This window comes from Poromitra crassiceps, assembly GCF_964638095.1.
Source record: "Poromitra crassiceps genome assembly, chromosome: 2".
Taxonomy (NCBI): Eukaryota; Metazoa; Chordata; class Actinopteri; order Beryciformes; family Melamphaidae; genus Poromitra; species Poromitra crassiceps.
The window spans coordinates 4,800,179-4,872,267 of NC_139624.1; the positions used below are offsets into that span (position 1 = coordinate 4,800,179).

The 72,089-nt window shown below is 44.5% G+C and overlaps 2 protein-coding genes across 4 annotated transcripts; one reads left to right on the forward strand and one right to left on the reverse strand.

Moving 5' to 3' along the window:
* Positions 1-10,290: 10,290 nt before the first annotated feature.
* On the reverse strand, positions 10,291-22,517 carry atp23 (ATP23 metallopeptidase and ATP synthase assembly factor homolog). Its single transcript, XM_083660149.1, has 6 exons — positions 22,327-22,517; positions 21,185-21,230; positions 16,165-16,246; positions 14,608-14,745; positions 12,367-12,450; positions 10,291-11,249 (listed from the first exon to the last, which is right to left on the reverse strand). The coding sequence occupies exons 1-6, from the start codon at positions 22,472-22,474 to the stop codon at positions 11,046-11,048; spliced, it is 702 nt and encodes a 233-aa protein (XP_083516275.1). The 5' UTR covers positions 22,475-22,517; the 3' UTR covers positions 10,291-11,045.
* Positions 22,518-23,045: 528 nt separating this feature from the next.
* On the forward strand, positions 23,046-56,591 carry rpap3 (RNA polymerase II associated protein 3). 3 transcript variants are annotated; one of them, XM_083660111.1, is made up of 17 exons: positions 23,046-23,165; positions 24,125-24,355; positions 24,474-24,611; positions 25,193-25,303; positions 25,751-25,878; positions 29,324-29,445; positions 30,381-30,451; positions 32,393-32,548; positions 33,696-33,823; positions 34,368-34,489; positions 37,319-37,389; positions 37,919-38,008; positions 45,767-45,927; positions 46,492-46,699; positions 47,893-47,990; positions 50,505-50,605; positions 54,409-56,591. In XM_083660111.1, the coding sequence occupies exons 2-17, from the start codon at positions 24,131-24,133 to the stop codon at positions 54,492-54,494; spliced, it is 2,016 nt and encodes a 671-aa protein (XP_083516237.1). In that variant the 5' UTR covers positions 23,046-23,165; positions 24,125-24,130; the 3' UTR covers positions 54,495-56,591. The 3 variants fall into 3 exon arrangements, with proteins under 3 accessions (XP_083516237.1, XP_083516238.1, XP_083516239.1); XM_083660112.1 differs by having other exon boundaries at positions 23,046-23,159; XM_083660113.1 differs by lacking the exon at positions 23,046-23,165 and having other exon boundaries at positions 24,278-24,298.
* Positions 56,592-72,089: the final 15,498 nt, after the last annotated feature.

Below are 72,089 nucleotides of genomic sequence, written 5' to 3' on the forward strand. Positions count from 1 at the left end.
TGTGTTATGCTGCCTTCAAATGGAAGTCATGTATGTGGTTACGACAGGATTACGATCTGGGAAGTCATGTACACACAATATTGGGAACTCTGATCTCTCAGAAAATGTCCACTTCTGAAGTCTCATTTATATTTTTGTTCAATACTATGGACCCTTTTCACAGCAACTGTTTTGAGGTGGTAAAGCAGGAGGTAAAGCAGGTTTAACCAACACCATGATGGTTCCAGTTCATTTAGGTGTTCCAGTGCCAGGGCCCCCGTTGATGTTAGTGGTTACACCTGCTTTACTTCCTGCTCTACCACCTCAAAAGGCTTGCTGTGAAAAGGCCTATAACTATTGCTATTAGGCCTCCCTCTGCTCCTACTGTTATTTAGATGTATTTCACTGTTGTCTGTGTGTTTGGGGCTCTTCATCTTATATCAGATATATGGGCTCTCCTGTCTGTCAACTGATAGAGCAGGTTGAGGTCGGCCATCTTTAGATGTGCTCTCCTGTCCTCCACCAGCTGAATGTGACTGTTCTCCTCAGGCTAAAGCACAGGCTGCTGTCTGGACTCAATATATTTCCTTTGTTCGAGCGTTTCCCCAGAGAGGAGCGCCACGGACGGGACAGAGGAGATGCAGAGGGGACCGAGGAGCGGGCAGCTTCTGGTCGCTTCATCAGAAATTCATGCCCAATACCTTGAGAAGAAGACTGAAGAAGATGAACTTTGTGGTGAAAAAAAGATCTTTGACACACACAAAACCGTGTTAAGTTCATCACACATTTTTGTGAAAAGAATACAATACATTTAAAGGAACAGTTTCACCCAAACGTGAAAATTATCATCTCCTCAACCTCATGCAAGCGCAGATGAAGTTAAGGTAGGGCTCAGACTTACAGGATTTTGAAAATCCTAGCCGATTTTGAAATCTGGCTGTGACACACAGCATAAGGAGAATCTTCCCTATAATGTCTCAAACATGCACACACTACAAGATTTGTAAAACCACACAGTACAGGATATTATTAAGATTATCCTGGAGCAATGGACAGAAACAAACAGAACTGCCTTGACCCCGGCCATACTCCGAACCTGTTTCGATTTTGGAGCGTCAAATGGGGTTCCAGCAGCGACTCCAAAGCAGCTAGTCCGCCCCCATCCCTCTCTCTCTCTTTCCTCTTCCATGCCCGCCTGTCTCGCATATCCTCCCCAAACAGAATCTCACGGCAGTTTAAATATAGCCAAGCGATGTAAACAACGCGACTCTATAGCAAGATTGTCTGGACAAGTGAGAACACAAACACATGGGCTACCAAAATATATTTCCTGCTGCCTGTCATGATGAGATCAGATTGGCAAAAGTTTGGATAGACTGGATTGCTTCCCGCAGCAGCAATGCCTTTTCCCCACACTGCCTGATAGACAGGTAGGAGATTAACAGCCTCTGACTGGCAGGGGCTCAAAACTACGGTATAACAACTTTTTATTCATTGGTCATTCATTGTGATATAAATGCGTGACATTTCCCCCAAATGCTCATGGTTCTGTGCTGTTGGTATTTGGTAGCCTATCTGATGCCTGCAGTGCGCTATAGGAGCAGAAATTGACGCGCATCAAATGAGCCGCGTCAATGAACTACAATGACGGGAGTCTTGCGCAGCAGCAGGATGATGTATTCGTGCAGATTTTCAGTCCTAAATATCAAACATGTTTGAATATGATCGGGACGGCCCCGATGAGGCTGTGAGCAGATCGGGAGGGTTAAGATTGGATCTGCAAACCGCTCACATTACAAGCTAATGTATGCTGAACATCGGGCCCGACCAAGCTTGGCAAGCTGCCAGGCCAGATTTCTCCTCCGATTCTCGGGAGGGGTAAATCGGGCATAAATCGGACCAAAAATCCTGTAGTCTGAGCCAGCCTTTAAATGGTAAATGGCCTGCATTTATATAGCGCTTTTATCCAAAGCGCTTTACAATCAGTAGATAGTCTACATTCACCCATTCATACACCGATGGCGGCCACGCAGGTGCCTACACACCATCGGGAGCAAGGAGGGTTAAGTGTCTTGCCCAAGGACACAACGACAGCAGCTGGGAGGGAGCGGGGATCGAACCGCCAACCCTTGCGTCATTGGCCGACCCGCTCTACCTCCTGAGCTAAAGCCGCCCCCTTTAGTCCATATAACACACAGGGAGGTTGCCAGTGTAAACACAGGTGAAGTTAGTCCATATAACACACAGGGAGGTTGCCAGTGTAAACACAGGTGAAGTTAGTCCATATAACACACAGGGAGGTTGCCAGTGTAAACACAGGTGAAGTTAGTCCATATAACACACAGGGAAGTTGCTGGCATGACTCCATATTAGCCTTCTCCAAACAGCTGACATCAGTGGACCAGTTCTTCACAGTTCCAAACAGACCTATGTTTACACCATAATTTAGTGATAATCTGAAGTACAGCTGACTGATTTGCAATACATAATGGTGTGTCTATCTGTATCTGTGTATCTGTATGGTGTTTCTATTCACACTGTGATTGTCCGTTTTTGTTTTGGAATGTGGAAAGAACTTTAGAGAACGCTGCTGTAGGAGTTGTGCCGGCAACCTCCCTGTGTGTTATATGGACTAACACATTTCACCTGTGTTTCATTTGGCATGAGGGGGAGGAGAAGATGACAGAATGTTCATTTTTGGGTGGACTATTCCTTTAGTGCGTGAAATACTTTGTGGTCTTTATATCAGCCCATGAACACCAATATCTGACTCCGGTTCAAACCCACAGTTAAATAACTCAGCACCCTCCACAGCGCAGGAACCTTAAAGCGATAGTTGTGATTTTTGGAAACCTAGTAGCTATTTGCTACTTACCAATTATGATGATGATTGATAGATTCCTTTCTCAGTACAATCCATCCATGCTGTTCCTCATACTAGATTCAAGATTCAAGATTTTTATTGTCACTCCGTAGTACAAGTATCACGTGTGAAATTCTTGTGCTGTGGACTCCGTTTACAACATAGTGCAAAATAACAGGTGCAGGAAAACAAGAGAAGCAACAAGCAATAAGGCAGTAAGGTGATAAGACAAGCCAAAGACAGTGACATATTCACTGCACATAGGTGCAAATGGCATGGACATACTTTAAACATAATTAAACATAATTAACATTCTGTTTGCACAGGTGCAAATAGCATATACCTAATTAAACATACAATTAAACATTAGACATATGTAATGGTAGCAGCTACAGTACAGTACAGCTACTACACTATTTGTATATGTTAAGGAGTCTCGTGGCCTGCGGTAAGAAACTGTCCCTCAAGCGATTTGTGTGTGCTTTTGGGACCCTGTATCTCCTCCCTGAGGGTAACAGGGAGAACAGGCTGTTGTGGGGGTGGTTTGTGTCTTTGATGATCTTCAGGGACCTCCTGAGGCACCGCTGGTTGTACAGTTCCAGCAGTTCTGGCAGCTCACATCCTGCTGGGCCGCGTGCCTCACTCTTCTTAGCACCCTGCGGTCCATGGTGGTACAGTTCCCGTACCAGGTGGTGAAGCAGCCAGTCAGCAGGCTTTCAATGGTGCCTCTGTAGAAGTCCCTGAGGATTTTTGGCCTTAGCCCAAATTTCTTCAGGCGTCTGAGTCCGTGTAGTCGCTGTTGGGCCTTTTTGATAACAGTGGCGGTGTGGCTGGCCCATGTCAGGTCCTGGTGGATGTTGACTCCCAGGTACTTGAAGCTGTCCACCCTTTCCACCACTGTGCCGTTGATGGTGATTGGGGGGTGTGCGCACCCCCCCTCCCCCCTCCTGTAGTCCACAATGATCTCCTTGGTCTTGGAGACATTCAGAGAGAGGTGGTTGTCCTGGCACCATTGTTCCAGGGCCTCCACCTCCATTCTGTAGGCCGTCTCGTCACTCCTGGAGATCAGCCCCACGACTTCTGTGTCGTCTGCAAACTTCACGATCGTGTTCGAAGTTTGAGTCGCCACGCAGTCGTGGGTCTAGAGGTCATACCAGAAGGGGCTGGAGACGCACCCCTGGAGCGCTCCTATGCTGATGGTCAGTGGGGAGGTGAGGTTGCCCACTCTCACCACCTGGCGACGGTCTGTCAGAAAGTCCAGGATCCAGTCACACATTGCTGTGTTTAGTCCCAGATCCTTGAGCTTGCTTACCAGCCTGGAGGGTACTATGGTGTTGAATGCTGAGCTGTAGTCCACAAACAGCATTCTCACATAGGTGTCCTTCCCCTCCAGGTGGGAGAGGGTCCAGATAGGCTCCAGATAATTAGCCACAAACCAATACAAGGTCACTGGGGTCACGCTCCTGTCTGTGCAAGATGACTACAAAAGAGTGAGCCTCAGTCAGCTTGCACAGACAGGAGCGTGACCCCATTGATCTTGTGTTGGTTTGTGGTTAACTATCTGGAGCTAGTAAAAGCAACAGCACAGATTGTGCTGAGAAAGGAATCTGCCAACATCATCATTGGTAAGTAGCAAATAGGGCTAGGGTTCCAAAAATGTGAACTATCCCTTTAAAACTTCACAAAGATGTACTTGCTACAACTAAATGTAATTAATGAGAGGAGTTGATTAGCACTCTCAGGTTAATTAGTGGAGCATCGTAATGACATCACAGCGGGCGCTGTCTGATTCGTAGAGTGAGTAATGGAAGGCAGTGCTCTCCGTTCAGCGGCGGATCGATTACAGTGCTGTATCTTAGGCCGTAAAACAGCCAACCTGGACACCATGAGGCCAACATTCACCTGGACACCATGAGGCCAACGTTCACCTGGACACCACGAGGCCAACGTTCACCTGGACACCACGAGGCCAACGTTCACCTGGACACCACAAGGCCAACGTTCACCTGGACACCATGAGGCCAACGTTCACCTGGACACCACGAGGCCAACGTTCACCTGGACACCACGAGGCCAACGTTCACCTGGACACCACAAGGCCAACGTTCACCTGGACACCACAAGGCCAACGTTCACCTGGACACCACAAGGCCAACGTTCACCTAGACACCACAAGGCCAACGTTCACCTGGACACCACGAGGCCAACGTTCACCTGGACACCACGAGGCCAACGTTCACCTGGACACCACAAGGCCAACGTTCACCTAGACACCACAAGGCCAACGTTCACCTAGACACCACAAGGCCAACGTTCACCTGGACACCACAAGGCCAACGTTCACCTGGACACCACGAGGCCAACGTTCACCTGGACACGATGAGGCCAACGTTCACCTGGACACCACAAGGCCAATGTTCACCTAGACACCACAAGGCCAACGTTCACCTGGACACCACGAGGCCAACGTTCACCTGGACACCACGAGGCCAACGTTCACCTGGACACCACAAGGCCAACGTTCACCTAGACACCACAAGGCCAACGTTCACCTGGACACCACGAGGCCAACGTTCACCTGGACACCACGAGGCCAACGTTCACCTGGACACCACAAGGCCAACGTTCACCTAGACACCACAAGGCCAACGTTCACCTGGACACCACAAGGCCAACGTTCACCTGGACACCACGAGGCCAACGTTCACCTGGACACGATGAGGCCAACGTTCACCTGGACACCACAAGGCCAACGTTCACCTAGACACCACAAGGCCAACGTTCACCTGGACACCACGAGGCCAACGTTCACCTGGACACCACGAGGCCAACGTTCACCTAGACACCACAAGGCCAACGTTCACCTAGACACCACAAGGCCAACGTTCACCTAGACACCACAAGGCCAACGTTCACCTGGACACCACGAGGCCAACGTTCACCTGGACACCACGAGGCCAACGTTCACCTGGACACCACGAGGCTAACGTTCACCTGGACACCACAAGGCCAACGTTCACCTAGACACCACAAGGCCAACGTTCACCTGGACACCACAAGGCCAACGTTCACCTGGACACCACGAGGCCAACGTTCACCTGGACACCACAAGGCCAACGTTCACCTGGACACCACGAGGCCAACGTTCACCTGGACACCACGAGGCCAACGTTCACCTGGACACCACAAGGTGAAATTACTTCAATTACATTGAGCAATAAAAGTGAACACACTTGGGACACCAGACCTCAGGGCAGGCTACTGGGACAACACTGCCATCTAAAGGCCAGAGGCGGTACGTCATTTACACAGATTTAAAGGTGAAAGAAGAATGATTTTTTGGTCCCATATCACAAAATGACGAAGTTATATAAATTAAACTGATCTTGCATATCTTTGTTTTGACTTGATTCCATTATTTTAATGCAAAGCATGTTCCTTGCTCTTTTATATTTACTGGCAATATTTTTTATTGATGTCCCTATATTGATATATATCACATTGAGCTGCATGCTGTGTATGAAATGTGCTATACAAATAAACTACAACTCTTGATACATAGTTTCTACTATCGCTACATTAGCCAAGGTACTGTAGAGTTCATGTTTAACATTTTTGGATCACCTTTAGAGGACAACACACTGATTTCATGAGACTCTAAAATCAGAACAGTATACCAGTGTACTATAGCAAAATGAAAGTATACTTGCAATTTTGTTGTTGAAAATAAAGAATGCACTGAAGAAAACTGATTATTTCTATGGACAATCCTTTTATTATAAAAGGGAGCATGTAGGCAATGTTTCTCTGTTCTCCGTTTACATTTTTGTCCCACTGATGATGTCATCAGTGATGTCATAAATCACTGTTGATGTCATAAGTGATGTCACTTGAGCAATTGGCAACTGTTGATGTCAAAGTGACATCACTGATGTCGTCATCAGTGAGACACACACACAAGAGAGACTGAGGGAGAGAGGGGGAGAGAGACTGAGGGAGGGGGAGAGAGAGGAGAGGGAGAGACTGAGGGAGAGGGAGGGATATCAGAGGGAGAGAGACTGAGGGTGAGAGAGGAGAGGGAGACTGAGGGAGAGAGACTGAGGGAGAGAGGGAGACATTGCGCATGGCCAGGGCCAGCTCGACGAGCTGCAGGGTGGGCAAGGCTGTGCAGTGGGTGAGCCTAGCAAGCATATAGCATCTAGAGTAGCGTGCGAGATGACTAGTATAAGTAAAATTAAACTTGCTATTTTTTGGGGGGTGGTGGGCATAAAATAAGTATAATGAAAGTTCACTGGAGTAAACTTTCTTTCTCCCATAAATATGTCCTCATACTAAGGAAAAAATTCAGTATATGAGAGCATGCAACAACAGAAATCTTTGTTAAAGTACTACTACACAGTTTTCTTCCTCTGTCGTAATGCTCATCTATTTATTATGATTAGGCTATCATCATTTACTGATCACTTTTGTATCATTTGCATATATATTTAAAATTGTATTCTATGTATGTATGTATGTATGTATGTATAAATGTGTGTATGTATGTATGTATGTACAGTATGTATGTACTGTATGTATGTATGTATGTACAGTATGTAACTATGTATACATGTATGTATGTACTGTATGTATGTATGTATATATCTATGAGGCCATTTACACCTGGCGTTAACATGCATTTTCTGCCATCAGATTGCAATCTGATGGCAGAAATGGGTGTCCTCTCAATCCGCATAAAGTTGCTGTATCCAGATTGAGAGGACACATTGCATTTACACTTGTGTTCAATGTGTACACAATGCATCCCTGACGCCCTCACCACCTCCGGAGGTGATTTGGCCGATCAGATTGCAATCCTTCTTCACTGCGTTTTGGGGGTGTTTACACCTGTACTTCCAAGGGATGAAGCACAATCTGATGACAGAAAACACATGTTAATGCCAGGTGTAAATGGCTTCTCTCTATCCCTTCACTGTATTCGCGGCTTTACAATTCACAAAGCACAAGCTTGTTTTGTTTTGCGTGTACAATTTTATCAAACACATGTAATAGTTGGCACTTGATTCGTACACAATAACACAAGTAATTATATGTTTCACATTGTTTCTTATTTCCTTGTGTGTGACATTGCACAAATCCAAACATCCTTCATTTTCTGATGCGTTTAATTCTCATTAATCCCAGATCCACTGCCTAGAAGCCGTTTTCTTCCCAGCCAATTTTTCTATAAGCTTCTTCTCAAATGAACTTAATCTTCTTAGCTTGTCTTATTGCGCCCACTCGCCTTGTGGTCTGAGCCCACATGAATCTGCCTTTCTCCACCGTTTCCTAGACTTGTGGTGTAAAGAGATAAGTGGCATGTTACACCTCCAACACCACACTACACAGTCCGACCGAGAAATCGATGTGCCGATATCATCGAGCAATATGAGATATTATTGCAGATAAATTGGTATTGGCCGATAAAGTACAAGTAGAAAAGAAACAGAGATGGAATATGGATCTTTCAACCATGTTATGAGTGTTGTCGTTGCATAGTTTGTAGGCTACTACTACTATAGAGTAATCTATAGTCTAACCATAATGGATCTGATATTCTTTTAAAACCTTTTTGTAGTTTTAAGAATTGGACTTTTATTTTATTTATCAAAACTTTTTTGCTATGTTTTTGTTCAAAGTACTATTTATGATGATAAAACAGATAACAAACGTGGGAAACTCTTTGTTTATGTTATGAGTTTCTTGGGGGGGGGGGGGGGGGGGGGTCAGACCATTTATAATTATGAGATTTTTAAATACTCAAATATCAAAATCGGTATCGGTCTTAAAAATCCTATATCGGTTGGGCTCTACATCATACACACCCTTCCTGATTAGGATGCACAGTGACTGGTGTCTGTTGTGGTGCAACTTTCCTCAGTTCACTCGTCTCATGTTAATTTGACTTAGAAATGTCTTAAATCCATGTTATTTACTTGCTTCGCTTTGGTACTCTGTGTGTTTAAGTATTTTGTGTCAAGGTTAAACATGCAAGACGGCCTTCTCGTCTTTAACAACTTTGTCAAAAGTAGATGATTCAAATTGTATGCTTCATTTCGCCTTTAATTTCCCAGGAAGTCCCATTGACATTCAAAACCTCTTTTCAAAAGGTAGAAATACTATATATAGAGGTTTAAAACAAATCAAGAACATGAGAAATGTTGAGATTAAAAATCACATAAAAAAAATCTACTTCCAATTTTGGAGGCAGAGATTTGTCAGACGTATATCTGTATCGGTCGATATTCGCCTCGGTGACTCTGGCATATCAGCAAATACGATGATATTCACTAATGTTTATCTGTTGTGAGTAGGTAGATGTACAGCAGGATGAGGCTAAAAAATGCTTCGAACAAAACAAGCCGCGTGTGTCAGTGTCGTGAGAGAGAAATAAGATTGATGGACATAAAACAAAGTTTGCGAGGGGAGTTAAACAGTCCCCACTGCAGTAGAGAAAGCTCATTTCAACCTGTTGAAAACAAACCCATCTACCATACATTGTGAGGACACTAATGTGACGTTATTCAATGCAGCTATAAACGGTAAGTCTGCTGTTCTAATTTCGATATGCTTGAAGCGCGGCAGCATGCACAGAGAGGGAGAGAGATATATGTGTCGTCATATCGTGATATTGATGTCGGGCCTCGCAACGGGCTCGGGCCAATTAATTTCATAACTCATCTGGGCCGGGTCGGGCACGGGCCGAGATTTCAGGCCCACGCAGCTCTCTACTTCCTGGTCCTCATGGGAAAACCTCATGCCTTGCCCACTGGTTGAGATTCAAAATCTCCGTACACGATTAAACACGATTTCAGACGGAAGCCCGTCTTTTTATTGTCACACGAACACTACAACACATGTATGCGGCCACAACACACTCATGCCGCCGGTGACCGGTGAAATATGTCCTCTGCATTTGACCCATCCAGGCTTGTCCTTTCCTCCAGGGGGCAGGCCAGGAGCAGTGGTCGCTTTTTATTTCCAGCGCCCGGGGACCATCATTGGACCAACTTCAGATGTTGTCGTCACTGGTCGGATGACGATCTTCTGCATGTTTTTAGTGGGGGGTTATGTACGGAGGAACCCCCTGGGGGGTACGGGGAGAACATGCAAACTCCACACAGAAAGGCCCTTTCGACGAGATAGCCCACCTGGGCAGTAGGCACTGAAGATATGGGGGGGTCACAACTCCAGCGCCCACAGCGTCCCAGGCGAGAATCGAACTCAGGAACTTCTAGCTGTGAGGCGACAGCGCTACCGACTGCGCCACCGTACCCCCTTCTGGTACGAGATACCAGAAGTAAAAAAAAAAGCAAGGAGATAAATATTGGGATTAAAAACAGCAAAAAGCACAGCTTGTCATATGAATCGACTTTTAATTCACAATTAGATTCTATTCAAGTGAGGCATAATCCGCTCTATTTACAAAACCTTTTTGTTTTCAGTCACTGAGCACAGACATGAATAATCAAACAACAAACACTGTGTGGTGGATTTCATTCAAAGTCACTGATCCCTTATAAAATAAAACAAGACAAAGACAAAGACAAACCCGCTGGGGCTTCATATCATCGTTTTCAGAGCGAAAATCACTCTCCGCTCCCTTGAAACAGAATTACTGTCCGAAAGGTAGAAGATAAAACGCAGCTTCCATCGGCTCTAGGGCTCTAGGGCTCTAGGGCTGGGTATCGCTACTCTGTACCTTTTAAGGTCAATAAGCCAGTACCAAGGAGTATTGAAACTTCTCCAGTCAAACGATACCTGCTACCGTATATTATTTCTATGGTTTTGCTTACAGCCAATCACCGCACGCGTTCTTGGATTTAATGCAATGCGTCATTGGCTCAGTGGCTACAACCCATACAGTGTATGGTGGTGAAGTCGAGCGCGATGTATGTGACTAAAAAAAGTATTGCATGTAGTACTCTAATCTGTATCACTTTAAGGGTACTGGTATTTGTACTGGTATTGCAGTTCTTTGAAACGATACCCAGCCTTAGGCAGCTCCTTCCTTCAGCTTTTCACCGGTCGAAGCTTCCATCTGAAGCTGTTTCACTGGCGTAAAGGACACAGACAGTCATTCTGCGAAGAAGATGTCAAACTCTTCGCCAAAAGCACCTTGTTTGTTGGGTGGGGGGGATCAATCGATCGGAGTGCGTTGAGGCTACAGGTTGGCGTAATAGCGATCTCTGTTCTCGTAGTCTCTGTAGGCGAACTTGGCGTCCTTCTTGTCGTGCGGGATGCGTCCGAACGGCGCGTGGTCATTGAAGCACGGCTCGAACACCTCGTCCACGATCTTCTCCGCCTCCTCGCGGCTGATCTTCCTCACAGCCAGGATGGAGCGCAGCGCCCGGCCGCGCACGCACGCCTGGAGAGAGAGAGAGAGAGCACCGCGGGAGAGAGAGAGAGGGCGGGTAGAGAGAGAGAGAGAGAGCACCGTGGGAGAGAGAGAGAGGGCGGGTAGAGAGAGAGAGAGAGCACACCAGGGGAGAGAGAGAGAGTGCCGGGGGAGAGAGAGAGAGAGCAACAGGGGAGAGAGAGAGAGAGCACCGCGGGAGAGAGAGAGAGCGCGGGTAGAGAGAGAGAGAGAGCACACCAGGGGAGAGAGAGAGAGTGCCGGGGGAGAGAGAGAGAGCGCGGGTAGAGAGAGAGAGAGAGCACCGCGGGAGAGAGAGAGAGAGAGAGCAACAGGGGAGAGAGAGAGAGTGCCGGGGGAGAGAGAGAGAGAGCAACAGGGGAGAGAGAGAGAGAGCACCGCGGGAGAGAGAGAGCACCGCGGGAGAGAGAGAGCGCGGGTAGAGAGAGAGAGAGAGCACACCAGGGGAGAGGGAGAGAGAGAGAGTGCCGGGGGAGAGAGAGAGAGCAACAGGGGAGAGAGAGAGAGTGCCGGGGGAGAGAGAGAGGGCAACAGGGGAGAGAGAGAGAGCACCACGGGAGAGAGAGCGCGGGTAGAGAGAGAGAGCTCCCGGGGAGAGAGAGAGAGAGAGCGTTGGAGGAGAGAGAGAGCAGTTAGCTGCGCGGTCTGAGAAAGAGAGAAACTGCTACAAGAACGTTTTGTCCTGGCTGCATCTGTCAGTTTCCCAACCCAGTTTAGATGAAACCACGCCCACTTCTGTATTACGTATTCCTCGGATTTCAATCTGGAAAAACATGGCGGCTCGTTTGGAAACTTTCTATTATATTAGGAAAATGGTTCACCAAAATGTGTTTGTGAAAAAATCTGGAAAACGGGTAGTTTGGTGTGTCATTGTTGACTATTGTCCAATCACAATGTTTCTTCCATAGAAAATGTAGTTGTCAGACATTGCAGAGAGAGAGAGAGAAAGAGAGAGAGAGAGAGAGAAAGAAGAGAGAGAGAGAGAGAGAGAGAGAGAGAGAGAGAGAGAGAGAGAGAGAGAGAGAGAGAGAAGAGATAGATAGAGAGGGAAGTTTCATCTAAACTGGGTTGGGAAAACGATAGTGACACATCCTGGCTAAAACCTTACCTGATGATGCTCCTTCAGGCCGAAGTTGAATCTGGCGAGTTCGTTGCTGAAGGCGCAGTCTCCGCTGAGGTTAGCCGCTCGGATCTGAAAATATGAAGGCAAACAATAAACACTGTGCATGATCAGTAAGAAAAGTTTCATACAACTGATCAAGATATTCAACGTTTTTTGTGACTCCGATAAGAAAGTACTGTAGACACAACCTTTTTCTGAATTGAATTACAAAACGTTTTTAAAATGCAATTGAAGGAGAAATTGAGGAGATATTATCGTCGCTCAGTCTTGATCAAATGAAACATGTACCAAACCACTTTATTTGTAGGCCGGGGATTGTAAAATAACCAGGGAAGAGCTTTATGAGGAAAGATTCTCAAAACGCTTTTCGGTTTGGAGGAAAAAATGGCAGTCTTTTGAGAAATACAGGATACGGAACTGTCCATCTGTAATTGACTGATCTTTGGTGCCAGGTGATGTGTCACCTGTCGGACTCCGGGCCGGATCTGGACCCAGTGACGGTTCTGTGTGGGCCACGACCCATTTCACTAAGATTCACAAAGTGTTTTTTTCCACGGGCGCAGCTGTAGACCATAGGCTAGCTTATACGGTAATCGCTCAGTGGAGCTAGGAGGTCACAGACCAATCACATGCGTCTACTAAATTGAACTCGCCCGGTCAAAGTGATTGTTTACGGCGCATGGAGAGGTCGCTAGGGAAACACAGAGTGAGAGAGATGAAAGCTACAGAGAGATGACAGCATGTCTTGCTCCAAGATAAGTGTGTTCAATTCTCTGCAGTGAAGCACTGCGACACGGATAAATGACCTAATTGCACTCAGCAGGGAGATATGAGCATTAAGCTCGTCTCATATCTGAGGCTTTGACCAGAAAATACTAGACTGCATCTGAGATCTCATATATTTATCTTTGTAAGTTTTTTTGCTTTTGTTTTTTATAGCGTTGATGTTCCAAAAAGAGTCCAACGGACGTACGTAAATCTATCCGTTAGTAATTCTGTTTTCTATTCCTACAAATCAGAAACTATGTTCGATCCAGCATTCAGGCCTTTGAAGCGCTCCCAAATGAACATGCTCTTTTTGATGTTTTGCTGAGCCCTCCTCACTCCAGGCACCTCATCTCTAGATTTGTGTGTCTATTTGATGACTGTACCATGGCCTCTACTGAGAGGATCAGAGAGGCATGGCAGGAAGAACTTGGTACTGAATTATCTGACATTATATGGGAAAGGAGCCTGTCGGTTGTACAACTCTGCTCAGTTAATAGCAGACATCAGCTGATCCAGTTTAAAGTCACTCACCGTCTCCATTACTCCAAGCATAGGCTACATAAGATATATCCCTCTGTCTCACCGCTATGTGATAGGTGTCAGGTGTCGGAGGGCACATTGTCACATGCTTTTTGGTTCTGCGCTTCACTGTCCGGATTCTGGGCTAAGATATTTGACTGGTACTCGAAGGCTTATAAAATAACCCTTCAGCCCGAAGCAGAACTTGCCATCTTCGGCTGCTCGGAACTTTCTCTGGACTTCCCCACAACTGTGCAGCACTCTCTGACGCAAGGGACAATTGTTGCCAAAAAACTAATCTTGAAAGAATGGAAGTCTTCTACTTCGCCTTCTTTTCAATTGTGGCTGACGGAAATTACCTCTGTTATAGGGATGGAGAGGATTAGGTTCCTGAGGACCGACTCACTAAAGAAATTCTTTGCCATTTGGAGCCCGTTTCTAGCCTACCTTGTTGAGGTTGCGGGAGACGGATGAGCACAATAATGTACCTCTCGTAAAAATATAAGCACCTTACACGACTGGTAGCACTGAATGTTGAAAATGTGTATTTATTTTTATTTTTTGTTTGTTTGTTTTTGTTTTTTCCGTTCTGTGTCTGAGCCTGTTTGTCTTGTTCATATGTTGTTCTGAAAAACTGAAAATAAAATATATAAAAAAAAAAAAAAGTAATTCTGTTTTCTGATGGATCACTGTGGCTGCAGCATTCAAATGTTGATTTAAAATCCAGATGTCAAAGTTATAAATTAAGCTTTGAACTATTTGGTACAGCCCTAAAAATGACCACCATGATCACTACAATTGATGATGATTTTTTTTTTTTTTTTTACGATCCTACCAGGACAATATTATCATTAGCAGCAGAAGCCTCGAAAACGAGATGATACATCTCAAGGGGTTCATCCTAATACAAATGTGATGATATTTGTGTGACAGGCTCACCTCAGAGCAGGCCAGGTGTCTGTAGTTGTTGAACCAGTCGACGTGCGCGCGGCAGTGGTCGAAGGCGTGGATCAGCTCGTGCGTCACAACCCGGTTCATATGGGCCTGCTGGTGGATGTTGTTCTGACACAGAACGATCTGGAAGCAACGCGCGCACACACACACACACACACACACACACACACACACACACACACACACACACACACACACACACACACACACACACACACGATGGTAATCCACATTCTGACTGAACGGGTTTGTTTTGTTGAACTTTTATCTGATTCAGAATGTTTTGATTTATAATGTTGAGTGGAGACAGACTTTCTTATGGGCCAATTTCTTTCTGCAATTCATTCTTGATGGTAAGGAGGCGCTAGGAGCGCTCCTCTTCCCAGCATGCACCTGGTGTTTAGCGCTCTCGGCGGCTAGTGTTTTTGGGCGGAGCTCTGGGCTCCTCAAGCAGAGAGAAGTTAAACTTTTGGAGAAGAGCGCTGCTCATCAATGTCACTTTTTTCCACAGCAAAAAATAAGCGCTCCGCGTGCGATAGAGCTTTAATTGCCCCTCAATTTGTTCGAATATATCATAAGATATCATAAGTTAATTGGTTAATTCCGCCCCCCCCTCCCCCATGTTACATAAGAGATAGTCATCTTTTCTCTTTGATGTCTTAACGAGCAGCTGTTGAGAGCTGCTGCATGTAGGCTACATGGCGATGTTTTGGTTGGTTTGGTTGGTGACCAGCATCATTTTAATTTGTCGGACTTTGATTAATTATAATAATGAAACTCAGGGCCCATCGTTCACCCTCGTTTCAATCCGGGAGGGGTGGATGCCATAACGTTGTATATGCGTGCAGCCATTTGAGCCGCCCACCCAGACGAAGAAGGAAGAATTACTGATGAGTCGCGTTGAGGCTAGTGTTGTGATTGTCCGCTCCTGGCTTTGTTGTTGTCTGCATCAGTCTGCATTGCCCGCCTCCATTTTGTCTTGTGTCTCTCATCAAAACAACAACTTGTGTAAAGACATGTCAGGTGGTCAGGATAGGTCAAGCTGTTAGAGCGGAGCGCCCTCTGCTGCATCATCAATGAATTACATAAAATTTAAAAAACGCTGCCAAAAAACAATATTATTATTATTATTTTAATTCGGATGGGTCAATTACATATCGAACGTCCCCCCCTCTCCCACATTCAAAGTTACTGCTGTCGTTCACCTTCAGTTCACATTGTACTTCCTCACACAACTGGAAGACTTACACTCACACTGCAGGAGCTGAGCTGCAGTTCAAAGAGCATGGTGTAGGCTGACATGTTTGTATGAATTTACATTTTGGGCTCATGATTAGTATGAAAATAACCCCCCCCCCCCCCCACACACAATAAAAAATAAAAAATACAGACTGCCAGGGCAGAAATATGGAGATAAGGTGGCATTCTAAGGCGCGCGAACTCCTGGGCATGTTCCATTTCAGGAACAGTGGCCAGCTGCTTTACAAAAGCCAGTCTAGATGCAGCTATGTGTGATTTGCTATATTATAAGATGTTCCTCACCTGAGACGATGTGGCGTCGAAGCCTCCGCTCACCGTGCCGTCACAGTCCTCACAGGAGAAGTGTCGCTCTTTCAACACGGCGCTGTGTGGAGAGAGAGACACCACACGGCTGCTCGTAAACACACTGCCCCGGGAGAGACCACACGGCTGCTCATAAAGACACTGCCCGGGGAGAGGGGTGAACATTTTCAAGCACCAAATCCCTACATTGGGAGGCCAGAGTACATCTTTGGTGGTCCAAATGTAAATGTATGTAAAGACAATACAGAAAAGGCAATTTAACAGAACTTAACACAGCCTTCCTTAACTGTGACACTTCAAGTTAAGTTATCCTTTATTTATTCCCGTGGGGAAATTCATCCTCTGCATTTGACCCATCCTCTACTAGGAACCTTCCTAGAACTAGGAGCAGTGGGCAGCCGCAGTGCAGCGCCCGGGGACCAACTCCAGTTCTTTTGCCAGTACCTTGGTCAGGGGCACTGACAGGAGTCTTAACCCTAACATACATGTCTTTGACAGGAGTATTAACCCTCACATACATGTATTTGATGGTGGGAGGAAACCGGAGCACCCAGAGGAAACCCACACAAACACAGGGAGAACATGCAAACTCCACACAGAAAGGACCTGGGATGGACCGAGGTTCGAACCCAGGACCTTCTTGCTGTGAGGCAACAGTGCTAACCACTGAGCCACCGTGCCATTAGTCTGACTGGCTTGAAGCATCATGGTGGACTTAGCTCTCTCATTGGTGCTGGATGGAAATCCCATTCCGCTCCCTGCAAGCTCTGCTTTGGCTCCGACCCGCTCTGACTGCGGCTGCGACCATATATGGATTTCCTTTCCACTCCGCCCATGTCAAATCTGTATGCCTCTGCTGCTGTACGTTTCCAATCTGCCGATCTCAAATGCCTGCGCTGCTGCCTTTGAAACAATAACAAGAGTAGCGCTAGCCGCTAGCTCGTTGCTACACGGTGAAAACAATTGCATGGTACTTTTTTCGGTGGATGCTGTTTATTTTATTTTTTTATTTTATTTAACCTTTATTTATCCAGGGAGGACCATTGAGAGCATGCTCTCTTTTTCAAGGACGCCCTGTTTACAACAAATATCACAAGTTCAACAATACAAATCAGGAATAAGAATAGACTGTGGCATTATAAAATAACACAATCACACTCAAACAGATGAAAACAATACAGACATATAAAATCACAGGTACAGACAGTTAAGAGGGCAATGTAAAACAGGTGCAAGTCCTGTGCGATCCATCCTCAAGTAGCGTTTTGAATGACTCTATAGAGACCAGTTGGTCCAGTTTGAGAGAGTCCTGAAGTTTATTCCATCTATGAGGTGCGTAAAAGATAAAAGCATTTTTACCTGCTTCACTATTCATACGTGGAATAACCAGTCTAATGTGTGTCTGTGAACGAGTCTGATAACTTAAAGTACTAAAATTTAAAAGCGAGGACAGATATAGTGGGAGCTTACCGCGCACAGGGCCTTATAAATGAACAAAAGACAATGCTGATCTCTACGGACGGTCAGAGAAGGCCAACCTACTTTTTCATAGAGAGTACAATGATGAGTGAGAAACCCATCACCAGTGATGAATCTCAAAGCACTAGGGATGTTCATCAATTATCGAAAATCGATAATCGATCGTTAAGGATTGGAATCGATCCTGTGGCATTTGGATCGATTTTTTAATTATTAAAAAAAAAAAAAAAAAAAAAAAAAAATTTTTTTTTTTTTTTTTTTTGGACTAGGTTTGGGTGGAATTCGTTACTCCTCGCCCCACTCCATTGCACAGCCGACTAACGTGAGGTGGAGCTTCATATAGTCTCTAGTTTTCTGGCTGGGCACGGGCCTTTGTGCCAACAAAACTGTTTTAAACATGGGAAATTCACACCGGCATGCGCCGGGGACAGCAGTGTTGGAGAGGAGACACATTGAAATAAAGAGTTCATTGAGGAGAACACGTTGTCTTTCGTATTTTCTGCCATAGGCATTCATTTTGTAAAAAAAAAAAAAAAAAAAAAAAAAAAAAAATTGAAAATTTTCTAAGTACGGTATTAATAAAATCGATAATCGATAATTGATCGTTAATTCTCACCGATTATCGATTTTGGAAATTTTTCAAAATGAACATCCCTACAAAGCACTATGAAATACTGCATCAAGAGGCTTCAGTGTGGAAGGTGAAGCGTGCATGTATAGTACATCACCATAATCAAAGACAGACATTACAAGATATTGCACAATGGTTTTTCTGCTAGATAAAGAGAAACAAGACCTGTTTCTGTAAAGGAAACCAATCTTTCCCCTTAGCTTTTTGGTTAGATGTCCTACATGGATTTGAAATGAGAGCTTAGAATCTAGCCAAATGCCCAAGTATTTATAAGAGTTGACAATTTCAATTTGTTCACCTTTAAGAGTATGAATACCTACATTTGGATCAGACCCAGGTGATCTTGAGAATAGCATGCATTTGGTCTTGTCAGAGTTCAGAACCAGCTTGTGACTAATTAGAGCCAACTGAAATGCGTCAAAAGCAGTCTGCAGGCTTGCAGTGGCTGCTGCAAGACTGGCACCAACACTATACAAAATTGTGTCATCAGCATAATAATGGACATCACAATGCTGTGAGGGGAGTACAATATTATTAACACATTCACTGCCAACAACGTATGAACACGTTTTCAGAATCCAGCTGTTCCCTGCCAACAACGTGTTTACACGTTTTTGGCATCGATTTTTTTTTTTTGACGGTGGGTTGTGCATCTAACCCTTTTACATCTCTTATATAATTATTGGAGCCACCGAACGTTTACAACCCATTCCACCGACCCACTAAGTGGCAACAGTGCTCTCCTGGCTAGAGGAAGGAAAGCATTTTTTTAACTTGTCACGCCATTCTCAGCCCAGCCATTCTCATGAAAAATGGATGGGGGAAAACGCTCTCCTTTTCGCGCTGATTGCTGGCGATGCGGGATTGCAAATTTACATAATAGATTCAGCCGATCTACTATGATCGGGTGATAGATTACAGGTGGAGGAACACACTTTGAAACACGCAGCATAAATATGACCAGAATCGCAAAAGCTTCTCTCAACCAAAACTCCAAACGAGCGAGTCCATCCCGACTTCCTCAAACAGCGGCCGTGCAGACATGCAGGCACAGGAGAGCAGCAAAGCACTGACTGGTGACAAGCTTGTCCGCCCACGGAGGGAGGAGTTGAAGCAACTCGAGAGGGAGGGAGAGAGAGAGAGAGAGAGAGAGAGAGAGAGAGAGAGCGAGGGAGGGAGAGCGAGAGGGAGGGAGAGAGAGAGAGCGAGAGGGGGAGGGAGAGAGAGAGAGAGAGAGCCAAAAATGAATGGTTAAAGTGACTGTTCCATCCAATTTCACAAAAAGCCGTTTATCTCTGAATATTCTTTCTGACGCTAAAACCATGCTGTATTCAACTGCTAATGCTTACATAACTACTAACTCTACAAACTAACTCTTTTAGACAGAGAAAGTACACATTCTATTAGTACTTTTGAGATATTGTATGTTCACAAACTCCAAGCTGAAACGAATCCTCGGCTCTTGTAAAATGAGCCATAATCCTCAAAAAACGGCTTGGCAGAAGCTACCTACAGCAAAAAAAAACGGCTGGCAGTCAATGTGTTAACATAAAGAGGGAATAATAGAGGGCCCAAAATTGACCCTTGTGGGACACCTTTACCAATAACAAGAGAGCTCGATCTAAAGCCATCGGCAACAACTGCCTGTGTTCTCTCAGAAAGGTAATTAGAGAACCATCTGATAGAAAGATGATCAAAGATGCTGTAAAGGTATTACAGAGCCTTTTTCCCCTCTAATCCACAGTGCTGCTATTACTTGCCAGACTCTCTCCCGCTGCAGCGAGAGAGTCTGGCAAACAAGACTACCATAAAAAAGAGATGATCTCTGCACTACCGTGTGCGTCAGGTGGTCTCTGCACTACCGTGTGCGTCAGGTGGTCTCTGCACTACCGTGTGCGTCAGGTGCGTCGGAGAAGCAGGACAACTAGAAGAGGCAAAAAGCTCCCGCACACTGACTTCAATAAAGCAAGACTTTTATTCAATAACAAAATGCAACGTTTCGGTCAACCAAAAAAACTAAAAATCCAAAAGGCTTCTCTTCTTTTTAACAACAAATCATGATCCCCACGTCTGGGTGGCAGGGGAACTTTTTCAATGCCACAGAAGCGTAAAGAGGATATGTCGTGTTTCAAGTCATTAAAGTGGACAGCTATAGGGTAGTCCCTATCATTGCGCCGAAACGTTTAGTTACCTTTTTAATTTTGATCAATGCACATTATGTAAATAAAGATACAATAATTTCCTAATTGTGTGTTTTCATGCAAATAACCACTATATAGATGACAATAACAAAGTAAAAGGATAACATATAGATTTTTGGACGTTTTACACTGACTTTAAGATGGTTGAAATTATTTTTCGGGATGGTTCCCGGGACGGCGATGTCATTCTGCTACTGCTGTTGTTTTGGTGACAGTGATGCAAACATAGTGTAATAAGTAACGAGTTACTCTACACAAGAAATAATAATATTGTAAGGCGTAACTTATTACTTTCAAATGAAAGTAACTAGTATTATGTAGTATATTACATTTTGAAAGTAACTTGCCCAACACTGGTGTTGGGTTCATCTTTCGTCTGCCAGCAGCCCAGTATTTTACGTTTATGTTCTTACATATTCGTATTATACATATTCATATTCTAGCCACTTGCACTCCATACAGTATTTGCCTCATTTTTCCTACTAAGGTTTTTCTTGGGAGTTTTTCCTTGTGCGCATTTAGGGTCAAGGCCGGGGGTGGCGGGTAGGTTAGGCTACGTAGAACAGGCACGAGTGTTTGTCTTGCTAAAGTCTGCTCTTGCCTTGTCTTTTGGCTGTACTTGTCCTGTATCATTTTGTTCACCACTGTAACAATATTATAACATCTATAATTCTACCACATTACCTACCATCCTGAACTCTTCATGGCTCCCAGAAGAAGCTTTGCATACGGACCTGAGAGAAGACAAGTCACATGATATACAGATCAAGTCACATGATATACAGATCAGCTGGGGACACACTGTGCAGCAGCAGAGGAGGGACCAAGTCACTCTCAAGTCTGAGGCATTAGTCCAAAGTAGAACAGCAAGTCAAATCAGAACAAATCAAGAGTCCAGGATCAATTTAATATCTTAAAGAAAACTAAATATCTAGGACTTTGCAATGCAATATGGTTTTAATATAATTAAAACTAGGTAAGCGCATCATGAGTTTGATTTCTATCATCGGTTTCAACTTCAATGAAATCAATCATTCCATATTCAGAAATTCAGAAAACAGAATTTAAATTCAGTCGTCTGCTGGAACAAATCTCATCACTTTCAATTAATTTACACAAACACAAGATGTCAAGTCAAGAGTCTAGTCCCAAGTCACCAGAACCCAAGTCAAGTCTCAAGTCTTCTCTTCATGCATCAAGTCAAGTTTCAAGCAATTAAAACTGTGACTTCACTGACTTGAGTCCAAGTCATGTGACTCGAGTCATGTCTGGTGTACAGTAACAAGTTACATGTATTTGTTTTGTTTGTTGTTTCCATTGTATACATGCATCAGATAATTGTATTTCCCCAGTGAGGTAATGTTATTTTTTGTATAATCCCACGTGGGTTTCAAACCTCTCTGGTATGCCTATTTTGTATTGTGAATGAATGAATGAATGAATGAAAACTTTATTTAACAGATTGCAGATTGGGTACAATACAGTACGGCTCAATACACACAATTGTCAAGGGGATGCAGACCAGAGAAAGACGTTTGCTGTGTTTATTCTTCTTTTTAATGACGCGAAGAAATAAAACACAAAAGCTAGTCAGTGACAGTCACAGCTGGTGCTAGCCTCCCCTCACACAGCTAGCTAGCTAGCTAAACTAGCCTACCAGCATATGCTACATGAAAGGCAGGGTTCATGTCAAAATGAATACGCTACAATATGAATATGGCTGTGGATGACATCATGCAGAGAAAGCTGTTTATCAGACCAGATCTCTCCTGTTTTCTGCTAGAATGACATTTCAATGTGAAGGCAGCTAGCTTAGCTTAGCTTACTCACTGGTTTCCATTGCGAACTGTAGCATGACCCGACACTTGTTGTTGAAAGTGAACAGGCTTTCTGCGATGGAGCCTTTGGCATACTTCCCCTTGTTCCTCTCCGGGAACAGGTCGTATCCATAATCCTCCTCTGGTTTAGTCTGCTCCATGTTGTCAGATGGTTTCTGTCTGCTGAGCTCTCTGCTAGCTACCGGCGTCAGCTACACAGAGAGGTCATCATCATCATGCTGCTGGGCAAACCACGTGGTCAGTCAAAGGTCACGTGTTTATTTTGTTTATTTTTCTTGTACTATTTTGCGCTGCTGCCATACATTAGAATAAGAGTCAAGAAGTTCAGCTATTTTTCAATAGATAAAAACGAATGTAAATAAATACATAAATAAATAAATGTTTTTAAACAGACGGACACTCATAGATCGTCTATTGACAAGATGTGCACCAAAAATGAATCATGAAAGTTGTAGTAGGAAGGAAGTTTCATGCTTTTTGCTTACCTTGACAACAACACTTCTGACTACACGTCTGCCTTCTTCTGAATGCGGCTACGGGCTACACAATCACTACAGAAGGTGAGGGGGGACGCTCACCTTTACAGTCGGGACGTTTTTTAATTGAGCGAATCATCATCTTCTTCACCATAGACGATCTTTGATTGACGTCCAGCACCGCAGCAGCAACGCGCCTGCGCCGCTGCTCTGCTGTCATGGCGCCGAACATAAACAGACAAGCAGGCAGGCCGGGGGCGACACGTTAACTTTACAGCGATATTTCTAAATAACCTACCTAACAGCTGAGCTGTGATCGCCACCGAGAGAGGAAGCAGCTGGCAGCCAGGTAGAGGTACTGCACTGAGTTCTGTCGCTGCCTGGCGACTCATTTCTGTTTAGCGTACTTCTTCTTGTGTCAGTGATGCTAATGCTGCTAGCTGCTAGCAGCCGCATGACAGACAACATCTGTATCTGTCTCCATCGGAAAGCGCTTCTCTGACGTGAACGTTACACTCCTGTTGTTGTTGTTTGTGTATGTGATGTAACTTAGATGTCAGTGCTCAAATACAGACTGTAATTTAGGTGAAAATTGTGGAGAAATGAATGTCACTGACACTTTGAAGAGCCCATGTGACCTCTTTATTTGTCAGACAGACTCACAACTACAAAAAATGGCTATGTACCCTTTAAAATGATCTTAAACAAGTTATCATAAAACAAAAGTAAAGGTCCTGAATATGAGCCTACAATAGGCTATGCATCAGTGCCTACAGTACAATCCAGTTTATTGGAGGGGGTGTAGTTAACTTCATGAGCTGATTGACAAAGTTACCATTCACAAATGGCTATCATACCAAAATATCTACAGACAGTTAACTCGATTATGGCACCATGAGTGGTACCATAATCTGCTCTGGCCCATGGACTACAATTCAAAAGCTTTATAGTTTCCAGAACATTCCTGTGTCAGAGCAACCTGATGTGTTTGTTTCTCAGGTTAGGATGTCCCAGGCGGGGGGAGCAGGGCGGTGGAGCTCATGTGTCTTTGTTTGTTAGGTTAGGAAGGATGTCCCAGGCGGGGGGAGCAGGGTGGTGGTGAAGCTTATGTGTGTTTGTTTGTTTGTTAGGTTAGGATGTCCCATGCGGGGGCAAGACAGTGGCACTGATGTGTGTTTTTCTGTTTGTTAGGTTAGGATGTCCTCGGTGGGGGGCGGGCACGGCAGTGGAGCTGATGTGTGTTTGTTTCTCAGGTGGGGATGTCCCAGGCAGGGGGGAGCAGGGCGGTGGAGCTGATGTGTGTTTGTTTCTCAGGTGGGGATGTCCCAGGCAGGGGGGAGCAGGGCAGTGGAGCTGCAGCTGCAGATGCGTCAGAATGCAGAGGACCTGCAGAGCTTCATGAAGGAGCTGGACGGCTGGGAGGGCGACATGAAGAGGAGAGACCAGCAGCTCAGAGAGGAGGGAGGAGAGACGTCACAGGATGGACAGGTGGGTCCCCAAGACTCCACCACCAGCCATTTGGTCCAAGTCTCAAGCACGTCCCAGGTAATTCTTCTTGGACAAGTCAAGTCAAGTCGAGCCCTTAGTTAGTCGAGTTCTTAATTAAGGCAAGTCAAGTCCCAGGTTAAGTCACACTCTCTTTCTCCCTCTCTCTCTGTTGTAGAAAGTGCTCCCACCCGTGCGGAACAGAGAATACAAAATGAAGAAGAGAGAGAAGAAGAAGCTGGTAAAGACAGAAGAAGCCAAGCAGACATCGAGGATCAAAGCATACGACTATCCATCCTGGGACAAGTTTGATGTGGTCAGTCAGCTGATCTGATCTGACACTATTGAAGGGATTGTTCAGTGATTATTTTGATCCTATTGATCACTAACCATGTCCTGCGACGATTGATCCATTAATCCATTAGTTGTCAACTATTAAATAAAACACCAACTATATTGATTTTCGATTAATCGGTTTGAGTATTTTATTAAGGGGGAAAAAGTCTAAATTCTCTGAATCCAGCTTCCTAAATGTGAATGTTTTCTGGTTTCTTTACTCCTGTATGACGGTAAACTGATTATCTTTGGGTTGTGGACAAAACAAGACATTTGAGGACGTCATCTTGGGCTTTGGGGAAACTCTGATCCACATTTTTCACCAATTTCTGACATTTTATAGACCAGACAACTAATCGATTAATCGACAATGAAATCTCATGGAATGACTCGTAAGAGATTTTATGAGTTGCGGTTTCATTACTTCCTGATTTGCGCTAACGAACGATAACAGAAGGTGGCTGACCTATAGACAAATGGACTAAGGTGTGTGTGTGTGTGTGTGTGTGTGTGTGTGTGTGTGTGTGTGTGTGTGTGTGTGTGTGTGTGTGTGTGTGTCAGGATAAAGCTCTCTCAGCGGTGGATAAAGAGGAGAGTGGAGCGGAGTGGAACGAGTCCGACTCAGAGGAAGCTGCAGTGGATCAGCAGAGATCGCAGGCTGAGAAGGAGCAGGTCAGTGAGACACCAGACGGCGCTACCCAACTTAAACAAGCCCGTCGGGCCGGGCCGGGTTCGGGCTGACAATTTATGCTAATTGGAGAGATCTGGAAGGGGTCGAGCTGCACACAAAAAACCCTCAAAATAGTCTGTGCATATTTACAGTAGGCTAATCTGCATTTTTACATGTGACCACACAGCGCTGTCCAGTGTCCATGGTGCTGATTGCTAATTTTGGAGTCAATCAATTCTCAAGACTTTCTCTACTTGTTAAAATGAAGCTATTTATTTTATTCATCCAACATCTCCTGTTTGCTGTAACTATAAGGTGAATGTATAGCCTGGGAACCTGATTATCAATCAAATTCATAACGATCGATTATCGATCTTCGATCATTGATTCATTATCATCCCTTATTTCCATATGTTGTCCCTGTCCCCCCCCCCCCCCCCCCCTTCCAGGGTAACGCGTTTTTCAAAGAAGGGAAATATGATGACGCCATTGAGTGTTACACCAGAGCCATGAGCGTCGACCCGTACAACCCTGTCCTCCCTACAAACAGAGCCGCCTGCTTCCTCAGACTCAGGAAGTAAGACTTCATATCAGAGTTGATTAATAGCTTGAGTCTTGACTTGCTGCATGAAGAGAAGACTTGAGACTGGACTTGGGTTCTGGTGACTTATGCCTGGTTCAGACTACACAAATTCAGCCCGATATTAGACCGATTTGGTCGTGCGCGACAGATTATCAGCGTCGGGCCCGAATATGACCGTCGGGGACGACGATCGGCCGTCTTCACCTCTTGTAGTGTGACATAATCAAAGACCAGCGTCGGGACCAGTCGGGACGTCTAGGACGCCTCACGACGCCCTGACGAAAAGACTGGCATGTCAGTCTTTTGGACATGGTTTCGCCTAGTGTGACACCCCGGAAGACAGGTATCAGGTCCTGGGGAGACCGCTCCCCGCTCGATACAGATTTCACCCGCTCGCACTCACCGCTCCGTTCCGCTCCGCTCAAAAGAATAAAAGAGATAAAAAGGCCAGGGTGTTTTAATTTGCGTTTAAACGCCTGGGCAATGGGCATTGCTCACTACAAATAACATGAGCTCAGCAGAGTCGGCTGCATGTTCGTTTCTCTTCCTTCTCGTCTCGCAGCAGCTGGCAAGAAAATAGTGGGCGTGCACATGAAGTAAGTTGGAGGCTGGAGCGGACATCACAGTGCATCACAGTAGAGCCTGTCACTCATCCAAATAACGTTAATTCTGCAAGGGATATATATAGCACCTGGATTACATACATGTTTCACATAGGGTTGTGTTTGGATTTCAATGTTTTGTTTTGCCCAATATTGAAATGTTTTACAATTGCATGTTGTGCTAACATAAACATTATTTCTATCTACCACTTTAGCCTATTTAGGCTGATTTGGTTGCTATTTCTTGTCAATGTAGTGGCCTCAATGCATGCTGGGAGATTTCGTTCACAGGTCCGCCTCCCCGACGACCTGTGAACTCGCTGACGACAGCTGACGACGTGATGACGGTGGCATACGATGCTCTGTCGGTGTTAAGCGAGAATACACTTGTAGTGTGGCCAGTCTCCCGACCAAGACATGTCACGAATTTATGGCAGTATGATGGCCTCGTCTGACATGGTGACATCGTGAACGACAAAAAATATCGTGTAGTCTGATCCTGGCATTAGTTGGGACTTGACTCTGACTTGTACTTTGATGACTTGAAAAGGTTTCTAAAGTCTTGACTTGAGATCTTGTGTTTGTGTAAATGACTTAGATTGGAAGTGATGAGATTTGTTCCAGCAGACGACTGCATTTAAATTCTGTTTTCTGAATTTGTTGTGATTGAATTGAAGTTGAAACTGATTATAGAAGTCAAACTCATGATGCTCTTACCTTGCTCTCTCGCCTGCCCTATTGGCGCACACGTGTGTGTGTGTGTGTGTGTGTGTGTGTGTGTGTGTGTGTGTGTGTGTGTGTGTGTGTGTGTGTTTGTTGCTCACTATTGGATCAGTGATGTCAATGCCTCCTTGTTTGTTTGTGTGTGTGTGTGTGTGTGTGCGCGCGCCCCATTATGATATCACTGATGACATCATCTGTGTGTGTGTGTGTGTGTGTGTGTGTGTGTGTGGCCCCCTATGACATCACTGATCAGTCTTGTCACAATGCCTTCTTGTGTGTGTGTGTGTGTGTGTGTGTGTGTGTGTGTGTGTGCCCTTATGACATCACTTTTGACATCATCACTGATGACATCATCACTGATGACATCATTAGCTAATTAGCCTAATAAAAAAATCCGGATCCGTCCAGGGGTTTCCCTATGCGTAATTAGTTCATTAAACAATTTCCAGCCGACTACTTTTTGACCGTCAATTTTTGACCGTCACCGTTTATCACTGTCACTTTAAATCCCTGGAAGCGAGCAGCAGCGGAGCAGAGCCCCCTCCTTTCTGTGTAACGTTATGTCATCACAGTCAGACACATGGGCCAATGTTTTGGTTTGTGCGCCGCTATATAGGCTACAGTATGCCAAGGTTTGAAGCACATTTGATTGACAAAACAGTCGTTCTATAACCGCGCACGTTTGTGATTAATAGCGCTAATAAGTAATGTTACGTTAAACGGACTTGACTAACGTAACGTTATCATCATCACCTGTCATGCTAGCCGTGACACACACTGTAAAAGGAAAACCCTTTAGAGTGTGTCATGGCTACTGTCATGCTTTGTCATCTGGCTTGTGTCAGCTGTACACACAGCACTGTCTAACTCCTAGTGTTATCTGTGTGGACCTGTTGCTGCAGTATTTGTATCCGCAAAATACCGTGAAATGCATTGTTATCAACTGTTACAACAACAATGGCTGGCCTGGCTAGAGCTAACCCCGCAGCATCTCTACTGGCTAGAGCTAACCCCGCAGCATCTCTACTGGCTAGAGCTAACCCCGCAGCATCTCTACTGGCTAGAGCTAACCCCGCAGCATCTCTACTGGCTAGAGCTAACCCCGCAGCATCTCTACTGGCTAGAGCTAACCCCGGCTGTTTCCCCACTGTTTAAATGGAACGACGACAACACGGGTGTGACGTCATTCAACCGTCACATTACCATATGAAAATGTAAAGGAAATAAACTAAGCTAAGGCTACCCCTCATAATAATGACATCATGTAGGATAAGCACTGGAGGGATGTGGATTATATGGCCCACAGGCTGCTTCCTCCATCTCACTAACGTTACAACGTCATTCTTTTATCATTAATAATAATAATAATGATTGGATTTATATAGCACCTTTCCAAGTGCTCAAAGCGCTTCACAGAATCATTATTCGTTCACACCATTCGTACCGGTGGTTCGAAGGCGTGGCAGCCACACATCGGCGCTCAACGGCCCCTCCGACCACCATCATTCATGTCTACATTCATACCGATCATACGAGGCAAGCAGGGTTAAGTGTCTTGCCCAAGGACACAACGACAGCAGCTGGGAGGGAGCGGGGATCGAGCCGCCAACCCTTGCGTCATTGGCCGACCCGCTCTACCTCCTGAGCTAAAGCAGAACAGAGAGAGGGAGACAGCACCAGCCTTCTGACATTATCATTTTGCTCTCAAAGTGCACCAGATTGGTGCATTTTACTTTAAAATGTACACAATTTTCTTCCCCGCGACCCCCCTAGCCGGCTACTACTTTCAGCTAGCTGGACGTTCTCGGACCTAGCGGAAAACACTGGTCACCCGCACGGGTGCCCTTTGCACACCCTGAAGGTTTCAGCCCAATCGTACGTAAAACGGCATAGCTGTGGCCGAACACAGAACTGGAAACAAACAAACAAAGTCCACATACTAAATTTTATATAGAGTAGAAGATAGATAGATTCAAACCATATTGCATTGAAAAGTGCTAGATATTTAGTTTTCTTTAGGATATTAAATTGATACTGTGTGTGTGTGTGTGTGTGTGTGTGCTCGTGCGTGTGTGTTCGCGTGCTCGTGCGTGTTTGTTTTTGTGTGTGTGTAGGTTTGCAGTAGCAGAGTCAGACTGCAGCCTGGCTCTTGCTCTGGACCGTAACTACGTGAAGGCGCTGATTCGGCGAGGAACGGCTCGCCGCGCACTGCACAGAGAGACCGCCGCACTGCAAGGTCACCACACACACACACACACACACACACCCCATGCTGCAAGATCATCACTACACCTGCTACTAACCAGTATTTTAATTTTCAATTAATCTGTCTGGTCTAAAAAATTTCAGAAAATGGTGAAAAATGTGGATCAATGTTTCCCCAAAGCTCAAGATGACGTCGTCAAATGTCTTGTTTTGTGCACAACCCAAAGATATTCAGGTTACTGTCATAGAGGAGTAAAGAAACCAGAAAATATTCACATTTAAGAAGCTGGAATCAGAGAAAAAATCACTCAACCAGAGTAGTCGACTATCAAAATAGTTGGTAATTAATTTAATAGTTGACAACTAATCGATTAATTGTTGCAGTTCTCCCATGCAGGGAAATTCAATGTTAATATAGAGTCAATATAGAAACACAAAAGACAAAATTTGATAAGACAAGAAGAACTATCACCACTGTCCAATTCCATTACAAGCCCCCCCCCCAAAAAACAAACAAACAAAGCAAAAAAACAAAACCCAAAAAGTTCATAATTGATAATCAACGAACCAACCAGACAGCTCGCCCTCACTACTTGCTTAAAAAGACAATTAAGTGGTGTTAATAAGTGCTCAGAGGGGAAACAGAGTCGAGTGATTGTGTATATTTTTTTACTTTATTTACGTTTGTATTTCTGTTTGATCGGTTCATTTAAATCCTTACATTCCTTTCACTTCATAGATTGTGGTATTTTTGCTGTTTCTATTTATTTGTTTGTTTTTGTACCCCCCCCCCCCCCCCATTTTTGTGCTTTAATTCTTTAAGTTGTGCTGAGGTTTTAACATCCTTAGACGGGTTTCTTAAGCTGCACATCCACTTCATTAAAAAAAACTGTAGATACTCTATTTTTTTATGTTTTATGTCTGTGAATAAATCAAATTAAATTAAATCAAATCCACTCTCTGCAGACTTTGAGGCGGTTCTCCAGCTGGACCCGGAGAACCAGGAGGCTCAGAGCGAAGTGCAGAAGATCAAAGAGGTGAGACATCGTTCCTGCTCAGTCTCATGTCTGCAGTCACTCTTCTTCCCTCTCATCTTATTTTTATTATATATTTTTTAATAAAAAGACATCTTTCTGATTTTGTCACGTTTTCTACCCAATTGTACTTGGCCAATTCCCCCTGCTGTCCTGGTCGTTGCTCCACCCCTTCTGCCAATCTGGGGAGAGTTGTAGACAGCCCTCAAGCAGATCTTCCGCATCCAGAATCTCCATTGTGACGCATTTCACGTCAAAACGGAGAGTTTTGCCTGAGAATGAACAGGGAGCTCTCCCTGTATGGTAGAATGAGGGAAGGTAAAGGCTGTCCATCTGCCTATACTACTGACATTGTGAGGATACAAATCTGGTTGAAAAACGGCAACGCCTTCCTTTAACAACTATAATAAGTACGAGCATAAGTAGTAATCGTAATGCACACTTACCACAGTAGTAACAGTAACAGCTGTAATATCAACAGGACTAATAATAGTAATAGTAGTGGTGGGTCTCTTCCCACTGGAGTCAGGATCCATTCTGTGTCCACGTTCATAGCATCCTGCAGGAAATGGGAGACACGGGAAGAAGTCAAGTCAGTAAGATGCATGAATGGGACATGGATGTGAACACATCTGGCTCAGTGTGTTGAATGGGACATGGATGTGAACACATCTGGCTCAGTGTGTTGAATGGGACATGGATGTGAACACATATGGCTCAGTGTGTTGAATGGGACATGGATGTGAACACATCTGGCTCAGTGTGTTGAATGGGACATGGATGTGAACACATCTGGCTCAGTGTGTTGAATGGGACATGGATGTGAACACATCTGGCTCAGTGTGTCTTGGAAAATACTTCCCTTTAACCCATTGAGTGCCAGCCACTTTTGGAGAACGGACGCTCCCAGTGCCAGAGTTTCAGGGCGTTTTCAGTTATTTCTCGAGGCCCACAGAATATTGTGTGATATTACTATGTAAACACCGAACACGCACAAAGAACAAGGAGACTCTACTGTATCATCAGCAAAAAAAAGTTCATTGATACCATTTTCCGTTCTTTAGTTATCAGCCGGAGAAGATAGGTTGTTTTGAGCAAAAACAGGCTTTTCAAATTAGAAGCTGAGTTATTCCGCCTTTTGTGAAATGAAGCATTTCAAGCACATTCACTGAGTCTGAAGCTAATATTTTCTGATGTAGTGACGTGGTGTAGTTGTGTGGTGCCCTGCGTGCCCCATTCCCCTCTCCCCCCCTCAGCTGCAAACTCCTCCCCACACTAACACACAGCCTCACGCACCCAGCGTCTATTTTCGGAGTGCTCCGTTTTTGTGCGCCGGCTCCCAGTGCGACACGGAAAAGCCACACCGGACTGCTGCGAATGGTTTGGCCCTTCGGCGTCGGGTCCTGCTTTTCTGGTGGCTAATCGTGTGGAGAAACTATGCAGACAGAGGCAGAGGGGCTCAGTTGTGGGCGCGGATTGACTGCTGTTCGCAGCCAATGTCAGCTCCAGTCAGAGCAATCTCTCTGGCTGCAGCATGAGCGGTTTCTTTTTCATCACGGGGCTTTTTCCTGTTGTTTTCCTGACCTTTCTCTAATCTGGAGAGCACTGTCGCCACCTAATGAGTCCGTAAAATAGGTTATACACCTTCAATAGCTACAATATTTGTACAGGAGATGCAGGAGGCTTTGATCCACGTCCCACCGTCAAAAAACGCATTTGACGTCGATCGATGTCATTGGCACTCAACGTCACTATTTACTTTGACGTCGATCGACGTCCTTGGCACTCAATGAGTTAACGAGAAGAAAATTGTGTCTGTTTAGACACCGACCAAGCCGAAGGCAACACGGGGGCTCGAACCTGCGACCCTCGTGTTGTTAGGCAGGAATCTACCGCTGCCCTTCTGTCTGGTCTCATGTCCTTCCTCTTCTTCTGTGGTGTCAGGTGTTGGAGCGTGTGGGCGAAACCGCCGTCCAGCCTGAGGCGGAGCAACCAGCGGCCACGGAGGTGAAGGAGGAGGCAGCTGCGGTGGAGCCCTCTCAGCAGAGACTGGTGGAGGAGCAGCAGAGGAGACAGGAGGCGGTCGTCCACAAAGACAGAGTGAGTCAGACAGGTAGCAGCTATGGAAGCCCGTAGAGGACATTCGAGTTCTCAATGGGCCTGACAATTCAAACCCGAACCGACCCGGGTGAGTTGAAGCCGAGCCCAGCTCCCCCAAGATCATCACATCCAATAGACTACCGCAGGAATGAGTCTGGAAATAGCAAATCGCCGCCATGCTGGTTCGTAAGGGGAAAAGTCAATGGGATTTTAGTATGGGTGTTTGAGGTAAATGCATGAAATAAGATCTGTGCTTAACAAAAGATTATGAAACAGCGAAGTTTGTGTTCAGCAAGATAATCTTCACAAACGAGGACCACCTTTATGACTTTTGTCTAAATTGTAAATTTAAATTGTTTTGTGTAAGTGTAAATGTGTTCTTTTTTTAAACACGATTTTCATAAAACGCTTCAAAAGTCATAAAAGTGGTGCTTGTTTTCTTGCTGAACAAAAACTTTGCTGTTTCATAAGCTTATTGTTAACCACAGACTTTATTTCATCCCCATACAAAAATCCCATTCACTCTTCCCCTGACGAACCAGCATGGCGGCGATTTCTGGGCAAGCCTACAAAAATATGTCGCCCCTCGCGGTGAGTAGGTACTCTACTGAGCCTGAGACCGACCGAACCCAAAGGAGGGGGGAAGCTCGCGTCGGTTATTGCCAGAAAAGGCTCAGCAATTTACGCAGGTGGTGGCTCAAATCACATAGCACAACGGGGGTGCTACCCCTCTGTTTTACTATATCCCATTGGTCAAAAGCCTTCCCTAACGTTGTGGTAGCCTAATTCGCCGTATAGTTACAGCAAGCAGGAGATGTTTAATGAATCAAATAAATAGCTACATTTAAAGAAGTAGAGAAAGTCTTGACAATTGATTGACTCCAAAATTAGCAATCAGCACCATGGACAGCGTTCAGTGCTCAAATATAAAAATGCAGATTAGCCTACTGTAAATACACTCTTTTTGTTGTTGTTGTTGCACGGCCCGAGTCCTACCCGACCTGAGCAATTAGCATAAATTGTCGGCCCCACCCAACGGCCTTTTTCGCGGTCCCGTTGCATAGGGCTGAAACTGAGAAGTGTAATAGTCCTAGTCATACATTTGGCCTCACGGTGGCATCTGTCTTGGTGTGTCTCTGTGTTTCAGGGGAACGCCTACTTCAAAGAGGGGCGTTACGAGGCGGCGGCCGAGTGTTACAGCAGAGGCATGGAGGCAGACGTGCTGAACGCTCTGCTGCCCGCCAACAGAGCCATGGCCTTCCTCAAGCTGGAGAGGTGAGTGCTCCACAGACCTGTCTGTTTACAGTTGGAGCTCCACCAACCTGAGGGTTTGAAGGCAGATATGATATTGTTGTATTTTCTTCTTTTTCTTTTTACACAAGCCCTGAGAGGCATTGGGGGCTGGTGATACATTTTCTAAGTCTGATCCAAATAGTTTAGTCTTCTGTGTTTATGACTTAAGAACCCCCCCCCCCCCCCTGCACATCTGTGAAACGGATTGGCGGGTGGGGGGAGTTCTGCCAGGTGCAAACAAGAAAGGAAAAACATGTTTTTGGCAGGCTCATTTCTCGAAGCGTTTGTTGTAATACTCATTTCGGCCACAAGAGTGCACCACTACCCCATGTTCTAAATAGGACTAAAATGAATATTGCAGGGCTACAAAAACTAATCCATTAGGCACTCTGTAGGCCGTCATCTTGGTATTTCACAGCAAATTAAGATCACAAAGCTGATAAGAGGTAAGCTTTGGCTATGTAATACTGATAAATGCAGTACCATACTATACTATATATATACATTCTGGTTGTGATTGGTGCAGGTATGAGGAGGCGGAGTCAGACTGCAGTGCAGCTATCTCTCTGGACAGAACCTACGCCAAGGCCTTCGCCCGGCGCGCCACCGCCAGGGTGGCATTAGGCAAGCTGGCCCAGGCTAAACAAGGTGTGTGTGTGTGTGTGTGTGTGTCAGTGCTGCGGATCTGAAAATCACTTGTAGCACATAAAGGAACGCTGACACAGCACATTTTTGACTATATATGGTAGGCTACTGTGCAAAAGGCTTAGCATGCATTCACACCAAGGTGGGAAGAAGTGAGTTATTCGCCAAAGTTGAAAAATGTCAACTCGAGCAAATGGGCAATGAGGCGAAAATCGCGTCATTCAGGCCGCCTGGGGTGAAATCATATCTACTGGTGTGTTGGCATTGACTTTGTATGTCATCCCGTCACACAAATTTGCAAAAATTGCCCCAGTGTGTGAACCCCCAGTTGAGTTAGGCACATGTAAAGGAAAAAAGTAAAGCGAAGATGCATTTCAAAAATAGTTGAATGCAACGTTTCTAAATATCAAAATATGTCCTATAAAATGCACCGTACCAGTGGTACGGTGGCGCAGTCGGTATCGCTGTCGCCTCACAGTCAGAAGGTCCTGAGTTCGATTCTCGCCTGGGACACTGTGGGCGCTGTGGTTGTGTTCCCCCCCATATCTTCAGTGCCTACTGCCCAGGTGGGTTATCTCGTCGTAAGGGCCTTTCTCTCTGTGTGGAGTTTGCATGTTCTCCCCGTGCTCCCCCAGGGGGTTCCTCCGTATAGAACCCCCCCACTAAAAACATGCAGAAGATCAGATCGTCATCGTCATCCGACCAGTGACGACAACATCCGAAGTTGGTCCCCGGGCGCTGTACGAGAAAGCGACCACTGCTCCTGGCCTGCCCCTCGGAGGAAAGGACATGCCTGGATGGGTTAAATGCAGAGGACACTTTTCACCGGCCACCGTCAGCATGAGTGTGTTGTGGCCGCATGCATGTGTTGTGGTGTTCGTGTGACAATAAAAGACGGGCTTGTCCGTTACGAGAGAGTCTACTCGCACACTAATTTGAATTGTTCTGAAGGGAATCTCTTGTGTCTTTGTGTTTATTAACCCTTTCAGTCTGAACAAGTGGAACACCCAAATCTAGTCAGAAGAAACTTCTGATGATGGAACAAATATAATTATGTTTATAATAATATTAATAATTGTAAATAGATGGGGGGCGAGTGAGAGACAAGAGTTTGATTGAAGCAGGACTAAACCCCAAAACACTTTTTTTTCAGCTTTTAACCTATTCACCTTGTGTTCATACAGTGGGCCAAATTCTTCCGGGTTGTGTTAACACTTCCGGCGGTCACGTCGCAAAATACAAAAGAACGTCAGAAGAAGAGAGTTGTTTTTGTAGCGGACAGTGCAGGGGGTAGCCTACTACTTTGAGCTCGGTACACAGCAAGCAAGCGGAGTATCCACTGTTAGCCAGGTCAGATAACGTTATCGTCGACAATGACGAGCACTTTCTTGTAAAACATACCTGGACTCCAACAAAGAAAGCTTGAGATGGTTTTCTCTCCTCCGAGGCAGCGCGATAGCAGCGCGAGCCACTTACGTCTATAAGACCTGCAGACGTTAACATAATTCCCTGGAATGCGAGAATTAACGAGCCAGTTACATGGCATTGGATTCTTAGACATTGCCGTTTGCTTTTACATGTATGTTACATACAATTGGATAAATTATTAGTTAATTCAGAGTTAGATGATATTGGAGCAGCCAGCCTTTTTCTTTTTCTTTTTTTTAGGCGGAAGTCGTGACACGACCACACAACCGGGTTAAATGGGCGTGGCTACATAAGGTGAATATGGCTTTTGGTGTGGTGTGTGAAGGATTCTGGTCAAAATCTCCACATTTGAGACCAAACTGTTACATATTGTACAAAATTCATCATTTTCACCAGGAAAAGTGCTCTCTATGGGTTGAAACCTTTTTTTTTTGGGGCCCTCTTCCTGGTTGTGTGTCACGTCACGGTTGTGTGTCACGTCACGGCCAACTCCGGCCTTTCCCACTCGTGTGAAAAATGTTTTTTTCATATGATCATTACTGTAGTTCACGCCAGGAGAGTTGCAACATCTCCATTCACTCCAATGGACCCGTTTTTAATGCAAGCCCTTTAGCAACGCAAGGCATTATGGGTAATTGCTACTGTGGCTAATGTTAGCAGCTAGTTAGTTATGTTACATGGCAGTAAAACGCCACTGAATGACCAAATTGATATAACTTTTAACCATTTCGAGTAACACTGTTTCCATTCGGACCACCAGCGTTAGTTGTTTATAACGTGGCAATATTTATAACGTTCTCTATCTCTGATACACTGAAAATACTGCCTGTCATGCAAAAAAATAAAGAGGGGTTGGGAGGCGGGCCATAGCGTCTCTGTCTATGATTTGATTTGACAGTTCTGATCAGCTGGAGTTGGCGTTGGCCAATCCTGGCGTGTTCTGCCCCCAAATCGAGTGTGTTCTGGCACTAAAGCGAGTGGGTTCTGGTACAACCAGGCTCTCTGGCGCGAGCCACTTACGTTAACTTTGGAGCAGTGCGGTAAATACGATATTCCTGGAATGCGAGTTTAACGAACCAGTTACATGTCCTTCTGCATTCTACACCAAATGAAGACATTACTGTTTTATTATTTGTTTTATTTTGTGTGTTATATACTTATTGGCTAAGTTATTACCGGTAGTTAGTTTATGGGCTAGGAATTCTGCCAGGGTACAAGGGACTTGCCTGCAGAATTTTCAAATGAAGGAGAATACCGTTTTGCCACAAATCTGGGGGGTTTAGTCCCCCTTTAAGCAGATTCAAACAATAAAACAAGTCTCTCCCTTTTTTCTATTTCTATCATTATGTAATGTAACGTGTGTGTGTGTGTGTGTGTGTGTGTGTGTGTGTGTGTGTGTGTCAGATTTTGAGGAGCTGCTGAAGCTGGAGCCGGGGAACAAGCAGGCGCTGAGTGAGCTGCAGAAGCTCCAGATGGTATGTTGATGTAGAGAGGTGCTCAAATGCACGTCCATATTCCAGAGATACAGTCGCTCTGCATTCATCAATACACAGGATATGATGTCACTTTCCCATGTCCCTTTCTACTGGTGCTGTAGGGTAGTAAGAAAATAATAAGAAGAAGAAGAAGAAAAAGAATATTGTTGTAGTGAAAACCTTCTCTCTTTTTTTTAAGTGAGTTCCCATTCCCACAATCAGTCTGTTGTCCTGGAAAGAGCAGGAATGAAATGACACCAAAATGGCGGTTGTAAGATCACATTTCTATTTGATCTAATGTAGAAGATGTAATAAAATACAACAAAATAAAATAACAGAAGTAACCCAGGAACATGGGCGATAGTATATATTGTGATCTTTTTGTTGGGTCACCATCGCAATATATATATTTTTTTAATATTCCCCCAAGGCTAGAATGTAGAGGATTATCCTAGCTGTTGAACCTCGTTTGAAGCCTGTGACTTGACAGATTTGATCCTATGAAGACTTTCCCCTCTGTTCTCCTCAGAACCTGGCTGCCGCTGCTCTTCTGGAACCAGACGAGGCTCCGAGGAGAACCGTCCAGCCGGTGGACAAGCCACTACACCTGCGATCCACTGTGAGTCCGGTCCAGGGTTTCTGATCTGCTCAATAACAGGATTGGCATCTCAAAATTGATTTCATTTAAAACCCTAGACACACCAGGCGTCCGGGTAGTGTAGCGGTAGATTCCCTGCCTATCAACGCGAGGGTCACAGGTTTGCGCCCCCGTGTTATCTCCGTTATGTTATCGGGAAGCCGGATTGGGGGGTATGTGTCCTGGTCGCTGCACTATCGCCTCCTCTGGTCGGTCGGGGTGCCTGGTCGGGGTGGAAGGGAACTGGTGGGAATCGCGTGATCCTCCCACGTGCTACATCCTGCCGGTGAAGCTCCCAGCTATCAGGTGAATGTGTCGGAGGAAGCATGGTGCTAGTCTACAGCTCTCCCAAGATTGGCAGAGGGTGAAGCAGCAACCAGGGAAAATTGGCCAAGTACAATTGGGGAGAAAATGGCGGGGAAATCAGAAGAAAAAAAAACTGTACACACCAAGAACACTTGAAATCACCAGCGGGAACGAAGGCAGACTGTTACATCGTCGCACCGTCTGTTTTTTCAGAACCAAAAAGTTGCACTTGAACACACTGCAAATGCTACAGCCGACGACGCTAAACTAACATGTATGTTCTGCGCCTGTATGAGACCCGATTTCATGAAACAGCAGCGTTTCGCTCACCAATTACATACTTTCGTAATATAGCTACTTCTCATAGAGAATGTGTCTGATAAAAATGTGCAAATGGCACTGTCGTTGTTAGCCCCTTGTCTGGTCTTTTGTTTGCGGAAGAAGAAAGGAAGGTGAAAAAAAGAGAAGTTTCAATGTAAAACCTTATCAGTGTTTCTCATACATTGATATTTTAGTTGCGCACCGCCATGACAGGATTTTGGCCGCCACATCACACTCTCTGTCTCTCTCTCTCTCTCGCGCGCCTGCTCGCTCACACACACACACGACACGTTTCAAGACACGTGATCGATGAAATGCACGGTGATTCTTTGAGATGCACGTGGGGAGGCGGCCGCCTGGCCCGCCTCTAATCTGAGAAAAATAATGTCTGCAGGAGAATCACAGGGAGAAGCATTGGGCACCGTCGCAGTCTGCTTCAAAAACACCTCAGCAGACTGCTTGGACAAAACAGCTTGGTGAGTCTGTGAAGCAGTGAGGAGTAGGGCTGCGTGTGTGCCCGAGTTAAAGATCGCTAATACCAGCCGGTTACTGTTCACTACACATCCGCTAATATCAGCCAGCCACCCAACTCACTAACGTTACATGAAACGGCATCAAAACAAGTCCGCCTTCTGCTTGGTTTGACTGCCTGGCCCACGAGCGATGCAACTCCGGAACATTTTAAAGTATTGTAACTTTGAACAGCCACACTACTGTCAACACTGAGCAGACCTTCACTGCATATGAAACCACGTGCGCCCTTTTGTTTTAAAGAAGAACTACGTGCACTGATGCAATCCCAATGAATAGAGGGCCAAAGTCACTCCCTCTTCAGGCATATGAAGCATACGAGCCAAGGGATTTCATCTGCCATTCATTTTTCCATCTACATTTCGTAGATTACACTTATTTAGAATCAGGAGAGACCATATAACATTTCAATCTGGCCAAAAATAAAAAATTATCAAAATCAATTCATTTTTTAGTTTTGGTCTGAGTGAAATGTTATCATAAATTCTCCTCTCCCTATCATGTATTCTATGTGGCTTTACACAAAATATGGAGAAACATACATTTGCTACATTCAGTTACTGATCCAAATGATGTGCCTAATTTGTATATTTGTGTAACATTACATATGCATAATTAAAGGAAAACAACCAAATCTAAAGGGAACATCACTGTACATATTATTTATAACTAGTGCAGTATCCGTTCCCCCATCCACCACCCCGTGGGCGCTCGAACGGACAGTCCTGGAGATACATGAAAGTTGTGATCTTATTGGTTGAATTGCACAAAGTTTACCACTGCAATTTGGGTTCCCAGCAATGCTCCTGCCAAGTTTGAAGTTGATCGGATGAATGGTTCTCGAGATAAACTGCTTTTTGTGTTGCCAGTAGGTGGCACTATGACTATGCATAAGTCCAAATTGTATGAGATGCGGCACCGCACTCCAGAAAGCGCACTCCCCAAGTTTGAAGTCAATCAGATGAACGGTTCTCAAGATAAACCGCTTTTGTGTTGCCAGTAGGTGGCGCTGTGCGGAATTGCACAAAAGTCGGCACTGCTCTATGTCACGATCCCAGCAGTGCATTCTTCCAAGTTTGAAGTCGATCAGATGAATGGCTATCGAGATAAACCGCTTTTTGTGTTGCCAGTAGGTGGTGCTATGCCGAAATGCATGGAATTCAGTTCCCTGCACTCCATTGGGTCCCACTAAGCGTACTCCCTGAGTTTGAAGTCGATCAGATGAATGGTTCTCAAGATAAACCACTCTTTGTGTTGCCAGTAGAAGGCGCTGTGCCGAACTGCCCGAAATTCTGTACTGTATTGTCGAGTTCCCATCAGCGCACTCCCCAAATTTGAAGTCGATCAGATGAACGGTTCTTGAGATAAACCAATTTTTTTGTTGCCAGTAGGTGGCGCTATGCTGAATTGCACAAAAATAGGGCACTGCACTCCATCAGATGCCCCTTGGCACACTTGCCAAGTTTGAAGTCGATCCGACAAACGGTTCTCGAGATACGCGAAGGACACTCCTGTCATTATAGTGTAGATAAATAATCAAAATTAGGGGGAAAAAAATGATTTTCACTTTTTTGGCTGCTGGGCAAACTCCTGCTTTGGGGCTTATATAGGCTAAGTAGTAAGTTGTGTTCGTATTCAATTCAATTCAAAGAACTTTATTAGTCCCTCGGGGGGCAATTTTCAGGCATGTACACTGCAAACAAGCTGTACTTCCGTACCAGTGGCCATATCTTTGGTGGAATCTATGAAGCCAGGGGCGGGGGGTGCACGTTACAGTCCAAAAGGAAATTATTCAACATTTCTCTATGGAAAAATTACCCGACTTCTCTCTCGGTCTATGTCTTAAATAAACATTTTTCAAATGAGTTTATGGTCTGAAAAAACAATTTCAAGTATTTTTCATGCTCACATGGTCTCCGTTTTCTAAATTATGACCCCATTTCGAGTGAAATAATGATAAATACATTGGATAAATAAGAACAGTAATACTTTCCGACTGATAGATGTGGCAATGCAAGGCATCTAGTCTGCCGGAAAGCTGCAGAAGAAGAAGCTCGGCAGATAGCTCGCTAGCAGATTAGCAAGTAGTAATTTAGCAAACTATCAGAAACAGTGTTATCTTTATGATGATGTTGTTAGTAGACACGTAACAATATAGATCCCCCCGTTGTGAGGTCCGTTTAAAATAACGCAGATTTTGAAATCTGATTTACTTTGTGGAGGCTTAACAGCAGCTAATAGGCTGGGCTGGAGTATTTTCTTCTTCTTCTTTGATGTTTGACTGTAGGAGGCTCACAGAGACCCGACTCACGTGACACACCCCCGTCAACTACGAGCAACATGTTCACTTGTTATGAAACTGTCTAAATGTAATAGTGATGCCTCACATCTGACCTATAACAGCAGATGAGACCAAAGCCCAGTGAATCGGCAATTGCTACTGTATGTTGTTGTTTATAGAGCCTCAACCCCGGGACGGAAAGACGCGAAAGTGAAACGAAACGGTTTACGGCAGCCTGCCGTAAAGCGTTTCGCTCTGCCTGGCAACAGACCGTAAACAAAAAAGAAAATGTCTTTCCTCGCTACTTCCAGGGGCTTTCTACTCTCGCGAACATCTCTCGTTATATGCTAACAGTTTGGTTGGAAGCACGTTCAGATTCAGATTCATTTATTTAGAAGATGGGACATTGCACATTAATGGACAGTACAGCCGTACAGTAAATATGCCAGGTTTTAGCCCAAGGGCTAGTTTCCACCTGTAGTCCCATGGCAGGTTGATGTAATCTTGAAAAGAAAAAAAAATTAATAGTACAAAAAATGAATAGTATAAAAGGTTAGTAAAACATAAGGTGAGTAAAACACACAGAGCATGCAGTAAAACATGACAGACAATATGTTAAAAATGATCACATTGTTGGTTTGATCTGAGCCACAATTTCAATTGGCCTTTAAAGGTGGCGAGACTAGGGCATTCTCTAATAAAGAGAGGTAGATTATTCCAGAGGGTGCTTCCCATATAGGATAAGGTCCTCTGGCTAAAGCAAGTTTTTCTAAAGGGGACCTCACAGACCTTATTCGTGATGGCCCGAGTGACACGGGTCGAGTTGGCGGTCGAACGATATTTGATGAAGTCAGCTAGAGGAGGCGGCGCCAGTCCATGTAGAACTTTGTATATTAACACTTTGAATGCCACGGCCCTTGGGCAAAAGGTTGCTTGCTGTGCCACATAGGCCGCAATGCATTTTAAAACAGTCATATAATTTTTTTAATAATTACTATGTAAACACTGAACACGCACAAATAACGATGAGACTCTCTTCTATCACCTGCAAAAAAAAGTTTATTGATCCCATTTTCCGTTCTTTAGTTATGAGCCGGAGAAGATAGCTTGATTGAAGCAAAAACATCCCTTTTTTTCTACGAGCTGAGATAATGAGCCTTTTGTGAAATTAAACATTTCAAGCACATCACTGACTCTGAAGCTAATTTTCTGATGTCTGGGTCTGTCTGGGTGAAGTGTATGCTGCTCTGCTGCTGTGCGTGCTCCCCCCCCCCCCCCCCCCCTCAACTGCACACGCCTCCTGGGTGTGTCTTATGTGTCTGGTGGCTCTCAGTCTCTGCTGAGTTTGCTGCGCACACACAGTGAATGGTGCGCGACATTCAGCTTTTTGGTTCCGCGTGTGTTTGTCACGGGCTGGCATGCTTCCAGTTCGGAATAATAAGGCTGATTATGTGAATGTGCTGTTGCAGCGTACATGGAGGTGCTCAGTTGTGACAGCGGATGCTGCTGCTGGGGGCACAGCTGGCGTTGTGCTCGTTTATGGAGGCACGTCGATGCATACGGACGGATGCGATGCGATTTCCTCATTTTCCCCAGTGACTATTTCTGTGTGTTTGGCTCCTTTTTCTCTGATCAGGAGAGTGCTGTCGCCACCTAATGGGTTTGTAAAATAGGTTATCGACCTCCAATAGCTACAATATTGTTAGAGGCGACGTAAGAAGCTTAGATCGACACCCCCCCGTCAAAAAAACAATTTGGAGTTATGACGCCATTTGGCGTCGCTGGCACTGTACGGTAAATTTCTAATGACGCCATATGGCGTCGCTGGCACTGAACGTGTTAAACAGGCAGAGGTGAAATTTCTAAAGTTCTCAAAACTTAGCATGTCATATTTACGTATGACATGACAGTGGTGATGAGAAAAGTGTTTTTTATCTAGTATTTTCAGGGCTTTTTTATAAAGTAATTCGGCTGGTTTGAGAGTAGTTACTCCTGTCAACGACCAGCTATTTATACAATAATTCAGATGCGAAAGGATCATCGAGTGTAAAAATAAAAACGCAGCGTCTGTGGACAGACAGTTCCTTATTTGTCTGAAGTTATACAAGTGGAATTAAATTTTTTTGGAGATCATTTTGATGTGGTTGCTGAACGTTAGGTTGGAGTCCAACATCACGCCTAAGTATTTAAACTCGTTAACTACAGATAATTCCTCTGACCCCAAGAAGACATTGGAGCGCGCAGGTGCAATGTTTCTTTTAGAAAAGAACATGCAAACTGTTTTTTTTGCATTCAGCACGAGACAAGATTTAGTTAGCCATGCCTGGATATGAGAGAGAGCTGAAGATAAGACACGTGCCGCCTCCCCTGGGTTTTTAGCCCTTGTGAAGATAACTGTGTCGTCAGCATAAAGCTGGACATCTACATTAAAACAGTAATCAGGAAGATCATTAATGTACAAAGAAAAGAAAATTGGCCCCAAAATTGACCCTTGGGGGACCCCTACTGGACAGCTCAAATTTTGCTCAAATTTTTGCTCAAATTTTGTGGTTGTGGCCGAACTGGCAGATCATGATTACATTGATTTTTAACAGCGCCCTTGAATTAATTAGAGATGCACCGATTGCCATTTTCTTGGCCGGTTCCAATTTCCGATTTTTGAATAGTCTGACTTGCTGATACCGATTTTGTCTGGTTCCGATTTTTTTTCTAAGAACAATAATTGACGGGTTATTTTTTGTGTGCTTTTTTTTTTTTTTTTTTTTTACTTTGCTTTAAAAAATTAAGATTCATGTCACATTTCTTATCATTTGCATGAGGTAGGACGATCTCACTCAAAAACATCTCAAAATAAAAGTGTTCCAGGTTACTGGACAGCGCTTTTCTTTTTTGTGTAAATACAATGAATATAAAACAATTAATTCCAGTATATCCCACAGCTATCATGCATTTACTTTTCCAAAAGAAAAAAGGTGCAACAGAACAGGGGCTCCAGATGGAAAGTAGCCTATGGCTAAATCTGTTACAAAGCATATCTTCCCCTATGGGGTTTAATGTTTTTTTTGTATATGTCCCTGCCAAACAAACTAATAAAATAAAATAAATAAACATCAAAATGTTATCCATGGACAAGGAGTTTATAGCCTATAGCTCTGGAGCCCAGACCTTCGAAGCCATGCCCACTCTACAGTTGTGGATTTGAGGAGGGTATGAGGTCCGCCCACTTGTCTGCAGCCAGGTACTCTTGGTGGATTTGGCTGTTCTTGAGTAGATGAGGAAATGAGTTTGAGTTGACTCAGTTTGAATATCAGAGTTTACACACAGTCAGTTTCTTTTTTTAATCCGCCATCCAGGAAAAAAAACGCACAGAAAACCTTGCACACTGGTCCAATGCGTTTTATTATTATGTTCGTCGTTCTATTCGCAATACGAAACAAATAGTCCTCTCCTGTTACAACGTGACTGACAGATAGCAGCAGCAGCAGCAGCTGATCTGCAGCAGGCTGCGGGGATGTGGACTGCAGCTGGTCGGGGAATGTAACCATACTGGACACAGGGCTCAGTACCTTCACTTCGCCAAGCCGGCTGTGTTGCGCTGTGGCCGGGGAGAGAGAGGGGCCGGTGAGGTGAAGCGAGCCGCTCAGACTGGAGTGGACTCCAGCCGAGCGAGACTCGGCAACGTACCCTGCCCCTCCGCGGCTTATTTCCGAGTTGCATGTGTGACAAACTGTAACATTTCCACAATGAGGAGGACATGCTGGCGTGTGTTTCCTTTTGGCTGCTTGTGGTGCGCGCACGTCACGTGAATGCATGCATCGTGCAGCTGCAGGTAATTGACCAAACAAAAAAAGGGGAAAGCCGACCGGCGCACAGAATCGGCTATGTGGACTGACCGGCACCAGTCGAGGCCGATCAGCTGAAAATCGGCCATTTCCGGTCACGTGCCGATCGATCGGTGCATCCTTAGAATGAATGAATGAACACCGAGAAATGGAAAGTTTTGTTTTGAATTATTTCAATCCAATTAGACTTGTGAATATACTACAGTACATTAAAGTAGCAAAACTGCAAAACAACATTCATTCCTTCATGTCTTTTTGGCCCAACAACATGCTGTTACCTTATTGGTCAGCAGATAGCAGGGTCGAGTCTGTCAGTCTAAAGCTTGATGATCTGGATTCTGTGCTCTTCGTCTAAAATCACAATAATAATATTTCACAATTTGGTCACCAAGGTCATCTTTCGACTGGGATCAGAATATTTCAGATAAAACGTGACTCTGAACTTCTTGTTGTCATCAGAAACCTCTCAGGAGAATCGAGATAGAGGAGGTTGGAGGGAAGCTGCTGGTGACAGAGGAGGAAGAGGAGGTGAGGAAGGAGGAGGAGGAGTCGTCTCCTATGTCGACCTCTCCCCGTGCCAAGATGATCCGCATCGAGGAGACGCCTCAGTCAGCCGAGCGGTAAGCTGTTGCAGTGGGTTCCCCAAGTGCCGGCTACACAGCCAGGCTACTGGTCTCTGTCTGGCTGGATACTTTTAGAATTTAAAGCCAAGCCACTTCTTATTTTTTTGTCAGGGGGCGGTAGTCTAAAGATGTATTAACTGAACAACATGATGTTAATCTGCACGAGATTTACACCCCCCCCCCCCCCCCCTCCCTGCAAGTTTACCCAATCGTGACAAGTCATGTATGTTATGTGCTCTTCCAAGATCTGTTTTGAGAAAGAGAGAGAGAGAGAGAATAAACAACAGTTTAAAAGTGCACAGCACAAAGACTCATAGCCGTCTTCTGAATAAAAATTGGTCTCCTTTGTGCCGCTAGAGGGCAGCATTGGCAATGAAAGCGACTGACTGAAAGATTGAACTGGTGGAGGACAACCTGTTTACTGTTTGCTTGTTTATTTGTATAGCCCTTTATCACAAGCGTGTCTCAAATGGCTTTACATCTGTCCAAGGGCTTTCTCCTCACAGTAATCTGATTACCTCACAAGCTCCTTCAGTCTAACAGCCGTTCTCCTGTTCTCAGGTCTGCTGCTGGACAGACAGAGATAGCGTCTGAGGAGAAACCTGCTCCTCCTCCTGCTCCTGAGCCCCTGGCCGCTCCCTGCTCCCCTCAGACAGACGCCCCTCCCCCTCCCGCTCCCACTCCTCCTCCCCCAGCCAACAGCTTCCAGCTGGAGGCAGACCTCCGCAAGATAGGAGCCCACCCTGAAGAGATCTACAGATACCTGAGGGTGAGCCAGGAGACGAGCCGTGTAACAAGCACAATCTGACTGACTGTCCGCACTGCTGTAGTTCACAAGCCACAACATCAGATTCGGGTGTTTAGGCTGTTGCTGTAGTAACGATGCAGTCAACAATCCCAACGGTGTCCAATAGAGTGGTTAATCGATTAGTTGTCAACTATTAACTCATTCCCCGCCAGATTTTCAAAGGAAAAGTCCAGCAATACATATTGCGATATATTGCAATACTCTACATGGTTTACTGAAAATAAAAAAAATAGAGCTGAAAATACAACTCGCTGTGTACCACCCAGGTAGTGTAATAATATGTACATCACTTTATATTGATAGCTTGGTGGACAAATTGAGTCAAAACTACTGACTGTTGAGTGTGTTACTGAACACACCGAAATAAAAAGTATTCTTATTGTGTCACTGAACACACGGCTGTGCAAAATATTTCTATGGTGATATATCACAATATTTTTCTGAAATATCGATACAGTATTGTGGGGGAAATATCGCAATATATTGCCATATCGATTTTATTGCACAGCCCTAATTTACACCAACTTACACCAAATACATTTCACACCAATGATTACAGTGCAAGACAAAAGAAAGCACAGAAAATGTTGATTCATTGTTTTGATCATAGAAACTGAATAGAATTTCACACTTTGGCAGCTTTTTGCCATTTCAACATACAGGAGTTGAAATCGATGACGGTATTTTGTAGTCGCAGCGCAGAGCACGTTCGTCACGCAAGGTGACGTCACCGGGAAACCTCTCCGTCTGTCCAGGCACCGCCATCTCCTCCATTTGTTCCCCTTTTCAAGAAATACCCGACTCCTAGTATCAGATTTGCAAAAAATTCAGATTTGAGCTGCCTGTTTGAACCTTAAACTAAGCTTAACTGACAGTGCTTGTAAGAATTGTTTCAATTGTTGGGTCTAAAATAAAGAGCCTGGTCTTCTACCTGCTCTATTTGTAAAGTGCCTTGAGATAACTCTTGTTATGATTTGGCACTATATTAATATAAAATTGATTGGTGGAATTGATGTACTAGGCTTGGGCCGATATTCGATAATATTGAATATCGCAATATTTTGTGAATATTGTGATACCCCAGCGAACAGCAATCTTGTGTTCTGGTTTTGACTGACCTTCTCAGCCTTGTGTGTGGGTCTCTCCTCTTCCAGCAAGTGGAGCCAGAGGACTTCTCAAAGATCTTCCAGAACTCTCTGGAGCCAGACCTCCTGACTCAGATCATGAGGACACTGCACACCTTCTACACCAAGTGAGTCCTGTAGACATCTAAAACATCTAGAAACATCTGATGTGGAGATTGAGCTCTACCCCTTACTTATAGGAGCACTATTTGCTATGTGCTGCGTCCACAGTGGGCACACCAGTGATTTGGGCTTTTAATCAACTAGTATCTTATATTATACAGGTTTATTTGTTGTCTGGAAAGTCCTGGGAAATGAGCTTGATATTAATTTCCAGGTCTTGAAACCTTTTGGTTTGAGGATTGCATGACCTTAAATCCACAAAACATGGTAAATGGTTAAACATAGAGATCTGGGGCCTGTACCACAAAGCACGATTTTGGCTTAGCGAGGTAACTTCAGGCTTAACCCTGGGTTTGCTGTGCATGCTAGTTCATTTCTTACCAAGATAGATCACCATGGCAACTTATGCTGCATGGCTAACCTGCTCCTGGACAGAGGATAAGATCAAAACCCCTGAAAGACCCATCTTCTGACCAATCAGCTCTCTGGAGACAGTGAGTCACCATTCATAGGATCCCCACATGAAAAATAGATTGCATTCATATGAAAATCTCAAAAGAAAAACAAAACATGAATGGCTCCTGTTGAATTAATCAAGGACTGAAATGCATGTATGTGCATGTACAGTACTTGTTGTATATAACTAAATTAAGCCTACTTACTAGGGATGCACGATATATCGGCAATCATATCGGTATCGGCCAGTATCGGCCGATTTTTTAACATATCGGTCATATCGGTATCGGTCAGATGTTGCAATGTTAATATCGGTTATCATTATCAGCCAAATTCTTCACATTGATATGAAATAATGCAGTAAATCTATGATTTATGGGCTTTTCCAAAGGCTTTGCAAATAAAGAAATGCATAACTTTTTCAAATTCAGTGTTAACATGTGTTTTTCAGTATGTACAAAATGTGATGATCATAAAAATGTGGTTTTATACAGATCATATCGACATCGGTAAATATCGGTTATCGGCCATAACAGCAATGTTAATATCGGTTATCGGCATCGGCCAAAATTTTCATATCGGTGCACCCCTACTACTTACCACTTTGGAATATGTTTTTATATTCATTCATTTTTATTTGTTCCCAAGTAGCTATGTTTGACCCCGCTGATTGCAGCTGAACGGTGCGTGGAGAAATATCACTAAATCACTGGCGTAAAAAGGTTACTAAACGTCTCCAAAGCGCACCAAGGTGCCATGTGCGCAACGGTGCTGAGGCTGACATGTCATATACGCCAGAATAGCCTACATCTAAGCAATTTAATGGGATAGCCTACACACAGATGTAATTCATATCTAGGCTACTCCTGCATTTTGCAGCTGCAACTGTGTTGCTTTTGGCCTGTATGATGTGATTGACATCTTCATATTTTTCCAGCATTAGTCTTGTACGAAATATGCACTCTGCTCCCAATATGTGACCACAATATGTGACCACAAAATGAGCTATTTTTATCAATGTAAACTATGCCCGCACCGTGTCGATTCAGTTCAGCAACTTTTTTTTATTATTATCATTATTTTTTTATTGGTATTCAGTGTGACCAAACACCATGAATGATAGAGATAATTATTCATTGAGCCTACGTTTCTAAATCTATAGTCTAATTAGGCCTACAGATTTTGGAAATTTAGACTGAGATTGCACATTACTTCCACTCGCAAAAAAGACATGGGTTTTTATTGAGTTTGCTGTTCAAGGAAATCAAATGACTGATGTGAATAAAAGGGGTAACTTTAGACAGTCCTTCAGTAACAGAAAAATATCCAACGTGGATTTTGATTCTGACATACAGTACATCTCCGCTAATTAATACACTTTGATGTGCGCTTTCAATGAATGAGCAAATAGGAGTGTCTGACTCTGTAAAAATCCATATTGTATTGTGATTGGCTAAGTTGTTACAAACCACGGCTCTTTTGTGGACACAAGCTCCTGTGCACGAACATTTTCATGTGCACGAGCTCAGAGCTGGATAGGGAAATCCTAAATTGACAGACCCAGCTGATAACCCCCTTCGTGGTATCGTTTAGCTCGATTGTGATTGTCTGGGTAAGTCAAACCAGATCAAGGGAACTCCTGGATCTGTTTTCTCAATTCGTAGTACAGGTCCCTGATGCTGAGCTGCTGACAAAAAAAGAATTGAAAAAAGTGTGTGTGTGTGTGTGTGTGTGTGTGTGTGTGTGTGTGTGTGTGTGTGTGTGAGAAATGTTATTTGATCTCTCCTGATTCTAAATATAGCTGAATTGCTTGGTTTGAACAAGTACAACTCACACTTGAGGATTTTACTGAACGTCTATGGAAAAATGAATGGGGAATGAAATGTCTTAGGTCCTATGCCGAACCCAGAAGAGGGCGTGCACTTTGGCACTCTATGGGTAGTCTTGTGTGTTGTGTGTAGTATCTTGTGTTGTGTAGTATTTTGTGTGTAACCTCAGTGTGTGTGTGTGTGTGTGTGTGTGTGTGTGTGTGTGTGTGTGTGTGTGTGTGTGTGTGTGTGCAGGCTCGAGGTTCCGGCCGTCACGTTGCGGGTGCTCAGCAGTCTGGCGAGCGTGAGGCGTTTCGACATGGCCGTCATGTTCCTGTCCAACCAGGAGAGGACAGGTCAGTGACATCACAACCTCTCCTCCCAGCACTTTCTTATTATCAATCAGTGACTATATTTACATCCACAAAATATTCAGTTTTTTGCCCTTATTCCGAAAAAGACAATATTCCAACTAAGCTGTTTACATGGCTAATGAAAATGAAAATCCCATTAATATTCCCATTTACATGCAGCCATTTCAGTAATGTAAAACTTCTCCATGATGTAAGATTACTGTACGTCCTACGGTTAGGTTTAACCACGTTCTTGAAAAGGTCCACGTTGTGATATTTGCAAGTCTGTCATAATGTTTAAAGTACAGTAGGTGTGTTTCTCTGTAGGCTTTTCTTTTAGGCTGCATCTCTGGCTAGTTGTTTGTTTACAGCACACAGACTGTAGCTGACATCTCTGGCTAGTTGTTTGTTTACAGCACACAGACTGTAGCTGACATCTCTGGCTAGTTGTTTGTTTACAGCACACAGACTGTAGCTGACATCTCTGGCTAGTTGTTTGTTTACAGCACACAGACTGTAGCTGACATCTCTTGCTAGTTGTTTGTTTACAGCACACAGACTGTAGCTGACATCTCTGGCTAGTTGTTTGTTTACAGCACACAGACTGTAGCTGACATCTCTGGCTAGTTGTTTGTTTACAGCACACAGACTGTAGCTGACATCTCTGGCTAGTTGTTTGTTTACAGCACACAGACTGTAGCTGACATCTCTGGCTAGTTGTTTGTTTACAGCACACAGACTGCAGCTGACATCTCTTGCTAGTTGTTTGTTTACAGCACACAGACTGTAGCTGACATCTCTGGCTAGTTGTTTGTTTACAGCACACAGTCTGTAGCTGACATCTCTGGCTAGTTGTTTGTTTACAGCACACAGACTGTAGCTGACATCTCTGGCTAGTTGTTTGTTTACAGCACACAGACTGTAACTGACATATCTGGCTAGTTGTTTGTTTACAGCACACAGACTGTAGCTGACATCTCTGGCTAGTTGTTTGTTTACAGCACACAGACTGTAGCTGACATCTCTGGCTAGTTGTTTGTTTACAGCACACAGACTGTAACTGACATCTCTGGCTAGTTGTTTGTTTACAGCACACAGACTGTAGCTGACATCTCTGGCTAGTTGTTTGTTTACAGCACACAGACTGTAGCTGACATCTCTGGCTAGTTGTTTGTTTACAGCACACAGACTGTAGCTGACATCTCTGGCTAGTTGTTTGTTTACAGCACACAGACTGTAGCTGACATCTCTGGCTAGTTGTTTGTTTACAGCACACAGACTGTAGCTGACATCTCTGGCTAGTTGTTTGTTTACAGCACACAGACTGTAACTGACATCTCTGGCTAGTTGTTTGTTTACAGCACACAGACTGTAACTGACATCTCTGGCTAGTTGTTTGTTTACAGCACACAGACTGTAGCTGACATCTCTGGCTAGTTGTTTGTTTACAGCACACAGACTGTAGCTGACATCTCTGGCTAGTTGTTTGTTTACAGCACACAGACTGTAGCTGACATCTCTGGCTAGTTGTTTGTTTACAGCACACAGACTGTAGCTGACATCTCTGGCTAGTTGTTTGTTTACAGCACACAGACTGTAGCTGACATCTCTGGCTAGTTGTTTGTTTACAGCACACAGACTGTAACTGACATCTCTGGCTAGTTGTTTGTTTACAGCACACAGACTGTAACTGACATCTCTGGCTAGTTGTTTGTTTACAGCACACAGACTGTAGCTGACATCTCTGGCTAGTTGTTTGTTTACAGCACACAGACTGTAGCTGACATCTCTGGCTAGTTGTTTGTTTACAGCACACAGACTGTAACTGACATCTCTGGCTAGTTGTTTGTTTACAGCACACAGACTGTAGCTGACATCTCTGGCTAGTTGTTTGTTTACAGCACACAGACTGTAGCTGACATCTCTGGCTAGTTGTTTGTTTACAGCACACAGACTGTAACTGACATATCTGGCTAGTTGTTTGTTTACAGCACACAGACTGTAGCTGACATCTCTGGCTAGTTGTTTGTTTACAGCACACAGACTGTAACTGACATCTCTGGCTAGTTGTTTGTTTACAGCACACAGACTGTAGCTGACATCTCTGGCTAGTTGTTTGTTTACAGCACACAGACTGTAACTGACATCTCTGGCTAGTTGTTTGTTTACAGCACACAGACTGTAACTGACATCTCTGGCTAGTTGTTTGTTTACAGCACACAGACTGTAGCTGACATCTCTGGCTAGTTGTTTGTTTACAGCACACAGACTGTAGCTGACATCTCTGGCTAGGTGTTTGTTTACAGCACACAGACTGTAGCTGACATCTCTGGCTAGTTGTTTGTTTACAGCACACAGACTGTAACTGACATCTCTGGCTAGTTGTTTGTTTACAGCACACAGACTGTAGCTGACATCTCTGGCTAGTTGTTTGTTTACAGCACACAGACTGTAGCTGACATCTCTGGCTAGTTGTTTGTTTACAGCACACAGACTGTAGCTGACATCTCTGGCTAGTTGTTTGTTTACAGCACACAGACTGTAGCTGACATCTCTGGCTAGGTGTTTGTTTACAGCACACAGACTGTAGCTGACATCTCTGGCTAGTTGTTTGTTTACAGCACACAGACTGTAACTGACATCTCTGGCTAGGTGTTTGTTTACAGCACACAGACTGTAACTGACATCTCTGGCTAGTTGTTTGTTTACAGCACACAGACTGTAACTGACATCTCTGGCTAGTTGTTTGTTTACAGCACACAGACTGTAGCTGACATCTCTGGCTAGTTGTTTGTTTACAGCACACAGACTGTAGCTGACATATCTGGCTAGTTGTTTGTTTACAGCACACAGACTGTAGCTGACATCTCTGGCTAGTTGTTTGTTTACAGCACACAGACTGTAACTGACATCTCTGGCTAGTTGTTTGTTTACAGCACACAGACTGTAGCTGACATATCTGGCTAGTTGTTTGTTTACAGCACACAGACTGTAGCTGACATCTCTGGCTAGTTGTTTGTTTACAGCACACAGACTGTAGCTGACCATAAACAGGCAAGAGGCCGTGAGCCACAAACTGCTGTAAAAACCACGACTCAGACGCTTATTCCCAATGCTCTGTATAAATGTCCAAAGAATGCTCCTAAAACCTAAATAATAGCATATCCCACATGTCTTCATCAGAAAATACTACATTCGAGGGGTACGGTGGCGCAGTGGTAAGAGCTGTCGCCTCACAGCTAGAAGGTCCTGGGTTCGATGGGTTCGATTCTCACCTGGGACGCTGGGAGTGCGTGCGTGCCCACCGCCCGGGTGGGGTCGTCAAAAGGGAGTGTGTGTGTGGAGTTTGCATGTTCTCCCCATGGGGGTTTCCTTCATATAGGAACCCCCTTCACCAAAACATGCAATATCCTGGTTGCTGATGTGGTGCCTCCTCTGGTCGTTAGGGGCGCCTGCTCAGAGGGAGGGGAACTGGTTGGAATAGCGTGATCCTCCCACGTGCTATGTCCTACCGGTGAAGCTTCCCCTGTCAGGTGAAAAGAAGTGGTTGGCTACTGCCCATGTCTCGGAGGAAGCATGGAGCCAGTTTTGGCTCTCCCCAGATCGGCAGAGGGTGGAGCAGCAACCAGGATAAATAAATTAAAATAAGCACTAATGGGGGATGAAAATGGGATAAAAAGGGGGGGGGGGGGAAGAAAGAAAATACTACATTTGGAATAAGGCCTAATTCAGAATATCCAAATGGAATATGCTGTTTACATGATGGTGGGATATTAGTGTGCTCACTGTCACACTTCTTTTTTCAGTACTTCAAGAGCTGTTTGCCTTTCTTCTCCAAGCGGACCTGGATGGACCCTCGGTGTCGGCCTTACAGAAGAGGTACGGCGTGTGACGCCCGAGTTCAACGCAAATCTGCAACTCTTCACCGCCGAGCGCGAGATTGGATTCAAAGCCAACCATTTAGTTTTATTCCAATACTGAATTACCTCTTGTTGATCGAAAACATCAGTTCTATTATGAAGCATCCATTAAAGCGGACTGCCGTGTTCGTGGGCCTGTTCCTGTGGAATTACCATGGCACTGTCTCATTTCTGCGTTCATTCAGTCGGAAGGCAGAGATTCCCAGTTCCAGCTCGTTAAATAGGGGAGAAACTCGGATCGTTATTTTACTCAATTTACACTCCTGTTCTCCATGCAACAGCTAATGTTAAGTCAATGACATTAGCTAATATTTACCACAAAGGAGTTGAGTTGGATTTAAGGTCAAAGGTCATGCTGTGGTCAAAATCAAACGTAATTGTAATTTGAGGATTGTACATGAAAGAAGAAGTAGAAGTATCGACGTCCAACTAAGGATTATTTTCATTGTCGATTAATTTGTCGATTATTTTCTCAATTACAGTAATCGATTAGTTGTTTGGTCTATAAAATGTCAGAAATTGGTGAAAAATGTGGATCAGTGTTTCCCCAAAGCCCAAGATGACGTCCTCAAATGTCTTGTTTTGTCCACAACCCAAATATATTCAGTTTACTGTCATAGAGGAGTAAAGAAACCAAAAAAGATTCACTTTTAAGAAGCTGGAATCAGATAATTTTGAGTTTTTTTCTTTAACTCATTGAGTGCCAGCCACTTTTGGAGAACGGACGCTCCCAGTGCCAGAGTTTCAGAGCGTTTTCAGTGATTTCTCGAGGCCCACAGAATATTGTGTGATATTACTATGTAAACACCGAACACGCAGAAAGAACGATGAGACTCTATTGTATCAGCAGCAAAAAAAAGTTTATTGATACCATTTTCCGTTCTTTAGTTATGAGCCGGAGAAGATAGGTTGTTTTCAGCAAAAAACAGAGTTTCAAATTAAAAGCTGAGATATTCAGCCTTTTGTGAAATGAAAGATTTCAAGCACAGTCACTGACTCTGAAGCTAATATTTTCTGATGTAGTGACGTGGTGTAGTTGTTGTGTGGTGCCCTGCGTGCCCCCCCCCCCCCCCCCTCAGCTGCAAACTCCTCCCCACACTAACACACAGCCTCACGCACCCAGCGTCTATTTTCGGAGCGCTCCGTTTTTGTGCGCCGCTCCCAGCGCGACACGGAAAAGCCAAACCGGACTGCTGAGAATGGTTTGGCCCTTCGGCGTCGGCTGCTGCTTTTCTGGCGGCTAATCGTGTGGAGAAACTATACAGCAGAGACAGAGAGGCTCAGTTGTGGGCGCGGATTGACTGCTGTTCGCAGCCAACGTCAGCTCCAGCCAGAGCAATCTCTCTGGCTGGCTCGGCTCTGGCAGCAGCATGAGCGGTTTCTCTTTCATCACAGGGCTTTTTCCTGCTGTTTTCCTGACCTTTCTCTAATCTGGAGAGCACTGTCGCCACCTGATGAGTCCGTAAAATAGGTTATACACCTTCAATAGCCACAATATTTGTACAGGAGATGCACGAGGCTTTGATCCACGTCCCACCGTCAAAAAATGCAATTGACGAACATACTCGTCCTTGGCACTCTACGTTAGTATTTGAATTGACGAACATACTTGTCCTTGGCACTCAATGAGTTAAAAAATTACTCAAGCTGATGAATTGATTATTAAAATAGTTGGCGCGATTAATAGTTGACAAATAATTGATTCATCATTGCAGCCCCCCTCCCCCATTTTCCATTCAGTTTGAGGATGTTCAGTGACGCTGTGCAGCGTTTACAGTCCAACGTCACATAACTGCATGTCAGAAACCACATATCTTGCCTGAATTCCCAACTTGGAATGGAGAATTTTCAACTTTCCGACGCTTATTGAACGCAGCATAAGGGATTGATTTCAAGTACAAAGCCTGCTTTGAAAGTTCCTCTCGTCATACAACTTGAGTTTCAGCGTAGTTTGACTGACTACAGAACTGTGCAAACGATGGATGCGATTCACTTTAAAGTCTTTGGGTAAATACAGACTTTGATCTGCGTTTTTCAGAAAACCTGGACCGAAATACAAATAAAGGTGTATTTTGTGATTTGTCAACCTGTTGTCGAGTTACTGTAGATCCTCTTGAACTGAATGCAATCTCATTTCACGTCACACATGAATGAACACTGAATAAGCATCAAAAGTGGCTTGTTCTTTATTGAAGGTAACAATGCAAGATACAATGAAAGATATGGGGCTCTATGTTATGAAAGCAATTACTATTATACAACTATATTATGTTAAGGAAAAGCCCCACAGATATTTTTCTGTTAGAGGTAGAACACAAAATCTGCTGTGGAAACTGTCAAGAGTCCAGATGTGGCTACAAAGCGCAAAATCAAAATTTGATTTCACATAAATTATTTATCATGCCTTAATTGGTAGACGAAGTTTATTTTCTCTTTTTTGGCCAGCGCACCGAGTTGCGCAGGCCCTAACAGGGTTTGTCCACCCAATTTGGAAGCCGATTTGGTCCCACTCAGAAACCATAAGACCTGCCGCTCAGGGATTCCGTTAGCCGGCAATTGCTGGCTTTTAGCCGGTATTTGTTCCCGTGGGCCGATAAATTAAGAGGTCGCCGGCTCAATTGGCTGGTTGGAAATATGCCAAATAAATAAATTCCTGATATAAACTAGCCTAATATTGTGTGATCTATTAAGTGATGTTGCCAATAGGCTACAACTTAAATATAGACCTGTATATATAGCCTATATATGTTTTCGCCCCGCTGCTATGTGTGTTATGAGTGTTTGGTGAAAAAAGGAAAAATCTAGCCGATGCTGTCTCTTTAACTGTCCGTCCGCTCCGCACACTGTGCAGCATCCCGCCGCGGCGGGCGGCCGACAGCGATTTGACGAGATCAAAATGACAAAGCAGACATAGCTGGGCATTGGGCAAGTTCATTTTTAAACGTAATGATGGTGCTTCAGTACTTCAGCCGAGGCCAGAAAGACGACAGAAAAGCATCATCTCCTGCTACTCCTGAGAAGAAGAGGAAACACTGCGGCCGCCACCAAAGGCAAAAAAAGACAAAAGATTTAACCCAGAATGGCAGGAGAAGTTCCCATGGCTTACACATGAAAATGTGGATGGAAAACATAAAATGTTCTGCACCACAGGTGCGCGACACCAAAGTGCCATAAAACGGCACACGATAAAGCCACCAAGTCGAGTAAAACAAATATCGATAAAATACATTTCTTGCATGATTGCATCATACCTTTGTTTTTGTGTGTTTTATTGCTGTTTAAATGTTATTTCTGAACGTCAATTCAAACCCGAAACGAATTAATTAATCAACGAGCGGTGAGGCTCGCCCAGCTCCCTTTGCACTGCAAGCACAGACCGCAGTGCATAGGTCATTATTTTGAAATAAATGCCAACAAAAATGATTTTAAAATGAACATTTTGTTTGCTAAAAATATCGTATGTATGTAAAAAATTATTAAATCGATCTTTTTTGAATACCTACATTTTGACTGGGCCGGTAAATATTCTATGAGGCCGGAATTTTGGAACGATACCGGCTGCATTGGCCGGCCAGAAAAAATCCCTGCTGCCGCTACCGAACTTGGTAGGTAGGTTCACAGAATCACCTTTTACTATTGGCTGAAAAATTACATTTGTTGACCACTAGGTGGCGGTATAACAGCCTCTTTGCATTTTGGTCCATAACTTTTGAACCGTAGCATCTACAATCCAAATAAATTAATTTCCCTGGATTCCTTGGGTCATTCCGCATCTGCTGACAGAGGCCCCGCCCACTTCCGTCTAACTAGATTTTCTGCCATTTTGAATTTTCTCCAAAAGCTTTTTCACTATTTCTCCTTCAAATTTTGTCCAATCTTTACCAAACCACATCACACAGCGTGTGTGGACTGTCCTACACAAAACTTATTTCGCGTTTTCTTGCAAGACCGCACTGTTGCGATATAATCTACTTCCGAACTTTTGTGGGTGGGTTCACAAAAATCGCCCTAACTCTGGAACGCATTGTCCGTTGCGAATGAACCTTGGTGCAGGTGTGCAGCTCCGTACTCTGAGCTCATAAAAAACTATTATAGTGTCATTTCAACTATAGGGGGCGCTATGGCAACAATAAGTACCCGTAGCTCACAAACCATAAGAGTAACTGTTCCCAAATTGGGTACATAGGTTCATAGAGCACTAGTATCTACTCTGGCCTAACAAATTACACAGATTGACCTCACGGTGGCGCTATAGCTGCCCTATTTACGTTTTGGTCCATAACTTTAGAACCATAGCTTCTACGATCAACATTCTATATAGACCACACCCATGTCTGTCTAACTAGGGGCGGCTGTGGCTCAGGAGGTAGAGCGGGTCGTCTACTAATCAGAAGGTCGGTGGTTCGATCCCCGGCTCCGCATGTCGAAGTGTCCTTGGGCAAGAAACTGAACCCCAAATTGCTCCCGATGGCTGTGCCAGCACCCTGCGTGGCAGCTTGCCGCCTTCGGTGTGTGAATGGGTGAATGTAGGCACATTGTAAAGCGCTTTGGATAAAAGCGCTATATAAATGCAGACCATTTCCATTGACTAGATTTTCAGCCATTTAGAATTTTGTCCAAAAGCATTTTTTCGCTATTTCTCCTTCAAATTTTGTCAAATCTTCACCAAACCACATCTGTCCTGCACAAAACCTGTTTTGTTTTTGAAAGACCTCACCGTTGCGATATAATCGACTTGCAATGTGTTGTGGGTGGGGCCTATTTCACAGAAATCGCTATTTCGCCTTGTAATTTTGTCCAAACTTCACCAAACCACAGCACACAGCATGTGTGGACTGTGCTGCTCAAAACTTATTTTGTGGTTTTTTGAAAGCCTGCACCGCAGCGTAGGCTATTTGATCATTAACTTATGATTAACTAACTGGGAGAGATGTACCGGTAATTAGAACAATAGAATTTGAAAAGGCACCATGAGGCTATACAGAGGGGTGGGGTCCTTTTAATGCGACAAATACACATCTTTTAGAATTTCACAATAAATACACGCGTGCACACACACACACACACACACACATGAATATATTATATTAAAACGTCAACGCTTTTCTGCGCTGGCCATATGCTAGGTTTCGACCTAGCCTTGTTTTTTATTAACAAAGATTATCATTCTTTTGACATGCTAAATATCATATTTACACTGGATCACTACACAGTGGCTTTCGGGGCTATAGCCCCGGATCTCAAATATGGATTTTTTTATTATTATTATATATATATATATTTTTTTACAAAAATAAGAATAGCTGGCCCCCCTCTATTCATCTCTCATTCATGCTTTAAAGCCCTAAAAAAATATTTATTTATTTTGAAAATACGGTTAGGTCTAGAGGAGGTTACTCATCTACACTCCATCTACACTCATCCAGGAAATAAGTGTTGTATTTCTCCCTGGAAGCGTCAGACTGACAACAGAGACCACCAGTGAGCCAAGGTAGATGAAGTCTCTTTTCTATAGTGAGTAAGGTGTTAAACACATTGATCATTGAGTTGGTTGAAAAACAAAGTCTTTATTTTAAGATGAAGTCAAGTCAAGTCAACTTTATTCATAGAGCACATTTACGACTAGAAGCCGACCAAAGTGCGTCACAGATTAAAAACACACACATAAAATAACTTCTTCATTAGTCAACCAGAGTTTACTATGGAAGTGAATGGGGGCAACATAATGCGCCCTGCATCTAATGTATTGGGTACCTGTGATCATCATTGTAGGGGGATACTGAGCTGAGGTGTAAACTACTAGTGCGAAGCTGTTTGTTAATGGGTCTGTTGATATGCAAATGTCCACTAGCATAATGCTAAGTGGCTAGCCATTTAGGTAATGTGTTAAATTGCTAGCCTGTTTAGAATAGCCACTGATATGCCTGTTGCAGTGTTGCTTGCTATGTGTGAAGAAGGTTAGCTTTATTCATGGTTGCCATATAGTTAATTTATTTCACTTCTTTGGTACCGCATTAACCTCAAGTCACTCTTAGATTATTGTTTTATTGATTTTGTGTGGTGGAACTATGAGAAGAAGCTGTATCTGCTAAGAAGTACACACACACAGAAGAAGAAGAGTGAATCTGACAAATTGATTAAGCTTTAATAAAAGTTTTTTTAACAGGTCCTTCAGTATTTAATTATAATTTAGATGTGTGTGTAGTGTATATTTCGGGTTGTGTTTGTAGGCATCATTTTGGCCTGAATTGTTGGCCTGAAGTCCGCTCTGTGGCACGCCGCGGTGCTTTGTCAGGGGCCCTGGGCTAAGCCCCCAATGTCTTCAGACCCTCGAAACGCCCCTGTCACTACATATATATATTTTATACAACTTCTTGTAGCTTTTGAGATACAACCATTTCCGTATCATACAAGTTTAGTTTTTAGTCACATGGAGTTACGGTACTCATTTTATCATTCTTCACAAACACACTATTGTAAATACAGGTTCCTGTAACCTCTATTGACTAACGACTAAAAAAGGATGTTAATCAAACTTGTGCTGTGGCCTCATACTTTGATCCATTAAAAAAAATCAGTAGTGTTGTGCTTCGCTCAGCTATAACTTTGCCTTAAAGGAAATTATAAAATTCCACTGTGGACATTAATGGGTTTTAAGTTTGCGTAAGGAGGACCAAATAATATAACTCAAAGTCCACAATGCGTTTAGCTATGAACGCGTCATGAATAAAAAATGACCATAGTGTTTCATTGCATACACACAGATGGAGTCGATCGGGAAAATAATCTAGATTGCACTGAGCCCAGTCCTCCCCGACTCTCAACTGCCACACCAGTGACATTTTCCAGTGAAGAAAGTGTGAATACTGAGATATAGAACACGAAGCAGAAGACATGACGTTTCAAATAGGCCACCCCCACCGTGTGGTATAAGTGAAATACCCATTCCATTTCTGGGAAAGACTGTTGCCTACATTAAAACTTCCACTTGTCTCTTATGCCTGGTTCAGACTACACGAATTCAGCCCGATATTAGACCGATTTGGTCGTGCGCGACAGATTTTCAGCGTCGGGCCCGAATATGACCGTCGGGGACGACGATCGGCCGTCTTCACCTCTTGTAGTGTGACATAATCAAAGACCAGCGTCGGGACCAGTCGCGACGTCTAGGACGCCTCACGACGCCCTGACGAAAAGACTGGCATGTCAGTCTTTTGGACATGGTTTCGCCTAGTGTGACACCCCGGAAGACAGGTATCAGGTCCTGGGGAGACCGCTCCCCGCTCGATACAGATTTCACCCGCTCGCACTCACCGCTCCGCTCAAAAGAATAAAAGAGATAAAAAAGGCCAGGGTGTTTTAATTTGCGTTTAAACGCCTGGGCAATGGGCATTGCTCACTACAAATAACATGAGCTCAGCAGAGTCGGCTGCATGTTCGTTTCTCTTCCTTCTCGTCTCGCAGCAGCTGGCAAGAAAATAGTGGGCGAGCACATGAAGTAAGTTGGAGGCTGGAGCGGACATCACAGTGCATCACAGTAGAGCCTGTCACTCATCCAAATAAAGTTAATTCTGCAAGGAATATATATAGCACCTGGATTACATACATGTTTCACATAGGGTTGTGTTTGGATTTCAATGTTTTATTTTGCCCAATATTGAAATGTTTTACAATTGCATGTTGTGCTAACATAAACATTATTTCTATCTACCACTTTAGCCTATTTAGGCTGATTTGGTTGCTATTTCTTGTCAATGTAGTGGCCTCAATGCATGCTGGGAGATTTCGTTCACAGGTCCGCCTCCCCGACGACCTGTGAACTCGCTGACGACAGCAGACGACGTGATGACGGTGGCATACGATGCTCTGTCGGTGTTAAGCGAGAATACACTTGTAGTGTGGCCAGTCTCCCGACCAAGACATGTCACGAATTTATGGCAGTATGATGGCCTCGTCTGACATGGTGACATCGTGAACGACAAAAAATATTGTGTAGTCTGATCCTGGCATTAGACACCCTCCCTACCATCCTTCTGTCTTATCATTAACACCTCTCTGACCATTGGCTTCTTTCCATCCAGTTTTAAACATGCAATATACTTCACCCCCTTCTGAAGAAACCCAACTGAGATACCACAATCCATAATGCAGTGGTTCTCAAAGTGGGGTCTGGGAACCCCCAGGGGGTCCCCAAGCAAAAAGGGAAATAATTCATTTTCACTATAATTCCAATTCCATCCATAAGTAACACAATGACAGAATGTATGACTATTTTGATCATGGGTTTCATACACTTTCGGTAATAAAACATCTAAAAGCAAAATATCATCCGTGGTCTAATTTGTGTTAGTTTAGGGGTCCTTGACATGAACAAGTTTGAGAACCACTGCAGCCTAACGATTAGAGGCCTATTTCAAAACTGCCCTTTCTTTCAAAAAATTGTAGAGAAGGTTGTTTTGACTCAGCTGCTGCTTTTTTGGACCACAATAACATAATAGAATTCAGTCAGGTTTTAGACCAGTTCACTGCACTGCTCAAGGTAACTAATGACCCCTAGCTAGCTGCCGATACAGGTGACTGTTACTATCATGATCCTCGTAGACTTAACCGCTGCCTTTTGACACAGTGGATCATGTAACCTTGATCGACCACGGAATGCACTGGGTTAGAATCACTGACAGCACTTCTCTGGTTCAGCTCCTATCTCACCAATGGAATGTTCTCCATCACCACCATTTGTCATCCTCATCACATTCCTCCTGCGGGGTCCCACAAGGTTCAACTTTAGGCCCCATCTTATTCTCCTTGTATGCTCCCACTTCACATCATCCACAAACACGTCACTGTTATGCTGACAAAAATTTTAACGGTCATGCTATTTGCAAATTGAAAAGGTAATGACAATGTTCTTTACACCATACATATTTTACATACATTATTAGAACAGAAAAAAAATGCTAATAGGAACTGAATAGATTTCACACTTGGACCACACTTTGTAGGCACGTCATTTTTGCCGCGTCATCGCCATTCTTGTTTATCGTCTATGGACTCGAACTGGAAACTATGCCGAGGCTCTTGTTGACGGTCGCCGCCTTTCCAGAGGCTGTGTTTTGTGCCCGGCAGCTGATGGTCTTGATGGGAACGTCGTGGCTGAGGGTGAGGTCGATGCCGCTCCCCGTGCTGTTCCCCCCATTCACGCTCCAGCTGAAGCTGCAGTCCGGGACACACGCAGCCTGGCAGCTGAAGCTGGCACTGACGCCCACTGCCAGAGAGTCTGGTCCTAAGATGGCCGCCTTCTCCGGGCCGTCTGCAAGAGAGACAAAGCTTTAAGAAACAAACATTACCTTGGCGATGGACTTTAACTTTAACGCAATATTTCTACTTTTAGCAAACACCTTTTATACAGTAAATTATTAGGCTACTTGTCATTTATTGACATTTTGACATGTGTCTTGGTGCCATGCCATTGTTCCGATAACCCATTATTCTGAAATCCCAATAATCTGAAAAATAATCGCATTGGACCAAAAGCCCATTTGTTCGACAGCCCGTTATCTCAAAAATGAAGAGTGCATTTTTCCGAATGCCCATTGCTACGAAAATACATTTGCTTACCAGGTACGACCACTGTTGTCTGAAAAGTGTTGATTTTCATGGTGACTGTGTTTAAGGCCACACACATGAGCACGCCCTGGTTGGGAGGCGTCACAGGTGTGAAGAGGATGGAGGCGTTGGTGGCCAGCAGCTGGTTGTGGTACAACCAGGAGAAGGAGCACGCAGGCTGGCAGGCTGCCGAGCAGCGGAGCGCCGTCCTGGATCCAGGCAGGACCAACAGCTGCTTACCCACCGCGCCTCTGTCAGCAACCACTACCTCCACATTACTGGGCCCAACTGGGAAATAAAACACCACATTATAGAGTGGTCCAGTGATGAACCACAAACAAGTCTTTTCCATACCAGTTAGTAAAGTACGGTGGCCGTGAAGTGCAAATCGCATCGATAAATAGGGAATCGCAACTGCAAATCACATAACACAAAAAGAATGTGAAAATAAAACACAGCAACTCACAAAACACAACCATAAATAAAACAACTCACAGAACACAATGGCAAATAACACACAACTCACAAAACAACGGTAAATAACAAAACACAACTCACAAAACACAATGGTAAACAACAAAACACAACTCACAAAACGCAACAACAAATCACAAAACACAACAAATTGCAAATCAAATTAACAAAAAAACTACATGACAACAAATTGGAAATCACAGCGGCAAAATAGAAATAGAAACACCACAATAACTTCTACTGGAAAAGGTACCTACCTTTTCCGATAGGTGGCTTCCTTATGTTTTGTTGTTGCATGTTCCTATTTTCCGTTGTGTTTTATTTGCTGTTGTGTTTTTTGATTTGCCGTTTGTGTTTTCCTATTTGTCATTGTGATTTGCACTTTACTGCCACCGTAGTAAAGGCTTGAACCCCACTTTTGATTTCCCGGCCAGTCGAGGATTCAAACCGGCGATCTCCTAGTCCCAAAGCCTATTTCTCTAACATTTAGACCACACTCACAGTTGACACTGATCCGGAAGCCATTGGACTTGATGCAGGCTCCGCCCTCTGACACCACACACTGGTACAGGCCTCCGTCAGACTGCAGCAGAGGGCTGAGGGTGAGCACGGTGTCGTGGGCGGACAGAGAGACTCTTTTGGACGCAGGGAGCGGGCGGCCATCTTTGAGCCACTTGATGGAGGCCGGGTTCTGTGAGCCCACACACTGCAGAGAGAAAGGCTGTCCTGCCAGAGGAGGAGTCTGGGAGCTCGGACGCACAGAGATGGCATCTGAGGAGAGATCATATACTTTTGTTTACATAATTTAAAGAGTAACTACACCCAAACCCAAATGTTTGGGGGAGCCTGACACCTAATGGTGAAAAATAGGGTTCTTAACTGGCCTTCTCTTATTAGTCTCTCAAGCCTTTTCTACATTATTCAGATGCACCATACAGTCTGTACTTCACACCCACAGAGCCTGGTCAAAGGAAGTTGGGGGGGGGAATGGTTCAGATCGGAGGAAGTTCAATGGTATTCGAATAATCACGACACATGTAAACAAATCGATGAAGGTGATTGGAGAAATACGAGCCGATGTTCCAGGACATCGCCCCTATCATCAGTCATTATTTTCCCAGAGTTTCCCTTTCCGTTTTGACCAACTTTCCCCTGCATGAAGTACAGACGGGTAGGCGGAAGCATTTGAAAATTGTAGGGGCCAACACTTCTGTTTTTAGAGACTATTCTCTTATTGGCTGGTCTTCTTTGTGCCAGGTGATGTCACCACCTGTTGTACCTGTTGTATAGAGGGTGACATCACAGGCCATAGAGACCAGACAATGGTCTGCAGATGGTCAGTTCAGTACCCTACTTTTCACCATTAGGTGTCAGGATTTACCACAGATTTAGATGGGGTGTAGTTATCGCTAGCTTCAAAGACTACTCAAGAAAGTCAAGTACACATAAAAGCTCTTCAGTTACAGTGACAAATAATTTAAGTTTCATCTTTGACATTTGCTTACCAGCTACGACCACTATAGTCTCAAGAATGTTGATTGACATGGTCACTGCGTTTAAGGCCACACACATGAGCACGGCCTGGTTGGGAGGTGTCACAGGTGTGAAGAGGATGGAGGCGTTGGTGGCCAGCAGCTGGTCGCGGTACAGCCAGGAGAAGGAGCACGCAGGCTGGCAGGCTGCCGAGCAGCGGAGCGCCGTCTTGGATCCAGGCAGAACTAACAGCTGCTTACCCACCGTGCCTCTGTCAGCTCGGACTATCTCCACATTATCCGGCCCAACTGGGAAATATAACAAATAACAAACAAATATTTTTAAGTGGTTCACTGGGATTTGCGGGAGACTGGCTCGAGGCGACAAGGAAGGGGGTGTGGCCCGACCCCAGCTCCCTGGTCTGCACAGACAGAAGGAGGCACATGGCAGGCGTAGAGAGAGAGAGATGAGTAATGTCTCGAGGAGTGGAGAAAGATTGCGTTTCGTCGGTAATACACGCACGCACACATACATGCGCGCACGCACCCGCAGCAAATTCAATGGCAAACTAATTTCCTCATTGGCGAGACTTTGGCACGCTATGGAGAGAGCGGCTCGAAACACGCACAAGCCAGTAATGCACACACGCATGCACGCACGCACACACAGATGGATGCACGCACGGGTGGTCGGACATGCACAAAACTGCACCGCTTATTTCAACACCTGGGTGTGATTTTTTCAAAACACTCCCCTTCGGCAAGAAACTGAAGTCTGTCAAAACCAGAACCTCTCGCCACAAGAACAGCTTCTTCCCAACTGCCATCGGCCTCATCACCAAGGACCGAAAGCCCCCTCTACCAAGGTAGATATTTTTCCTATTTCTTTATCTCTAAATATGGATATGAGCTGCATACTTACACTAAGACAAATTCCTCGTCTGTAATGTTTGCATATTGTGGCAATAAAAGTGATTCTGATTCTAACAACATGTTAGTTATTCATGGTATTCTCATGATTTGTTTGTATTCTGGGTTTGAGTTTCACACAAAATATTGAAGCAACGCTGTTTAGTAGCGAATTGGAAGTCCTGGATGTCAGCACTTGAACGCACCAACATTCCTCCACTGACAGCCACTGAGTGTCTATTGGAGCAGTTGGGGGTACAGTGCCTTGCTTAACGGCACCTCGATAGCAGCTGATGAGGAAAGGGAGAATATTCCTTGTTCACTTTTCCCAATCAGATTTTCCCTGCCAGTTGAGGCATTCAGGCATAATGCCTGACTCTAAATGCCAAGTTATACTTCTGTATCGAATTGCTGGCATAGCTATGAAGGTATCTACAGCTCAAGTATGTACAGCATACAGCGATCTCCTAGTGGGTAGCCTCTCTACAGAGGTGTGAGCATTAGTTCTGTTGCATTGGTGTTTTCTGTGCCCACCAAAACACTAGAAGGCATGGAAGTAATAACATAACAGAAGAGGCAGCAGTGTTTACATTCTTTGAAAGTGTTCAAGAATATTTTTCACCACAAGTTCAATGACATTTGGTTGTCTTTATAATTCAGAAATGAGGTGTCCTACAGTTGAACCTATTTGCAAATCTCGTCAGCTTGTCTCAGCTTTTGATCTGCTCCATTGTCTCCGTTATGGGTGGTTATCAACCGGATACAGGTAGAAAAATACTAAGTAAGAGGAAGTTCTTGCAGTTTAAGTGCAGTTCAATGTATTGTGTCTTGTGAAAAGTCGTTTTCCTTCAGTTTTGTGCGGAATCCTACGAACGTCCAGCTACACAAGCGATCAGTGCGCCTGTGCAAGCCCCACCCCGGCAACACGACCGATCTGAAAAAATGAAATTACACCCCAAAGGTTGGTTGTTATGGTTGTTGTTACTGTATGTTATGGGTTAGGCATTTAAAACAACTTGGTTATGGTTAGGGGTAAATTTGGCTTACGCTGGGTGTCGAACTCCAGTCTCCGGCATCGAAGGCAAATGTATGCGCCCGTCTGACCGCCTGGCCACGACACCCTTATTGGCACCTGGGGCCCTATCGTTGCATCGGCGCAGTTTCTAGGCCGAGCGGCAGGCGCAGATCAAAGCAGTGGGCGTGGACAGGCGCACTTGATATCGTCGTGCTGGCGCTAGATGCAGCCCAAAGCATTACAACCACGCCTTTTAGGCGTAAAATTATGCACTGTCATGCTCATTGGATAAGTGCAATAAACGAATGGCACGCTTGCCTTTTTAGCTCCAATTCCACTGGTCCCGCAAAACCAGACGAAACCCAAGCCTCTGATCCCCCCCCCCCCCCCCCCCCCACCTCCCTTCATCCCGTCTGTCTCCATATATCGGCTATTATTCCATATTATGATGCTTCTCAAACCAATCTAACTGCAGTTTAAATACTGCAAGCATGTAAATACGCTACACTATAGCAATATCAAAGTGAAAATAATGTTCTATGCATCAGCTAGAAAAATATAGCCTATTAGATTGGTGAAAGTTTGTCCAGAAAGATATCATTTTCTCTCGCCTGCTGCAGGAAGGATGATGCACATAAATATAGCCTACATTATGTCAAGTCATTGCATAAATGTGTTTTTATTGTAAAACTAAATGTGAAATAGGGCCAAGTTATTGGAGGGACATCACAGTATAGCAGATGCCATTAGAAGCGCGTTCCGAAGCGCGTTCCGCTGTTACTTCTCTAAATCACGTTAACTCGACAAGGGGTATATATAGGCCCAGGAGGACATATATGTTTCACATAGGGTGGTGTTTTCATTTCGATGTTTTATTTGGTCCAATATTGAAATGTTGACAATGGCAGGCTGTGTTACCATTACACATTAATTTAGAACTACCTTTTATATCTATTTTGGCTCATTTGGTTGCTATTTAGTAGCGAAATGGAGAAACACAATGCATGCTGGGAACTCAGAGAGAGAGAGAGAGAAGGGTGACAGAGAAGAGGCAGTGAAGGCACAGAATAGGCCTGCTTTTCAAAAGCGCAAAGCGCTAAATGTACGCCAGGTCCCAAGATATCACTAGGCTGGTATTTAGCGCCGACACGCCCACTTTGGGACTGCGCCACGCCCATTCGGCCTAAAGCGCATTTGGCAGCCTAAAGCCTATTGCTATCTTGCCGAAACAGGCGCAAGGCACGTTTTTTTGCGGTTAAGGCCCGTAATAGCGCCGATGGCCTGTGGGAGAATAGAGCCCCTAGTGCCTATATTTGTTGAAACTGGTTGACATTAATAGTGCATTACTTTTCGTATGAATGAGAACAGCAGGAACAGCAGGTGGTAGCGTCCGTAGGCTATGCTGTAGTTATGATGTAGGTTCAACACAGAAGCATAGATTACCCTTTACAGTGGCGTACCTACCAAGCCCCCAGTAATAGCGCTGGGCTGTGAAGCCATTTGAACATGGTGGCGAAGCTCTGTATTGCAAGTCACATGACGCCATGCAGCCCAGAAAGGAAAATTCCCATCCACTTGCATGGGGATCCCGGCAGCTGTTAAACCCAGGGGAATTTTTTCCGGGTGTCACTCAAAGTATAAAACGACTCTTTTAATTATCAACTTTTTTTTTTTTTATGGGGCCACTAAGAGCCATATATGGGGGTATTTTCTAGAGCCCGACCGATATGGGATTTTTGAAACCGATACCGATACCGATTTTAGGGAATAAAAAATTACCGATACCGATAATATCGGCCGATATTTTTATTTTATTTTATTTTTGTTTTTATCATCAAATGTTTATCCCCCATTAGTGCTAATCCCCCATTAGTGCTAATTTTTTATTTATTTATCCTGGTTGCTGCTCCACCCTCTGCCGATCTGGGGAGAGCCGAAAACTGGCTCCATGCTTCCACATGGGCAGTTAGCCAGCTGCTTCTTTTCACCTGACAGGGGAAGCTTCACCGGTAGGACATAGCACGTGGGAGGATCACGATATTCCAACGAGTTCCCCTCCCTCCGAACAGGTGCCCTTAACGACCAGAGGAGGCACCACATCAGCAACCCTCAAATATCAAACACTTGACAAAGATATGATTGAGTTGACATGAATTGAAATATGTGATGTAGGCAGGATATTTTACAGCTTATTAATAAACTCAATGCAATGAAACAGTAAACTTAACTGGGAATTTAATAATTATAAATAACTAGAAATACAAAAACACAATAGAACAAATAGTTAAGAAAAAATATCAAATATACACAACATGCTGTCCATGCTGGCTATAACTTTTTCTTCTTGTAATACAATCCATGGGTGGGAGGGGTGGGAGACGTCATGGAACACGTCATGGCACACATGCGCACTTCGCCTTGGGCTGCATGGTCAGGAAGTAAAACCAGGAAGAAAAAGCCCCCACGATGGCTTCATGCGCCAGTGAGCAACCTCCATCCGAATGCATGGGTGGGCGTGGCACGTCCCCTATCCAGTTCTTTTAATACATCCATGGTACCTACCCATTGTCACCCCCAGTACAAACAGAAGTGACCCTGGTATACTCACAGTTCACCGTCATCTGGAAGCCATTGGACTTGATGGATCCTCCCCCCTCTGACACCACACACTGGTACAGGCCTCCGTCAGACTGCAGCAGAGGGCTGAGGGTGAGCACGGTGTCGTGGGCGGACAGAGAGACTCTTTTGGACGCAGGGAGCGGGTGGTCATCTTTGAGCCACGTGATGGAGGCCGGGTTCTGTGAGCCCACACACTGCAGAGAGAAAGGATGGCCTGCCAGAGGAGGAGTCTGGGAACTCGGATGCACAGAGACGGGATCTGAGGAGAGTGAATATGTGATTAGCTGCGTTTTCCTCTCACCTCTCACATTGGCTGGAGTGCACTAGCGGGTCCAGCACTACAAACGTGAATGTCGAGTGACTGAGTGAGGATGTTACACCATCGATCGGCCGTGGCATGTGGCACACCCATACACAGTGTAACATAAGGACAGTTGGTGTCTAACCATTAGCTACAAATCGCTAACGTTAGCTACAGATTGCTAGTTGTTGCCACAGCTGTTCCCCATCCTGTCGACAACACCAAATTATGTAAAGAGGGGAGAAGGGGTATAGAAGATGGGGCCCTATCTTGGTACAGCAGCTATCCCCTTTTTGCGCTTGGGCACCTGTTTGCATGCCTTAACGCATGCCTTATACTATCGTCCCTGCAGGAACGATAGCAGTCCGCCTTGCGCAACTGTCCAGGTGTTATGCCGAGTTTTGCACCCCCACCGCCAAATGCATCCCCACCTCAGGGGAGCATATTGTAATGATTTATACAGAAACCTAACAGTTTGAAAATGATAGAATTGTTTGGGTAGATGTGACCTCCCTGTTTTTAAGTGAAAACAGCCCCAAAATAGGGTGGAGATGCAATACTCTGTGGTGGTGCGTAACTCAGCACAACAATGGGCGCAGGTGCAAATTGGAGGCATGCCAAGTCATCTGTGCCCCCAAAATGCCAGCGCAAACGGGATTTGGGCGGTCTTAACTCATTCACCGCCAATGACGTCTTTGACGTGTTATCAGAAATAGCCCTCCCCGCCAATGACGTGTTTGACGTGTTTTTGTTTTTATTACTGCAGGGCGTAGTTTAAACACTTCCCCAGCCTGTCACATGGTATCAGGTCCCTAGCATCTAAGACAACACGTGAACAAACACATACCGCAGCTGTTGTTTTGAAATTGAGCAAGAGGAAAAGCAGAAAACGGGTAACGCTTCCTTGTGCAGACAGGAGAAACGCCATTGAAACGCGCCTCGGCGCGCTGCACGAGCTGGAGTCGCCTTCCTCTGTGCCAGCCGGGAGAAAGTAATCAAGAGATGTGTTTGATCATCGGAGGAATGAGGAAATGATCGATCAGTTTGCGAGGGCGGTGAGGACGTGTTGAATAGCCGAGGGGAAAACGGGAACGATCAGATAGCAGGGAGGATATGACAGGGAGACATGGACGAGGACGGGTGCAAAATAAACACACAACAGCAAGGCACA

Bases quoted from the DNA above. Each gene is read 5' to 3' on its own strand.
- rpap3 (XM_083660111.1), top strand. From the start codon at position 24,131: ATGTCCCAGGCAGGGGGGAGCAGGGCAGTGGAGCTGCAGCTGCAGATG. The intron at 34,490-37,318 runs GTGTGTGTGTGT...TGTGTGTGTCAG, and splicing joins GCTGGCCCAGGCTAAACAAG to ATTTTGAGGAGCTGCTGAAG. The intron at 50,606-54,408 runs GTCAGTGACATC...TTCTTTTTTCAG, and splicing joins GTCCAACCAGGAGAGGACAG to TACTTCAAGAGCTGTTTGCC.
- atp23 (XM_083660149.1), bottom strand. From the start codon at position 22,474: ATGGAGCAGACTAAACCAGAGGAGGATTATGGATACGACCTGTTCCCG. The intron at 12,451-14,607 runs GTGAGCCTGTCA...TCATATTTTCAG, and splicing joins GACACCTGGCCTGCTCTGAG to ATCCGAGCGGCTAACCTCAG. The intron at 11,250-12,366 runs GTAAGGTTTTAG...CTCTCTCTCCAG, and splicing joins GCCTGAAGGAGCATCATCAG to GCGTGCGTGCGCGGCCGGGC.